General features: G+C 39.8%; 2 protein-coding genes and 1 long non-coding RNA gene across 6 annotated transcripts; 1 reads left to right on the forward strand and 2 right to left on the reverse strand.

Moving 5' to 3' along the window:
* Positions 1-19649: 19649 nt before the first annotated feature.
* On the forward strand, positions 19650-23342 carry LOC136220557 (E3 ubiquitin-protein ligase CCNB1IP1 homolog). Of its 4 annotated transcripts, none has more exons than XM_066008370.1 (10): positions 19650-19762; positions 20054-20126; positions 21029-21147; positions 21260-21332; positions 21646-21691; positions 21837-21867; positions 22027-22282; positions 22373-22539; positions 22738-23008; positions 23083-23342. In XM_066008370.1, exons 3-10 carry the CDS (start codon positions 21078-21080, stop codon positions 23087-23089), a joined length of 921 nt encoding a protein of 306 aa, XP_065864442.1. In that variant the 5' UTR covers positions 19650-19762; positions 20054-20126; positions 21029-21077; the 3' UTR covers positions 23090-23342. The 4 variants fall into 4 exon arrangements, with proteins under 4 accessions (XP_065864442.1, XP_065864444.1, XP_065864443.1 ...); XM_066008372.1 differs by having other exon boundaries at positions 22768-23008; XM_066008371.1 differs by lacking the exon at positions 23083-23342 and having other exon boundaries at positions 22738-23012.
* A 3362-nt stretch (positions 23343-26704) lies between these two features.
* LOC136220558 (NADH kinase) lies at positions 26705-28355 on the reverse strand. Its single transcript, XM_066008375.1, has 5 exons — positions 28195-28355; positions 27753-27998; positions 27593-27673; positions 27377-27528; positions 26705-27296 (listed from the first exon to the last, which is right to left on the reverse strand). The coding sequence occupies exons 1-5, from the start codon at positions 28264-28266 to the stop codon at positions 26933-26935; spliced, it is 915 nt and encodes a 304-aa protein (XP_065864447.1). The 5' UTR covers positions 28267-28355; the 3' UTR covers positions 26705-26932.
* A 7814-nt stretch (positions 28356-36169) lies between these two features.
* LOC136220559 (uncharacterized) lies at positions 36170-38514 on the reverse strand. The gene is made up of 3 exons (XR_010684571.1): positions 38342-38514; positions 36746-36818; positions 36170-36504 (listed from the first exon to the last, which is right to left on the reverse strand). It is a non-coding gene; the product is annotated as an uncharacterized lncRNA (long non-coding RNA).
* Positions 38515-72089: the final 33575 nt, after the last annotated feature.

Raw genomic sequence — 72089 nt, forward strand, 5'->3', positions numbered from 1 at the left:
AAAGTTCATATAGCTTGCATATGCACATAAAATTCTAATAGCCTCTAGCCTTGCCACTGGGGCAAAGGTCTCACCGTAGTCAATACCTTCTTGCTGACTGTAGCCCTGAGCTACAAGTCTTGCTTTGTTTCTGACCATGTTCCCTTGTTCATCCAGCTTGTTGCGGAAGACCCATCTTGTTCCTATGGTCTTCTGGCTTCTTGGTTTTGGCACTAGATCCCATACTTCATTTCGTCTGAACTGATCAAGTTCTTTTTGCATTGCATTCATCTAGAATTCATCATACTCAGCTTCAGCGAAATTCTTTGGTTCCTGGATTGAGACGAATGCTACATTGTCAAATCAAAATCATGTGGAAAGGTGTTTCAACAAACTCCCCCATTTTGATGTTGGCAAAAATATTCAGTTGAAGAACTCAGTGTTGAGCTCCCCCATGATAGTTGACCTAATTTTATGAAATAACTCCCCCGTAAGGGTTGAGCTGCTGACTTAGTTTCACTCTAAACATTTTAAGGTTTAATCGAGTAAGTCTAAGGTCAGTTTTCAGAAATAGGTCAGCTCATGGAACATATTCTATTTAACTCAGTTTTATGCGGAAGGTTTAAATATCAGAGAGCGCTGAGTAAACTTTCTTCAGTGAGTTTTTCTTAAGTGGACATATAAGAAGTGGTCAACATATTTGATCAACACATCAGACATATCATTAATCAATATAGACAGTCTAGCACAGTTGATTTAAACAAGTTATAACAATCACTTAAGTAGGCATCGCATAAGAGTAGACAGTATGAAAGAGATGCATATACTTTGTTTGAATTTTTAAAGTCAGCACAAAAAAGTTCACAAAAAGAATACAGATATGAAGGTTCAAAAGGCTAGCTATTCTAGTCAGTACAAGTGAAGCTATTTCTTCTTATAATTAATTTGAACAGCATCATGTTCTGTAGCTTTGCCTTTACTCTTGACTGTCTGCTGACTAACTGAAGCTTCTTCAGTTCGCTGAGTTCTTGGGGCTTGTTCTTTCTCCCCCGTTTTTCCAGCATCGGTTTTGGCAATGAAGGGTTCTTCAATGGCAGCTTGAGTTAGGCGTCTAGAAAATGCCTTTAGCCTTCTTGTGCTTTCATTCATTCCGTCAAAGATTGGGACACCCTCATCCATAATAGCTCGAGGAATACCGATAGATGCAGCACTCAGCATACTCAAAACATAGGCTTGAGACTTGCCAACCCAGTGTATGGTTTCAGTGAGCATTGCAAAAGCTTGATGAAATATCTTTAGCAAAGATGAATCAAAATACTCACGCTGAGCGTTGATTTGGCGCACATGGTTGAAAGTTACTCGAGAGTACTTCAAAATCTCGTTGGTTTTGAGCTGGTCAGTGTCCATCTCTTGCTTGCTTAACTTAAGCAGACGTACAGCCTCGCTAATTTGCTCAATGGAGCATTGGGAGGAGGAAGAGAGTTGGTCATTTGTTTTCTCTTGTTCAGTATGAAGCTGGCTGAAGAGATGATGTACTTCGGTAGAAGTGGCATATGGTGAGGTCGCAGCTGACAATTGATGAATCTCCCCTTGCAGTGAGTTCATGTGGTTGACCATGGTCAGCTGGAGTTCGGCCAGCTTTGTTAAAGAGTCCTGCCTGGGCTGTTGAGATTGTAGGGATGTCATGACACTCAAAAGATCCTTCAGACCTTTGATCTCAGTAAGAAGCTGAGTGATAGATGAAAGTGGAGTTGTCTCAACATTAGTAGACCCAGAGGCATTGGTACTTGTTTGATGGAGGTCCTGGATAAGAGCTTGAGCTGAGTCAATGATTCTTCGACCAGACTCAGAGGCATTTAGATAGCTTAAGGATCCATCATTTGTTGGCCCAGTTGCCGGAGGAGGAGTAGAACCGAATGAAGGCGGTGTTTGGTTCTGCTCATCATTAGAAGGCCCAACATTGTCAGCGGTTGGCCTGGAATTAGGATTGTCTGTAGAAACTGACTGTATTTGATTCTGCACATTGAGTTGTGGAAGTGGAGGATCGGCAGAAAGTGTTACTTGCTCAGTGCCAGGCTGAAGCTGACTGGATTGTGGAAGCTGAGGAAGTTCAGTGTTCACCTGAGCAGGTAATTCCTTGGCTTGCTCAACGTGTTGAGGAGCGGGATCTTCGAGCACTTGCTCGGCATTACTTTGGTTGGCGGAAGCATTTAAGTCGGCATGTTCCTTCGACTGAGAAACAAGAGGCTTGATTTTCTTATTGATCTGGTTGTGACTCAGGAGGGGTGGAGAAGAACCTAAGATGTACATCTGTAAGGTCGGAGATCTCATCCCTTAGCGGTGAGTCACCCATTAGGTCAATGACGGGTGCTCGAAATGCCTTCTTCTTCCTTGGTCTCTTTAGCTTTAGAGGATTAGGGTCACAAGGAATGGACTCAATGGAGTCAGTGGGTGAAGCTTCCCTTTGAACAGCGGGAGCATTTGCTGTGTGCTCAGTTTCTTCTTCGTCAACCAACTCAGTGTTGATTGGTTCAAGGTGCTCATCATCAGCTGTTTCTTCAGTGTCATCCTGACCACTTTCTTCTTCTTCAGACTCATCATCCAGTTCTTCTTCCACAAACTGTTCCTCCAGTGCTTCCTCGACAAACTGACCACCCTGTTGGTCTTGTTCTTTCTGAGCATCTAACTGTTGCTCAGCGTCAACGTCTTGACTTTATACATAGTGTGAGTTAGGAGGAACGACGACATCAGTTGGTAGTGCATCGATAGGTCTTAACTCAAAATTGAGCTTCTTCTTCTTCCTCAATGGTTGCTCATCAACCTCTCTTTCTTCTGCCTCAGGCTCAACTTGCCTAGGTCTTTTCCCAGCTGACCTAGATCCACCCTGACCTGGTTGAATCTGAGGCTGAGGTCCTCTGCATACAACCTTAAGCCGTTTTGGTGTAAAGGCAGCTCCTTTAGAGGTGCTCTGGACAGCCTTCCTCTTTCTTTGAGTTCTTCCCTTTCTAGTCACCGCCCCCTCAGCCTTCTGGACAGCTTCCCCTTTTCCTTTCTTCAGCACAATAGGTTGATCATATGCCAAACCGAATAGGGCAGCAGCTGTAATCTCGGTTCCCCGAACTTGGATTTCCACAATCATGTCCACATTGCGATCCTTGAGGATTCGGGTGATGAAGGAGCCCATCCTAAGGGTTCATGTACTTCGTAGAAACCCACCGATTATGAAGACAGGCATGTTTATCGGCGTGTAGGTCAGCATGTGCTATATAAAACACTGCTCAAAATTGGTTGCTGAGTTGGTGCAGTTGATTTTAGGGAAAAGGAAGTTTGTCAGTATGTAATGGGCCATATTTTGATGTTGACCCATGGAAGTGCTCGAGATTTCACCTACATGACCCTCAGGTTTACAGAAGGTCTGAACGTAGTTGGTTTTCTCATGGTCACCTGATTTACGAAGTATAGCTCCTTCGTTTTTCAGCTTGAACAGTGAGGCAAGATATGCAGGGTTGATGAAGATGTCCTTTCCTCGAACATGAGAAGCTAGGTAGTTCCGGTCATCATTGGCGATCTTTCGGTTGGCGTAGAATTCTCTTACCAACTCAGGGTAAGTAGCATCGCGAACTAAGAACAGCTCGGTCCAACCATTGTTCTTGATCCACTCATAAAAAGGTTGCTCGGCATCCACGAATCCCTGTGAGAACCATCGTGAGTGATCAATCTTAAACCCCCTCACACTCTCGAAGACCTGAGTGTAGGTGCGTTCTGCTACTTTCTTGCCTTGTCCTTTTGCTGTTGTTTCCCCTTGGAAGAGGTGGCTTGGACAGTTTGAGCTTTTTTGCTCGGTGTAGTAACTCCAGCGTGGTCACGCTAAGTAGGAGAAGTGGGATTGTCATCGGAGCGGTTATGGGAGAGACCGGCACCGGAGATATTTGGAGAAACTCTTGTCATATTCTTAGAGAAGTTTTGGGAAGTTTGGGAATTTTTAGAGAGAGATTATGAATGCCAAAGATTTCTAAGAGTAAAGAAGTAAAAGTGGGAATTCATCCACTATTTATAGAGATGTTGAGTTAATCCAAGGCGTTGGGTTGTCCGTTTTACCTCGAGATTCTCAATCAACAAAGATTCTGGCATTTATGACACGTACGGCGCGTGTGTTTTCTAATTATAGCATATACATCATCCTAGGTGGCTATTTACTTCGCGTGCTTTGCATTAAAGTTTGCAACGACTCTTCACTCAATGTTAAGAATTTCAAGCGTTTAGAATTCTGAGTGGTCAGTGTTATGCAAGGGAATAATTCTTATGCTTAGTTGCTCAGCTTAAGATGAACACTCAGCATGTAAATCTACTCAGCATGTGATAGTAATTGATTTAGCATAAATCATTCAGCATGGTAATTCACTCAGCATGCATACTATACTTGAAATTTATTAAAGAGGGTTAAACATACCAATGACTTCTCTAAGTATGTTGAATTGCTCACGAGCCAGTGGCTTTGTGAAGATATCAGCAAGCTGCTCATCCGTTGGGACATAGGTCAGCTTGATCTCTCCCTTGAGTACGTGATCTCTGATGAAGTGATGTCTTATGCTGACATGCTTCATCCTGCTGTGCTGGATTGGGTTCTTTGATAAGTCAATGGCACTTTTGTTGTCACATTTGAATTCAATTGTTTTGGTCCGAATGCCATAATCTTCAAACTGTTGCTTAATCCATAGGACTTGAGCAACCCAGCTTCCAGCAACAACATACTCAGCTTCAGTGGTTGACAGGGCTACTGACGCCTACTTCTTGTTGAACCAGGACACAAGACAGCTCCCAAGGAAGTGGCATCCTCTTGAGGTGCTTTTTCGTTCAAGCTTGTCTCGTCCGTAGTCAGCGTCAGTGTATCCAATGAGTGTGAAGTCATGAGTATTGGGATACCACAAACCTGCATTCACTGAGCCTTGCAAATATCTAAGGATTCTTTTTACAGTTATGTAATGAGATTCCTTAGGGTTAGATTGATATCTAGCACAATAACATACCGAGAACTGAATGTCCGGCCTACTGGCAGTTAAGTAAAGTAGAGAACCAATCATACCTTGGTACAATCTGCTGTCTACTGACTTACCATTCTCATCAGCGCAGAGGACAGTGTCAGTGCCCATTGGGGTAGATATTGACTTACAATTCTCAAGTTCATACTTCTTCAATATCTCCTTAGCATACTTAGTTTGACTGATGAAGATGCCATTTTTCCCTTGTTTGATTTGAAGTCCAAGGAAGAAATTGAGTTCTCCCATCATTGACATTTCAAACTCAGTCTGCATCTGCTTACTAAATTCCTTGCACATTGACTCGTTAGTGGCACCAAAAATAATGTCATCAACATATATTTGAGCTAGCAGGGTATATTTACCCTTCATCTTAATGAATAAGGTTGTATCAGCTTTACCTCTGACATAATTTCTAGTCAGCAGGAAACTGGTCAGCCTCTCATACCAAGCACGTGGTGCTTGCTTGAGGCCATACAGAGCCTTTTTGAGCTTATAAATGTGGTTTGGAAATTTAGGATCCTCAAACCCTCGAGGTTGATTAACATAAACTTCCTCGTTTATAACTCCATTAAGGAATGCACTCTTAACATCCATTTGAAACAGTTTAAAGTTCATATAGCTTGCATATGCACATAAAATTCTAATAGCCTCTAGCCTTGCCACTGGGGCAAAGGTCTCACCGTAGTCAATACTTTCTTGCTGACTGTAGCCCTGAGCTACAAGTCTTGCTTTGTTTCTGACCACGTTTTCTTGTTCATCCAGCTTGTTACGGAAGACCCATCTTATTCCTATGGTCTTCTGGCTTCTTGGTTTTGGCACTAGATCCCATACTTCATTTCGTCTGAACTGATCAAGTTCTTCTTGCATTGCATTCATCCAGAATTCATCATACTCAGCTTCAGCGAAATTCTTTGGTTCCTGGATTGAGACGAATGCTACGTTGCTGAGGTATCTCCTGAGACGAATTCTTTGGTAGATTAATGTCTTGCGCTGGTTGTGTTTCAACAATCTCTGCAGGTGTAGATTGGTCAGTGAAAGTAATTTGAATTTCACTTTTACCTTTGGCCAGCCCTTGAGGAAATGAATCAGCGGCAGTTTCTTGGTCAGCGGGTGCTGAGTGTGGATCATCCTCGGTCAGCGACTGGTATATTCCTGCAGGGTTAGTTTCATCGAACTCAACATGTACTGACTCTTCTAAGACTTGAGTTCGTTTATTGAAAACTCTGTATGCTTTGCTGTTTGTTGAGTAGCCTAAAAAGATAGCCTCATCAGCTTTTGAGTCAAACTTAGCTAGGCTGTCTTTAGTATTCAAGATAAAGCATTTACAACCAAAGGCACGAAAGTATCCAATGTTGGGCTTTCGTCCTTTCCAAAGTTCGTTGGGGGTTTTCTTTAGTATAGGTCTAACTAGAGCCCTATTAAGAATATAGCACGCTGTGTTGACAGCTTCTCCATAAAAGTACTTTGGAAGCCCATGCTCACTCAGCATTGTCCTGGCTATTTCAACCAAGGTTCTGTTTTTCCTTTCAACAACCCCATTTTGTTGAGGCGTTCTAGGAGCAGAGAAATTATGGTCAATGTCGTTGGTTTCACAGAATTCAACAAACTGTTGGTTCTTGAATTCTCCACCATTATCACTTCGGATGTGAGCTAACTTAAGGTCTTTATCATTTTCAAGTTTTCTTACTAAATTTGAAAACGTCTCAAAGGTTTCATCCTTGCTACTCAGCAAGATGATCCAAGTGTATCGAGAAAAGTCATCTACAATGACCAAGGAAAATCTTCTTCCACCCAAGCTCAGCGGCTGGACTGGACCGAAGAGATCCAAGTGTAGTAACTCTAATGGACGCTTAGTTGAGACAATGTTTTTACTATGAAAAGATTGTTTGGTTTGTTTTCCAGCTTGGCAAGCGTGGCATAATTGATCTTTTTCAAATTTAAGTTCTGGCAGTCCCTCAACCAATTGCTTTCTTGCTAATTTGACCAGGAGGTCCATGCTTACATGACCAAGTCTCCTGTGCCATAACCAGGAATTTTCTTCCTTTGACACTAAGCATACAGTTTTTGAAAACTTCTTTTCTAAGTTCAGCATAAAGACATTATCAATACGAGGGGCAGTTAAAATTAACTCATTTGTTTTACCCTCGAATATTTTACATCCAGTGTCATCAAATATAACTTTTCTCCCATTGTCACATAGCTGAGCTACGCTGAGTAAGTTATATTTGAGTCCGCTGACTAGGGAGACTGACTCAATAGTAGGATTACCACCAATGGTTCCTGACCCTACTATCTTACCCTTCTTGTTGTCTCCAAAACTTACACTTCCTCCTCGTTTACGAACAAACGTGATGAACTGAGTTTCATCACTAGTCATATGCCTCGAGCATGCGTTGTCAATGTACCACATCTTTGACTTCTTAGCACATCTTAGGCTTACCTGCAACATAACTAGTTGCTTTTAGGTACCTAATTCTTTTTGGGTCCTTGCTTGTTAGGTTCAACAGGTAAAGCATCATATTTCATTTTATGACGACATACTTGGACAGTGTGTCCATTCTTTCCACAGAAGTCACAGTTGACCTTCCGTTTAGGATGTCTCACTGACTGGTCAGCACCCTAGTGCTGAGCGTGCCAGCACACCTTTGTGGTGTGTCCTTTCTTCCCACAGAAGTCACACTGGACATTCCGCTGAGGATTCCATCTCTGCTGACTAGTACTTCGGTACTCAGTGTTCAGAGGAATTTTCTTTTATTCGGAACCTTAAGTTGGTTCTGAATTGATGTGACATCCTTTCTCAGTTTCTTAGAATCTGATTGGACCTCAGAGACAAACTTTTGCATATTTTCTACATTACTATGCAAAATTGAAGTGTCCTGGAGAATATATCGAAGGTCACTCAGTTTGACCTCCTCAACCTCGTCACATCGCCTGCTGAGTGCTCTAACCTTTTTATTACACTTTTTGACAAGTGTGTAGAGGTCACTCATGGCATTAACCATTTCATTTCTGAGCAAGGGTAGTGACATTACCTCAGTTGAGTGTTCCTTATCGTCAGATGCAATGGAGGGGTCAGCATGCTCAGAAACACATGGCTCAGCAAGTTCGTCAGCCATGAAACAAATCTTTGCTGACTCAGTGGCATCAGCTTCTGATGATGAAGACTCATCACTGTCGCTCCAAGTTGCCACCATTGCCTTCTTGCTGTTCTTTCTTTCTTTCCTCAGCGTGGGACAGCTTGACTTGATATGGCCAGTTTGATGACATTCAAAGCATGTAATGGGCTTTGAGCTGTCCTTCTTGTACTTGCTGTCGCTGGACTCAGCTTTGTACTTATCAAACTTCTTGTAAGGCTTCTTAGAATATTTGTCATTCTTTCTGAACAGCCTCTTCATCTTTCTAGTGAACATAACCATTTCTTCATCGTCTGTTGAGCTCCCATCAGTGGAGTCAGCTTTCATGACAAGAGACTTTTGCTTCTTGTATTCAGACTTCTCCTTCACCTCGAAGTTCTTCATTGATATCTCGTGGGTCAGCAGCGAGCCAATGAGTTCATCATACTTGTAGGTGGTTAAGTCTTGAGCTTCCTCAATAGCAGTTTTCTTTGCTTGCCAGCTTTTAGGAAGACTCCTAAGAATCTTCTTGACTTGCTCTTCCTCAGTGAAGATCTTTCCAAGTCTCTTGAGCTTGTTGATGATGTTTGTGAACCTTGCGTTCATGTCAGAGATTCCTTCATCATCATTCATTTCGAATAGCTCGTACAACCTCATGTGCTGGTTGACCTTGGATTCCTTCACCTTGTTGGTTCCTTCATAGGTGACCTCCAACTTCTTCCAAATCTCCTGCTGACTCACAACCTGAAATCTTGTTGTATTCTGCAGCATCTAAAGCACAGTGAAGCATGTTTATAGCCGAAGCATGATTTTGTAGCTTCTTGAGATCATCCTCTGTCCATCTAGTTTCATCTTTGACAACCGTTTGGCCATCAATAGTTTCAACAGGAACAAATGGGCCTTGGACTATAGATAGCCATGCACTCATATTTGTTGCCTGGATGAAATTTTTCATTCTATTCTTCCAAAAGGTATAGTTAGACCCAAAGAATAGAGGAGGCCTAGTTATGGACAGACCCTCAGGCAAAATCTGAGTTGTCAGATTTCCTGGGAGAAACAGAGTGCTGTTCTCAGCCATAGTGGGGATCAGCTCAAGGTAGTTAAACCTTGCACAGTGAGCTTTTAAGCTCTGATACCACTTGTTGGTCCCGTATAACGTGACAAGTTAGTTCCAAGGGGGGGGGGATAGGAACTATTTAAAAATTTGTCCGTTGAGGCTGGCTTGTTTTCTTATGAAAAGGTTTACACAGTGTCACTAAGTAGATTCAAGACACAAGCTTAGTCAACTTGTGACTAAGTTTGCCTCTTTACTTGAGTCAGGAAATAGCACTTAGAGTCTATTCCTAAACTCAGCTTCTTAGTAAACTTAACTCAGCGTGAGTTCTTTACTTAGTCAGTTTTATAGCAAGCAATATATATTAAAGGAGTTTAAGGGTTAGAAAGATATTACTCATCAGACTTATACTGGTTCGGCCTCTCCGCCTACGTCCAGTCCCCGGAACTCGTTCCGAGCTTTTTGAATTCTCTACTGAGCTCTTTAAAGGTAGAGCACGAAACCTTTTACAGATAGAAGCTGAGTATAACAAGAGTACCTTCCTCTATACCTCTACTCACTCCTATATCTACACTGAGTACTATAACCGAGTACTCAGCCTCTCCTTTCTATTTTTTCTAGAAATGATAAAGTGTTTGTCCTAAACAACGATTACTAAGACACTTTAGATGATTGAAAATCACTCTAGACTTTTACACAAAGATTAAGAATTGGTGTAAGGTATTTGCTTTGCTTTTCTCACAGAAACTTCAAGTATGAATTTGGTCAGCGTTTCGACTAATTGAAGATCTGCATCGATTGAAGCAAATGGATGGCCTTTATATAATGACACTTGAGGCACCTGGTTATTTCGAATTTCGAAATAACCGTTGGAGGGAAACGGCTTCCTGTCGTTGTCACTCTGGGCGTGCTCAGCGTCGTTGGACAATAGGATTCTTGCATCTTCTGTCTTCGTCAGTCTTCGGCAGAATGTTTCGACATTTAAGGAAAAGTCCACGAGACAGCTTCCTGCGCCTTTTGAACTTTTCCCAAAGTAGAAATACATTGTCTAGAAGTTGAACATTGTCTGCCGCTGTCCAGACTGCATTGTCGTCCAACTCAGCAGCTTCCACTTGAAGCTTTTGCCTCGAAGGCTTCTCGATCCTTCTTTTGCTAAGTCGTCGTTTTACTTGATACGGCTTCGTTTTGAACTCTTGAGCCGAATGGTCTTGATGTGTTGATTTGGGCTTGACTTCCACTTTATGGGCCTTTGGGCTTTTTTAATCTCAATGTCTTATAAACAATTAAACTCAACATTGAACAAACACATTAGTGTAAGAAATCAAAGCATTTAAATTTAATGTGTTAGAATATTTTTATCATCACTTAAATAATTTTGTCAAATCAAAATCATGTGGAAAGGTGTTTCAACAGACTTATCCTGGTTCGGCCTCTACGCCTACGTCCAGTCCCTCCGGGCTTTTTCAATCCAATATTGAGCTCTTTAAAGGTAGAGCACAAACCGTTTACAAGGCAGTTGAATATGCAAGAGTACCTTCCTCTATTCGTCTACTCAACTCCTACTGAGCGTTATAACCAAACACTCAGATTCTCTACCGCGAAGTACTTAAAACCGAGTACTCAGTACAACTCTCTCAATTTTACAATTGATACAAACTTGTTCTTTCTAGATGAAGAACACTTTAGATGATTACAAAATCAATCTAGCTTTTACACAAAAATGGAAATTTGGTGTAAGATCTTTTTCTTGTTTGAATGTGCTTTGTATGTATGCTCTTTTTCTCTTTTTGTATTTCAGCAATTGGCAAAGGATCCAAGAATGAACTTGTCCTTTTATAGTTAAGGTCTGAAGCTCTAATGATTTGAATCTGGAATTATCTGTTGGATTCAAACGGATCTATTGCGTCATTGTTCTGGCCAGCTTCAGATTTGCAGGCCAATCCTGTTGTTTGAGATTAGCAGGCGACGAGCTTGTCTTCTTCCCGCAGGTGCGTCTTCTAGTGCCAGTTCGTCTTTTAGCTAACGGACAGTTGACCCATGCATCTCGAAATTAACTATATACGTAATTCCAAGGTTTCTATTATTAGTGCAGACAGTTATCGGATCTTGTCTTCTAGCAAACAGATCATTCACGATGTCCTGACGAACACTCAGCTTGACTGTATTGACGTTGCTTTTGTTCTTTATTTCTAAGTCATATTCTTACTCAGCTTCCGTGGTCAGCTTCGTCTGTAAGCATTAGTTTAGAGGAAGACTTCTCTTCTTTGATACTGAGTTGCATTCCACTCAGCTTCTTTGGTCAGCTTCATCTTTAAGTATTTGTTCTGAAGATGACTTTTCTTCTATCATGCTGAGTTCACTTCACTCAGCTTGTGTTGTGTTCTCATACTGACTTCGTCATGTCTTACTTTTTGATTCTGTTTTCATTTATACTTATACTCAACATTGAACAAACATATTAGTGCAATTAAATTTAATCATGGATTAACTTAAATAATTTTGTCAAATCAAAATCATGTGGAAAGGTGTTTCAACATATTTAACCAAATCTCGCTTTCCATGGCCTATCGCTTCCATCCACTCCTCCTCATAGTTCATGCTGGTTGCTCCATTTGTCAAGTTGCCTGACTTAAATGATATGCTACACCCTAACATGGTTGAGCCACCAACATCTCTCCCATCACCATAGCCATCAACCTCCACACATAATGTGATTTCATCATTCTCCTCAAAGAGATTATCAAGCCCAAAATCACTCTCCACTTCTTCAAGATTAAGGCTCTCGCTTCCTTTAAATATATAAGTGAAGTGTTGCCTAATATGCATTTTATCAAACACATAGGGAACACCATTTTCAACTTGATCTTCCTCAATACTCTCATATACTTGTATTCCTTCCTCCTCATTGATACATGAATTCAAATTCTTATTCACAATTTCATTACCCACAAACTCACAATGAAAATTTAAACCATCATCAACACCACAAACATCCAACTTCTCACTAGCAATTTGATTACCCATAAAACATGAGAAATTGAAATTTTCGGATTTACCTCTTGAAGGAGCAATGGAGGAAAAGATTAGTGATGATTCGTTAGGAAGCAACATTGGGTCTTCTTCTTTTCTTCTATGGTGACCTCCAAAGCGTTGTTGTAGGGTGTTTCAAATTTCTAGTTTGAAACTTTCTATTTGTTCTACCAAACGTCTTTGTCCCTTAAGTTGGGCTCAAGTTCGCTCCCTTAGTAGCTCTTTAATCTCGTCTTTGAAATCTTCAAACCTCTTACCTACAACTTCCATTGATTCTTATGGAAGCCTTGGTTAAACCATTACCAAAGAAGTCTCAGATTAGGAAAACGATTGGCTCTGATACCAACTAATATGGATCGGGTACCAGTGATAATTTTCAATCGTAAATTATCAAAGATATTTTCAAACTAAACTTGAAGGAGTCGTGAAATCTTATCACCATTTTAGATAGGGTTTAGAATATAGTTTTATCTGTATTTTTTAGTCTTAATGTATATATTTCATTGATTATTAGTGAATTTTAACTTATTTTGGTCTTGGTTAGGGTTTGGAGCGATTTCAGACAGTTTCGGGCCTTAAACGGAGAAAAATGGCAGTTTTAAAGGCTACTAGCCCAACCCACTAATGATTATGAGTCATAAAAGAAGTTTAAAGTCGCAAAACATGAGTTGCATAGGCTACTCAGCGAGTAGGGCATAGCTACTCAACGAGTAACGACAAAAATCGGCATTTGACTCCAATCGGAACTCTAAATGGAATGATTTGTTCCTATTCGACTTCTACAACTCTAATCCGGCTAGAGGAAGGCTAGAAGACCTACTAAAGATCAGGGGACAACCTAATCACTATAAATAGGAGCTTTCACAATGTAATAGGAGGAGATCATTAAAAAAGACTAGTTCTTAGATTAGCTTAGTTGTAACGTAGTTTTACTTTTCGTTTTTAAACTTCAGATTTTATATCATTTTTCCTTTAGTTTAATCTACTGTTTTCATTCTGTTATCATATTTAAGCAAGCTCTTGACACTAAATTGTTTATCACATTTTATTCTCAAGTTCAGGTTATCTAAATTCAAGTTTTCATCTACCTTCGTCTTTTATTATTGAGTTAATAAACCCAACTTGATGAACGGGAGTTCATATTCAATCCATACCATTTTGCCTCCATGTCTTAGCTCAGACATTAGCTAAAACACTATAGGCTAGGATGGCGGTGAACCGTGTTTAACAAATAGCGATCATTAAATAAGCGTTTAGGTTGTGTTGTAGGATTAACAGAGAATTAACTAAAATTAATGCTTACCTCTATCTAAGAAACCTAACCAAGTAATTGGGTAGAGAAGTTGAGTTGTGAAACCTAATCAAGTAAACGAGTCGATTTAGCATATTAGTTAATCATATACCTTAACCGGATAGTGCTGCTTCGTGGTCTAGGTTACGGCTTAGTCTTGGTTTTCATAACGTCTAATTCCTTCAGCACTATTATGGATTTTGCCTAACCAAGCATCGTCCTAATAGTGTTTGAGTTAGAGTTAGTAAGTTCTTGACCGGAGTTACTTATTTCTAATGGAAAATCATTGTCTCGAGTTAACCTTTAAATTCACACAACATACACTTATCGATTTATAGGAGTTAGCACGGGGATCCTAAATCATAGTCTCATATTCATTCGTTTAAATATATTAATTGTTCAATTGCTTTGCTAGTTTAATTGCTTTATTAGTTGTTTAGGTTACAAACATATCACATTTAATTCAATCCTTAGACAATATAGAATTCGAGTACGAATAAGACATTAAATACTAGTCTCTGTGGGATCGATACTGTTCTTCAGAACATTTACTACTTGATATGATAGGGTTCATTTGTTCTTTAGAGTTAAGTATATTTTATCCCTATCATGACACCCCCAAGATTCATGAGCTAAACCCGTAGGAATTGGAAAATCCATATTGTTAAAGGGATAAACCCTAACAAAGCTTTAAAAAATAAATAATATTTGATTGATCAAAAGTTATCTCGTCACAAAGAAAGAGATGAATTTATATCATCTTCAAAACCTAAAAGAACAAATTACATAAAAGCCAAATTACACAAGTAATTAAAGGGATAAGGTTAAGGGGTAAAATAAGATAAGTTAAAGGGTGGCAAGCTTGTAAATAAGCCAATGGTAGGAGTTGTAAATAAGAAGTGACAAATTTGTAATTAGGAGAAAGATGAAGAAGAGAAAGGTTAACTTGTATGGTCTTTTTAAAAAGTCCACACGTCGTGTGGACTTTGTGATGGAACTAATTAGTGGTATTTTTAAAGTCCACATGCCGTATGGGAAAGCCACCTTACATGTGAATTATAAAATAAGAAGTAGAAGCTTTTCTTTAGATCCACATGACGTGTGGGTTTTCCACACGGTGTGTGGGCTCTGTTTTTCACATGCTTTTCCCCTTAGTGTGTCGTCCCTGTAGCTCAGCTTCTCCCATTGTCCATTTCCACCCACTTCTATCGACTAGATGCATATTCTTTTCACATTTTCGATAACATATGGATAAAATTGATTTTGATTGGAAATGTTAAAATTAAACTCATATCATTTCATAATAAAATAGGGCTAAATCTGCACTTTCCTAGAAAAGTCAGGGGTTAAAATTGGCCCTTATCCCTTTAATAATTAATATTAATAGTACAGACCGAGTTGAACTGGTCGTGATATTTTTATAAATTTCAAACATGCCTTAGATATAAGCGGGTTTTAGCGGATCTAGGCCAGACTGGACTTAAAATCGTTTTTCCTTATCCAAACCCGGGACATGGGCCCGGACAGCCCGGGTAGATATCCAAACGCATGAACATGTCTAATTTTAAATCCATCCATACTCATAAATGGGCCAACAGTTAGAAAAAATATCATACAACATGACATCTGTCTTAAGAATGTTAGACAAACAATTACGTATGTCATAAGAATGTTAGATGTGATTAACCAAAAAACAAAACGAACACAGAAAAATATATAAACAGTAAAACTGGAAATTAAAAGGAAAGAGAGAGACAAATCTGAGGCCTGTATTAGCAGTTTCCTTAAGATAGATGTCATCGCTATTGACGATCGTCTCCCAGGATACAACAGATTACGCAGGCGAACTCAAACTATGTGTAGCCTAGTTATCACCGGAGTAGGAAAACAAGAACAACGTGAACATACAAAGAGTATTTTGAAAAACTTCAACAACAGCTAATGAATTTGTCAATCCATTCTATATAAATACAACTCGAAAGGATATGTCTTTTCACGAACGAACACGACTATACACTGACAGACACGACTGTTTATGTACGAACATGACTGTTCACGACGGACACGACTATTCACGAAAGGATGTGTTTATTGGTATTTAAATTAATATATAATTTTATTCAATTTTTTTCCAACACCAACTCCATATGTTTTTTTTGGATTATTCGCAAAAAAAACAATAAATTTATTTGTAAAATACAAAATACGCTATAAAATATATAAAATAAAATTAAAATCACATTTCTAAAATACCATATTTCTAACATTCCTAAAATATCAAATTCAACAAGAACGGAAGACGTCGATTTTAATTCTCATTCCATTTACACAAAATCAACAAAATGACAAAACGTTGATCATGCATTCATAGATATTATGCTTTTGCGCCTCACTTGCTCTTTTTGTCACTATTTATTTGATTATTTGCATACAATAATTTTCCAATATGGATCCAAGTTGTTTCCATGGTTTTATTCAACTCTCCATCTTTTTCTTCGCTTTCCACAACAACATTGTTATTGTGTTTTGATTGGGATGGAGCTAAATTCATGACTAGCTTTAGCTTTTATAAAAGAGAAAGGATAAAGAGAAAGCATCACACATGATCTTTTTGTGCATTGATTTGGTGCGTGCGATGCACACGCCAAATGTGGCACGTTTGACGCTTCAAAAGCAGTCAAAAAGACTAATTTGTGGATGTTTTTTTTATTTTTTTAAGAGAAAAATATAAAAATAAACTTCGTGATTTTGTCGATTTACAAATACAATTCTCATGGTTAAAAACAATGTTATCAACATTTTTTAACGGTGTTAATTTTGCTAATGTAATGAATCACACAATATATGTTTATCAACTTTTAAACCACAAAAATTGTATTTACAAATCTTCTAAACCATAAAATTTATTTTTTTATATTTTTTGATTCTCTTTTCTTTACAATGCTATTTTAATTTCATAATTTTTTATACTATTTTCTGTATAAAATAAACTACTAGTTAACTTGTGTGTATCATTTTTTTGGGTTGTGTTTCAAACGGTACAAATATGTACTGATTTAAAAAGAACAATCTTCAAACAGAAATAAAACGGCTATATAACTCGTGCTCATTTTTTTCTAAGTATAAATTCTAACACTTTCAATCATTTTTTTATTACAAAATCCTTTAATTCCTCTCTAATTTTTTTTATTGTACATTTTTTTTCAATGGAGAATAATAATAAAAAAATTGGCCAATAATATTGTCAAGTTCCAAATTCTCCAAATATTGAATACCAAACTTCTCAGTTTCTAATTTTAAATTTGCTAAATTCTCAATATCTAATACCAATATGCTAAATTTTCAAATATCTCTGATTAGGTCCACCCCCACAAATTTATCATTATGATCCACATCTATCATATGCTCTGAACTCCCACACGTTCTTAAATCCCGAATACAACAATCCGTACATGAATATGCCTGGTAATTGTCAATTGATGCAAACTACTACTCTCGTAGTCTATATCCTCATAAATTGTTTATGGTTCACGATTATACAAGAAGCGATAATTTGGAATCAACCCTAATTGGTTTCTGAGTTAGTCGAAGTTCCCAAAGTGAAAGCACAAAATGTGGTAGGATCAACACCGAGGTTCATGTGGAATAAAACACTCGAGCAATTTTGGTTGATAATATCAACGAGTTGATCGTGGTACGGATCAACATATGGGGGATTTCTGGAAGAAAATCACAAGTCACTACAACTATTCGAGCCGTTATATGTCTCTGACGAGTATATAGCACCAGAGCTCTCGAGTGTACGTTGGTTGGACAAGCTATTTGTGAGTATGAAAAGGATCGAAAAAAAGATTGGGAATGAAGGCCAAAAGGAGATATCAGTGACTCCATTGATAAATAAAGAATGAGTTACATTATGTGTGAATGGAAAGTATTAGAAATATATTTGGTAATGGGTCGCATATTAGGGTCCGCCCGTTAATGGACTAGACTGAATCCTTATAAGGAGTGATTAGGGTTTCACCCCAATTACCACCTATATATAAGGATAAGCTTAAGAGCTTAGCATGAGTGGTTAAGGAATTAACCTAGCTCCCCCTTCCCTCTCACTATGTCATCGTCTCCTCTCTTTGTTCGACATATATAGTTTGTGGATCAATTGTTTCTTCTCATGCTCATCAATGTAATTGAACATCATCGGTAATACCAGATCGTGGTGATCATATCTCCGACTGCTAAATCCTTCACAACTATCGGAATCGGTCAGCTACCTTCTCGTATGTGGTGGATAGACTTCAGAAAAAAGTTCGAGGTTGGCAAAGAAGACGACTTTCGCAAAATGGAAAGGAAGTGTTAATTAAAGATGTTGCTCAATCCATCCCGTCATATCTAACATGTATTCCTGCTCCTAAAATCTATTTGTAATAAACTTGAAGTTATTCTGAATGCATATTGGCGGGGGAGAGGAATTAAATGGAAGGCATGGAAAGTATTATGTCTCAGGCGGGAATGGGGCGATATGAATTTTAGACAGTTCCACGAGTTCAATAGCACTTTCTTGGGGGAATAGGCGTGGAAGTTCCTTATTAATCCCCAATCTTTGGTCAGCCGTCTCTTTAAGGCTTAATATTTTCCCCTAACTGATTTTAGGGAGGCGGTGTTAGGCTCAAACCCGAGTGCTATTTGGGCCAGTACTTTTCAGGCTCAGCGACTGATGAAAGATGAAGTGAGTACGAGGATCGGTAATGGGCAGCATACTTGAATTTGGGCAGATAAATGATTGGGGTCGGTGGTGAGACTTCCATCAATAATTCATGAAGATGATAGACTGGGATGGATGGTAGACAGACTTATCCGTGATGGGCAATGGAATGCAGAGTTACTTGCTGAACTTTTTTCTCCGGAAGATAGGCATGTCATATTACAGGTTCCTATCTCATCTCGAGGAAGAGAAGATCAGTGTGTTGGTGGAGAGACAAGAAAAGAATTTATAGTGTGAAAACGACTTGCTACGCCTTAATGAAGGAATATCTAGTTCCTTCGGAGGTGGTGCGCAATGCTCATTGGAGTAGGCTTTGGCAAATGACTTGTCCTCTGAAAGTTAAAAAAAATGTGGAACATTATCCCAACAAAGGTATCTCTCTATAACCGTCGCGTTGATATTGATATGCGTTGCGCTTTTTGTCGTTTGCATGAAGAATCATTATCTCATTTACTACTCCATTGCCCCGTGATGATGCGAGTCTGGACCTCATCGTCTATTGCAGGTTTTAGACACGAACACCGAGCTGAGTTCGACGAATGGTGAAGAGTGACTATTGTTAATAGTACAACGGAACATGTGGGTCAGTGGGCGACTTTACTGTGGTATATGTGGTTCAGGCGAAACCAATGGATTTGGAATCGTCGATCGATGGCCCTAGAACTGATGGCAGCCCGTGCGGAGAAATTCTTGAATTCCTGGAAAGCTGCAAAACTATTAGACTAGTACACCTGAAGCCCTATCGTGACGAGTCGTCTGGTTCGCTGGGTTCCGCTAGTTTCTGGACTAAAGTTAAACTTTGATGCTACAGTACGGAGGGATGTCTTCATAGGGAGAATTCGATCGGTTCGTTTGTGGTAGCCCGCTGTCATCAATTTCAGGGATAGCTTTTCCCGGCCTTAGCTGAAGCTATCTTGTGTTGGGAGGCACTTAGTTGGTTAAAGGAGAGAGGAGTCGAAGAAGTCTGTGTAGAGGAAGATGCTCAACTTGTTATCCAAACGTTATGTCAGGCGGAAGAAGAGGATTTTTCGAGTCTTGGACTGGTGCTAACAAGCTGTCGTGCAATGGCGCAATCAATACCTATTTGTTCATTTCGTTCTGTGTGTAGATTAGCTAATCAAGTGTCAAATGAAATCGCAAGATTAGAATTATTCTCTTTCAATTGTAACTAATATTATCCCTCCTTCGGTTGTAAGTCTTTTGGCAATGGATTTGCATTGATTTATAGTATTCATTCATTCAAAAAAAAAAAATCCTTCACAACTAAAACTATAATAAAATCTATGTGTTTTAGTTTTTTTTTTTTTTTAATGCGCCAACCAAATATTTCTATTTAATAAAGTAGATAAGTGGAGATTTTATTATTTAATAGAAGTTGGAGGTGGGAGCTTTGTTTGAAAAAATCGCATTACCGCCATTTCCCTCTCTCTGAAGTCCAAACACGCGAAGAAGACATTTTAGCCGTTTCCTCGGATCATCATCCTTCAACTTCAGGTTCATTGTTTTGCATCTCTCTCTTCCTCTATTGTTCCATTCTTGCATAAACATCCAATTTTTGGTGATGAATCTTGCGCAAAGTTTTCGATGAGTTGTTGCTTAGATTTCGTTTTTCTTTTTCCTTCTTTTGTGTAGTTTGATTTTAAAGTATGGAGTAACATATTTCATTTTCTCTTACACTGCAACGCGATGTATTAAGTTTGGTTAATTCTTTATCTGTTCTACATTTCCTGTTTCCTTTGTTTATTCTCTGTAATTTCGATTAACTCTGGCTTTTTAAATTTTCAGGAATCATTCGGTAATTTGACTAGCCAGCGCTGGATCAAAATTGAAGAGTGCTATTTGTTCAATTTAATTTCAGGTGAGATCCTAATTTGGCTGAGCATGTCCTGCTCCTTATTCTCTCAATTATTTTCTAATTTTATTACCTTCCCTATTTTCTGTGCTTGCTCTGTTTAGTTCGAGAAAAACATTCCAAAGGCAAGCAATTTTGCTATATATATATATATATCTTCAATTGTACGTGTACGCTTAACAGAAGTTCTGAGTTTTGTTTTCAATGTTTTTATAAATTTTCTCATTTGCTCGGCTATTGGTAGTTGATATTGCTCTTGAAAATTAACAACAAGCGTTTTCTTTCCGTAACACTTTTTTCATGACGATGCGAATTTGGGATTGTCATTCACCGCGCTTATTGAGGAAAACGCTCTTATATTCCAAATATCACATTCATATATATATGATAGTGAAGTAATGTGAAAACCTTGAGGTTTAATAGTTTCCCTCCCTATATATCGACTTAACTCAAATAGATTTTGCAGAGAAGCATTCAGTTGTGATCACTACCTCTTCATAAGATGTAGAGGATCAGGATTAGAATTTTTGAAGCAGCTTATGAGATCCTCGTCCTATATAAATGTAAAAGAAACTTCATGGTTTGTACTTTATAGTTGGCAGATTCATTTGGGCATTCTAATTTTTTCGTACTTTCATTATTTCCTCCTTCCCAAGCATATATGAATTTGATATTTGCTAATTATGAACCTGTAGTCCTAGTGAAGCCGGCCAAATTTGGCCATTCCTTTGCACAAAATTTAATTCAGTATTTTTTAAATAATTTTGCTAATAAAGAATGCCTACTCTTCCGATTTCACAGCTGTTGTATTGATTGATGGAGGGCTTTAAGTAACAATTGCAATACTTCTATAAAATTTCCAGTCATGTTAAACAAAATCTTTGATGCATATACCTTGATTGATGCAGCTGTAATATCCTGATATTTCATGGTGTAAATCTCAAATCGGCAATTGAAATGAGATGCAACGCATGCTGGCGAGAACTTGAAGGACGAGCCATCTCAACTACATGTGGTCACATCCTGTGTATCCTGTTGCAGATAATGATTCTACTCTTTCATTTTTTCAGCTCTATTGTTTCCTTGTACTTCCTTTTGTCTTGTGTAGCTGCGGATCAATTTCCTTAACAATGTAATAGGCACAGAAGATGCCAGCAAGATCCTCAATAATGATGCAGCATGTCCAATTTGTGATCAAGTTCTCTCGAAGAGGCGAGTATTTCTAACGGTGATAGCTAGAGTTTGTGTAGTTTTTGGTTGTCACTAAGAGAACACTGTTGGCTAATATTATATTGGATTGCAAAGCTCCGAAGGTTGTAGATAAAATGTCCTATCTAAGTTATGATTCCCATTTGTATTTAGTTTGTGTCATTTAATGTCTTACTTCAAGGGCATAATGTCATTATCACGTGTGTACACACATAACCATACTTGTCATTTACACTATACATGGAGCTCTTTTGCTATTTCTTCTATTGTTTCTTTTTGTATTCAGTTTTAACTAACTTTGGTTTCCACATACCAGCCTCATGAAACCTGTGGATGTTAATCCAAATGATGAATGGATAAATGTAAGCAAGTATGCCACTAAAAGTGCTACAACTAGCTTATTTATTTGGTTATTTGGTCCAGCGAGTATTCTTTACCGCTGCTGTTCATAATAATGCTGCGTTTGTTTTTACTGAATTTCCGATTTCTTCTTGTTTTTTGTTGCAGATGTGCATGGCAGGAATATCTCCGCAAATATGTATCTCTTGTGATTGACGAATTTCTGTGGCTGACTGCTGCTTGCATTTATTTTGCTTATTATAAATTTATTTTGTTTACGACATGAGGTTTTCTATCAAATTCCTAAATTTTTGCAAAGAGAGCCTTTTATAAACTAGTATTTCCTTAATAAACAAAGTGATGAAAAGTGCATACAGGAGTGTTATGTTTTATATTGGGCAAAAGGAGCTGGAGATGCAGTACAAGATGAACAGAGTCGTTGCTCAATGTCGACAGAAGTGCGAGGCAATGCAAGAAAAGTTCACGGAAAAAATGGAACAGGTGCATACTGCATATCAAAAAATGGGAAAGAGGTGCCAGATGTTGGAACAGGAGGTTGCGACTTTGACCAAGGACAAGCAAGAGCTCCAAGAAAAATTTTCTGAAAAGTCCAGGTTAGTCTACATCATTGTTTCTGGTTTGATCATCTGTTGTCTTGTCATTAACAATGTGGCGACGTAAGGGCATCAGTAATTCAATTTCAGGCAGAAGAGAAAGCTTGATGAAATGTATGATCAATTGAGGAGTGAGTACGAGTCGATAAAAAGATCAGCCATCCAACCACCCAACAATTTTTATTCCAGAAATGAGTCCGATTTTTTCCTAAATCCAGAAACTACCATGATGGATAATAGAGACCCTATCCGAAAAGGTAATCTTTTTTCTTTTTACAATAGCAAACTGTTAGTTTAGGTTCCAGTTTAATGTCTGCACTGCAGTGAATAAATAAATAATGTTGAATGTTAAAAAGCTTTAGTAAAGCTTCCGCTATACATCCAATAATTATAGTTATATAGATAATGTCTTTTCAATATTATACCTCCAAATCAAATTGACTTATTTTGCGCAGATTGGTCGGGTTCCTCTCCTTCAACTCCAGGACCTAGGGAGGATGTATGGCCAGCCAGACAAAACAGTTCTAACTCAGGTGGTACCTTTGACATCCGGGGTGGGTCACCAGCAAAACCAACAGTTATTCCGGCAGATAGTGGAAACAGGAGAGCTGGTGTTCACCCTGCTTTTGGAGGTGGAGCTGGGAACACCTCTACGACATTGAGGAACTTGATTCTCTCTCCAATTAAGCGACCTCAACTCTCTCGTAGCCGCCCTCAAATGTTCACGTAAGTTGTTTTGCTTGACCCCCTTTTTCTATATACCTATCACCCAATTCATTTATATGTTCCTTTGTTTTCAGACTGTAGGCCTCAAGTACATATTTTGCAGTTCGCCAGATCCAGAAATTATGGGCAAAAGTCTAGCTGTAAGCTTACCTTATTCTTTTTCCTTCCTGGATTTTATTTGTATGAAAAGGACAAACTTATGTGGAGATAGTAATACTGATATCGTTTGTGCACTTACAGTGTGTTGGATGATTAAGTTAGGATAGGATCTCTCGATTGTTGATGGGGAAAAAAAAATATTGTAGCAAATAGTTTTATACAATGTTTTTCTTAACTGATTTTTACTTTAGATATAATTTCCTTTAACTTTATATACTATTATGATTTTGCTAAATAAGCAGCGTTACTAAAATCTGTTTCGGTTGGCTATTTTAAATTTTGTACTAATTTCATTCGCATTTCAAGTTTTAATTATACGACACATTTAGATTCTAGTTAAGTTAGAGCATGTCTATTGGTGGTTGCAAACTTTTGGTGCCACTCAGACACAAATTACATTTAAAAGTTACATTCCATTAGAGCATTTGTTACTTTATAATTTTAAGAGATAAAAACAAAAAATTAAATTAACTAAGAAAGGCGACCAAAAAAACACAAATTTCAAATCCAAATACAACAACTTTACTAGGCTTTGTGTTTTTTATTGTGATACTTTTTTTGTGGGTTAAGGTGCAAAAATACCCCTAACGTTTTGGGTCAGGAGCAATTTTACACCTAACGTTTAAAATGGTGCAATTTTACCCCTAACGTTGAAAGCCAAGAGCAATTTTACCCCTAACGTTGATACATTGGGTTAATTTGAAAAATAATTTATCAAACTGTCTTCTCGATCATGAATCTTGTATCTACACTTTACAAGTGCGTCATTTTATCAGTAACAAATCACAAACATATAAGGATGTGAAAAAATATAACAAATAATAAAAAAAAAGAAGTTATATGTCTTTTGTACGAATTAGACAAAAAAATCAAAAAAATCACCGAATTTATAAATATTAATCTCCAATTCTATTATTAAATTGTAAAAAAACATGAAATCCTTTGTTTTAGAACGAATTGATATGCAATTGGTGCAAAATAAGGAACAAAAATATGTGTTTTATAATAGGGGTAAAATTGACCCAAATTATCAACGTTATGGGTAAAATTGCTCTTGGCTACAAATGTTAGGGGTAAAATTGCACCATTTTAGACGTTAGGGGTAAAATTGCTCCTGATAAAAAACGTTAGGGGTATTTTTGCACATTAACCCCTTTTTTTTTGTAGTTTTAAATGCTCCGGATACACCTATAAATTTACTCCATGTGCCTCACCTTGGTGTTTTTGTGCTTTTAAATGTCTCATATAAAGTTTGGAGAATTTTATAGTGTGTCAGGCATGCCAGCTCAACAATATGAGGTGGTACGTCTAGCCAATAAAATAAAAACACATGTCAATAAAAAAAATTATGATTAACTAAATAGTCATTTTATTATTTGTTCCCAACACACTCTATAAACAGACCAGAGATCTATCTCTTCCTTTTCATTCCGCTCTTCTCATCCTGCAACCACCATTGCCTCAACTGATTTTTATCCGTCGGCAACCACTACCACCACCGTTTTTCAGAGTCTTTGCTGCCAAAGTTTTTTCTGCTCTTGCCTCACTGACCGAATATCACAGTTTCGTTTTTAATCCCTCAAAACAAACAATCCCAGAAACTATTTATAATAGAATATTGAAATTGCAGTTATTTTTTTTCTTAAATTCTCATATTCATATGCACAACCAAATTATGTACAATTTATAAAAAGCTGAAATGGTTTAACTGAAAGAAATATTTTTAGAATGAATTTTGATTTAGAAAGTAATTATGGTTCATAAATCTTTCAAAGGGCAAACACTCTATTAATAAAACTCAGAGAAATTTTCATATTATTTCAATGCATTCATAATGAACCAAACAGTCTATCAGAATTTCAAATAAAACAAATCAGTAGGGGCAGTTGTTGGAGGAGAACGACGGACAGAAGGAGAAGGAAGAAAATTTGGAAAGACTAGCCGTAGAAAAAAAGGGTAAACTAGCAAAAAGATGGAAAAGGAAGCAACAACATTGATTTTAGGTTTTTAAATTATTTTTAAAACATGGCATATTTTTATTGGCTAGGCATACCGCCTCACATTGTTGAGCTGGTATGTCTGGCACACTGTAAAATTTCTCTAAAGTTTGTTACCAATTTTATTAACAAGCCGAAATAAATTATAAGGTCGTTAGTGGCTGGTTACCACCAAATGGTAGCAAATAACAAGAAATTTTAGAAATTTTTGGTCCTAAATGGAATTTCTGAACTGACACCATATCATGAACTGTGAGTCTACTAAAAATGGATATCACCCTATTTGTCCTGAATGTTTGAGAAAATGGATATCACCCTATTTGTCCTGAATGTTTGAGAAAATGGACAAAGATATTTAGTGTTTTTAGAAGAAAAAAAAAACAATATACATTACGAAAGTTTAGATATTTATGCATTAGTGGAAATTAACTCTCCTGTGCAATTTTTTTTTTTTTTTAAAGTTGTGCACTTACTATAACCCATCCACCCCAATGTGATTCAAACCCATGATTTTAACGGTAATAGGTAAGCTCTCAACCAACAGAATAAGAGTTTCATTACAACTCTCTTAAGCAATTTATTATATAATATATACTCTTTTTTTTAAGCAAATATAATATATACTCATAATAAAAATACGTAGATAAAAAATAATAATTTTATCTTTAAGATTATTTTTCTTTTAACTTGATATTAAAATAATTGGGAAAGTAAAAGTAGGGATTTTAATAAAAGCAAAACTTTTATAGTTGATAAAAATAAGGTTAAAATAAAGTTTGTTAGTCACAAATATAATGAAAATGTGTCTTCTATGCTTACTTTGTTTTTTATAATTCTACCATTGGATGAGGTTACTTTGTCAAAGTTCATCACCATCCAATGGTGGAAAAAACAAAGTAAGGGTTACTTTGTCAAAAACAAAATAAGTATAGCCTAACCCATAATGAAAAAGCATGAAACATGGATATCTAATTCCAAGATGCATCAGATTCTGCGATACTATGCATCTAAACTGCAAATAAACACAAAAGACAAATACCGTGCCAATGCCATGCAGGGATAGTGTGTTTGCAATAATATTAATTATGCAGCAAAATGTTGTCATAACCTAATTATACAGCCGTTGTATGTATATATTCACCAAAACAACTTGCAAACAAACAGCATCATCATCAATATTAAGCAAGCAGTTGATAATATAAAATGCTATGGTAAAAGTACAATCATCATAAGCCAAGCCTACTGTAAAATCCAAGTTAGACAACAATCTATAAAATGCAGAAATCAAGCTTCAGATTTTCATTTTAAATGTAAAAAATGTGGATTTTCTGATGATCCAAAAATGATTTAAATCAGTGATGCAATCTCAAATCTAATAATCAATAATGCACACTCAAACTATAGATTAACATTCTGTTGTGGTTACTGTAGAATTTTAGAATCTTGAGTAACACCTCTTGAAGTAACGCCAAAATACACATTAAGAAATTAAAGACACAATATTTCAGTAGAAAATGAAATGCATACAGATGAAATAGAATAGTAACTGATTTAACTGCTAGATTAAAAACTTTAAGTTGGCCAATTGTCTCTTCATATCGAATATGCTTATAAGAACTCCTAAATTGATCTAAGTCCAATTCTACTCTGAATTAGATTCTCAACTCCACTTGTATATACAAGAACATAATCACCTAATGCAAAAGAACAAGTCTTTATCAATAGGATATTTACCCTTAAATTAGAGAGTTACATACAATCTGATCTGTTACAGCATATGTTGAGGCAGGAAAATTTTAAGAACTGGGGCAGTTGAAGATATTTGAAGGGTATCCCCATATTGTAAAGAATGAGTTACATGTGAACCATCAATATAAATTGCACCTTTTTCAGAAAACCATCGAATCTCCATGGACTGATCTGATTCAATTATCCCATGCATAAGAGTGGAGATGGAAGCTCCTGGTGAAATTGGCTCTCTTACCATGTATTGAAGGTCCTGAGATAAAATGGGCATGACAAATCCACCTGCTGATAGCATTGCGGCAGTTGATCCAACAGCAGTTGAGACTCGAACACCACTTGATCGACAATTTGCTAATGGGCTACATGATTCACCATCTCTCTGAATTCTTCCAAAAGAATCGGAAATTAATACAATATATAAATTTGAAACTGAAAATGAAACTGAGTATGAATCTCTCTCTCTTACTTGAATGAGAAACGCGAAACTGCTGCAGGACATGGATGAGCTATCAATATGTCATTAAGAGCAGATGTTGAAAGCAATTTTGAATTTACACTTACTGACAGCCTTGATATATTAGATGGACATCTTTGAGCTCCAAGGATGTCATCTAGTACCTGAACATGATTATTTATTGTTAGAAAGAACAAGTGCCTGTTCAAACACCAAGAGTAATTATACCTTTTCAAAGTTTTTGGCAGTAGCTGCACATAGATAGCCAGTACTTCTAGTAGCATCAAAGTCACCACTAAATTCCTCCACCTGCACCATAACATAAGATATAAATGCAATTTATTCTGGGATAGGATGGAACAGAAATTAATATGAATGTGAAGTTAACCTCTTGGAGTTGTGTGGGATCTGAATTGACCCCTAGAATTGGAATAGAGTCATCCATGAAATGACTTGCTTGCAGAAGAGTACCATCACCACCAACTGTAACGACTAAATCAAAATCACGAATGGTTTTGAATAAATGGGTGCGTAAAAGGGGTACCCAATCAACTAATTTCTGCTGCAAAGTGTGTTGACAAAAGTTTATGGTATCTTTGTGAACCTTACGCCTGTTGTTTAGATAATGTATCAGCTGCCAAATTACGACCAAATTAGAGATGATGAACAACAATAAAAACACACTGTAACAATATCAATAGGTCTTGACTCTTGAACAAACCCCCAAAGGTTCAGGCTAACTGAAAAAACATACAATACTAATCCCACCGCCATTTTATCGAACAGCTTAAAGACTAAGAAAAAAATAAAGGATTACTGAAATTATGAACCTGAATGTGAGGGGGACTGTGTGGATACGTGTCCAATGGTTTTAAGAGCAACAAAACCCTACGTATCGCCATTTTTTTTTCTATCAGGGAGGCGGAGGCGGAGGAAGAGCTGCTTTCTATGCTGATTTGGAGGAGCACCAGCCTTTTTTTTTTTTTCCGGAACAAACTACTCTACCCAATATTACTTTTTTTTTTTTTTCTTTTCTTAATATAATTACGGATAAATATCAAATTTAGCTATAACTTTTTTCTTTACTATTATAAAATAGATCAAAAGGATCTTGGAGAAATAATAGGATCTTGTGATACCTTAATATAAGCGATGAAAGAAAAACCGAGAGAGAGAGAAGGCGATAGGGCATACGAGAGGAAGAGGGAGAGATCTCGATCCGGTGGCGGGCCGGCGCTGGTGAGGGAGGGGCGGTCGGAGGAAGGGGGTCGTGGTGCAGATGGGGTGGTGGCTGCGTCGGTTTGGTTCGGCGGACAGAAGGAGGGGTGCGAAAGGGGTGGGATGGAGAGGAGGCCTGGATCGGCTGGATCTGCCGCTATTTCGGCGCTGGGAGGGTCGGGCGACGCGGTCCTGATTGATGGAGAGGCGAGGGAGGCTGATGCGGTTGCGCCGACAATGGAAGGGGAGGCTGCTGGCGGGGATGGCAAATCTGATGAAAGGGGCGGGTTTGGGCTGTCTGGCCGTTCAGGCGAGGCGGCTTTCAATAATTCCTTGTATCCAGGGAATCTAAAATTGTCGTGGAATGATACCGTTATGGGGGTTGTAGAGGAGGAGAATTCCATCATAGGAGGGATGGTGGATGAGGAATGGGAGGAAATTCTGTGAGATTCGGATATAGAGGATGAGGAGCAAGATGATCCGTTGTGTCATGTTATCCGTTTATCGTCTGCTGATAAACGTTCCCTTCGGTCCAAATGGAAATTATCTTTAATTGTGACTGTCCTAGGGAAAAAAATTGGCTCTAATTATTTTGCACAGAGAATTCATGCTCAGTGGGCGAGAAAAGGGAAAGTCAGTATAACTGACTTGGAAAATGATTATTATGTAATTAAATTTACACAGACCGAAGATTATGAAGTGGTTATTAATGGGGGACCATATATTATATCCAATCATGTTCTTGTCATTAGGCCTTGGGTCCTTAACTTTAATCCAAGGGATTGTTCAGTTAACAGGATTCTGATTTGGGTGAGATTCACAGGTCTCCCAATTGAGTATTATAATGAAATCTTCCTAAAAAAGATTGCAGGGCTTGTTGGGAAAGTCCACCATGTGGATAAAACTACTATTAGAGCTGAAAGAGGCAAGTTTGCTAGGGTTTGTATTGATATTGACCTAGCAAAACCCCTTTTGTCCAAATTCTGTCTACAAAATACCATCTACTTTATTGAGTATGAAGGAATCCATAACATTTGTTATGAATGTGGGATGTTTAGGCACAATTATGAGGGTTGCCCTAGGAAGAAGAAGGAAAGCGAGGATGTTGCTGAGGCTGTCTTGGTTAGGGAAGAGGGGATCTAAGGGGATGGGAGGAATTTTGGTCCTTGGATGGTTGCTAAGCATTCTGGGAGAAGGAGGACGCGTGCTCCAGTGGCCCACAATCTTCCTCCTGATATTATTAGTAATCAGAGTCTGCCCCAAAAGGATTGTGGAAGAAAGGAGTTGCCTAGTCCAAAGGATCGTGCTGCCCCTGGCAATCCTTTGGAGGTTTGTTCTGGTTCAAGGTTTGGGGTTATTCTAGTGGAAGATGATCAAAACCCTGGTCCTATTAATGAGCAAGCAGAGTTGGGAATGCCAGACTTAGAGCCTGATGATCCTGTTGATAACAATGTGGAGACGGTCAACCCTTTGTTTGAATCCAAAGAAGCTCCTCAGGATTATTCTCAGGCTCACATTTCTCAAGTTTCTGAGAGGAATAATGAGGTTAGTCTTTCTAAACTCATCATTGAGACTAGAAATGGGAAAACCATGGGGGTTAATAAAATGAATATGAAAAAACTGAAGGGTAGTCAAAATAATTTCCAAAATTCTTTTAGTACCTTGGAGAAAAGGGGGGCGGTAGGTACCTCCACTAGGCTCTTAGGAGCCCCGAATAAATATCTGGCTTAGTTGGGCGGGCCTGGGTTTGCTGTCCTCTCTTGATGGATCTGTTTGTTTGGAATGTTAGAGGAGTGGCAAGCAAGGCGACCCGCATCCATGTAAAGGATTTAATTAAGCAGTTTAACCCTTCTTGTTTTGCTTTATTAGAAACCAAAGTCAGTGGAGCTAAAGCTGATGAGGTGGTTAGTTTATTTAAAAGTTGGAAGTGTGTCAGGTCGGAGGCCACGGTGCGGGCTGGTGGGATTTGGCTTTTCTGGAAGCTGGATCTTGTTCTTTTTGATATCGTGATGATGGATAAGCAATTTATTCACAGTAAAGTTACTTATCCTGGTAATAAACCCTTCTTTATCACTGTTGTGTATGCTGATCCTATCCTTGCTAATCGTAAACGTCTGTGGGAGGCTTTGTTTTCTTTAAGTACGGGTATGGTGGATGCATGGTTCATTGCTGGAGATTTTAATGATATTGCTCTTATGAGTGATCAAAGAGGGGGAGGAAATCATTATATTAATCGGTGTCTCAATCATAAACAAAATATGGATCTTTGTGGTTTGTCAGATCTTGGTGCAGTTGGTCATAAGTTTACTTGAAAACGTAATAGTACCTTTGTTCGTTTGGACAAAGTTTATGCTAACATTGTGGCCCAGAGTAGGTTTCCTGAAGCTGCTATGTTGAATCTTCCCTTCCGTCATTCTGATCATTGTCCGATATTAGTCAGGTTGGTGAGAGCTCCTCGTTCTAAAGGGAGAAGACCTTTTAGGTATCTGGTATCTCATCCCGAGTTCAAGAATTTTGTTCATGATAATTGGAAACCCCAATCCAATGTGCTTATGGCTGTGGAGGGATTTATAAGGAACGTGGTGGGATGGAATAGAAACACTTTTGGCCACATTATTAGAAGGAAACAGAAAATTCTAAGCAGGATGGAAGGCATTCAACGTATCTTGGAGACCAGATTTGACCATAGTTTGAGTTGTCTTCTTAGATCCCTCCAGAATGAGTTGGAAGCGGTGCTGAGGCAAGAAGAGTTGCTTTGGTTTCAGAAATCGAGGAAAGCTTGGATTAAGGATGGAGATCGGAATACGAGGTATTTCCATCTTTCTACTGTTATCAGAAGACAGAGGAATCGAATTGATGCTATCAAGGATCCTAATGGGAATTGGGTTTATGAGGATGATGAAATCCGTCTATTGGCAATCAATTTCTATAAAGATTTATTTAAAGAGGATCCGGTGGAGTTGGATAGAGCTCTAACTAGGACCACGTTTCTGACGGTTGGTGAGGATAAGATTATTGATGCTTTTCACCCTATTGATCAAAAAGAGATTAGTCAGGCGGTGTTTAGCATTAGAGCTACTAAAGCTCCGGGGGTTGATGGGCTTCCAGCCGGGTTTTACCATAAGCACTGGGAAACTGTAAAAGATGGAATTTATGGTTTCGTCAAGGGGGTTTTTAATGGGTCGGAGGATATTAGGCTAGTAAATAAAACTCTTCTGGTCCTGATTCCTAAAGTGGATAAGTCGTCTTCTTTCTTGCAAATGAGGCCTATTAATCTGTGTAATGTGCTTTATAAGGTGATTACCAAAATTGTGGCCAATAGACTTCGATGTATCCTTCCTGATATTATTAGCCAAAATCAAGGCAGCTTTGTCCCGGGGAGACAGATGATGGACAATATTGTTATCGCTCAGGAGATGGTTCATTCGATGAAGATCAAAAAGGGTAAGCGTGTCATTGTGGCCCTGAAACTGGATCTGGAGAAAGCTTATGATCGGCTAAACTAGAGTTTTCTTCTGGATAGTTTGGAAAAAGCTAGGATTCCGGATACCTGGAGGAGTTTGATTGAGGTTTGTATTTCTTCTCATGTTTTCCAAGTTTTAATTAATGGGGATTTGTCTGAGGAGTTTACTCCATCCCGGGGTATCCGTCAAGGGGACCCTATGAGCCCGTTTTTATTTGTTATAGCTATGGAGAGGTTATCTCATCTCATGCAAGATGTTGTGAACACTGGAAGGCTTCACCCGGTTACCATTAATAGATTTCGTCCCCCGATCACCCATTTATTCTTTGCTGATGATGTTATGATCTTTGTGGAAGGAAATGAGGAGAAAATTGGTGTGATAATGGATATCCTGACCAACTTTTGTTCTGCTTCAGGCTAAAAGCTTAATATCTAAAAATCTAGAATGTTATGCTCTAAGAATATGGACCCAAGGGTTGGTAAAAAGTTGAGTGAGATTTCTGGTATTCCTCTAACCAAGTCTCTTGGTAACTATCTAGGGGTTCCTCTCCATAGTGACAGAGTGTCAAAAGCTTCTTTTAAAGAAATCTTCGATAGGACTAATAAGAATTGTGCTAATTGGAAAGCTAAGACCCTTTCTCTTGCGGGCCGCCTTACTTTGATCCAGTCTGTGAATGGTGCTGCCCCGAATCATTTAATGCAAGCTTGTAGGTTGCCTGGGCCGGTTCTTAATGGCCTTGATAAGATCAATCGTCGTTTCCTATGGGGGGATTCGGAAGAGGGGAAAAAATTCATCTGGTTTCCTGAAAAGAGGTGTGCCAATCTAAGAATAGGGGTGGGTTAGGGATCAGACAAGCCAAGGATAATAATAAAGTCCTTTTAATGAAGCTTCTTTGGAGGATGTGGCAGAATCCGGACGCTCTTAGGGTTCGGTTATTGTGCGGGAAGTACAAAAAGGATAAGATTTTTGGGGGCCCGAAAGAGAGAGTACCTAATTGTTCTTTCTTATGGAAGGGGGTTAACGCTGTGTTTTCGGAGTTCTGCTCTGGGATTGGTTGGTCGGTGGGCAATGGTAGATCAATTAGTTTCTGGAATGATACCTGGCTGGATAAGATACCTTTATCAGAAGTGTGTACTTCTCATTTGCCTCTGGAGATCCGTAACTGGAGTATCGCTGATGTGGTGGATTCGGAGGGAGATTGGGTTTGGTCGAGATTCGAATCTTACCTTAATCTGGAAACACTCTTGAAAATTCGTGAGTTAAAGTTAGTAGTAAAGAGGAGGATGGGGATAGTCACTGTTGGTCCTTTACAAACAATGGTACTTATTCCTACAAATCTGCATTTGAAGCTTTCAGTCTTAACTTGGATACCCCTCCTTCAATCTCTTGGAAGAATATTTGGGCCTTAAAAGTTCCTTATCGCATTAGGAGCTTCCTATGGCTTAGCACAAAGAATAAGTTGCTTACTAATGTGGAAAGGAAAAGACGCCATTTAGTTGAGGCAGATACTTGTTGTAGGTGCAAAGTTCAGGCAGAAACCATCTGTCATGTTCTTAGGGATTGTGCGAAGAGTAAGAATGTGTGGAAGAAAGTGATTCCGAGCCAATTGCTACCTAACTTCTTTGCCCACTCTGAAAACGATTGGTTGTTAAATGGTGTTAATGGCGTGTTATTGCCTCAGATGGAGCATGGTGCTATCCTCTTTGTCATTGTCTATCACCAGCTTTGGCAGTGGAGGAATACTGAGGTGTTTGGAGAAAAAGCTATAGTGATTCCTAATCTACCTGATTATTTCTCCAAGAAAATTAACACTATTATCAATAGCTTCAAAGGGGATTATTTAGCCAATACTAGCCAGAGATCTGTTGAGCATCTTTTGGGTTGGAGTAGACCGGGGGAAGGGATTGTGAAATTAAATACCGATGGCTCGTGTCTTATGGACGGTAGAATTGCGGCTGGAGGGGTTCTGAGAGATGCTGGGGGCAATTAGGTGTCTAGCTTTACTCAGAATCTGGGGATGGGCTCTTCCTTTTCTGCTGAGCTCTTGGGTATCTTCTCTGGACTTAGATTGGCCATTGACCTGGGGCTGAAAAGGCTGCTCGTGGATTCTGACAACCTTGAAGCAGTTAATATGATTGCCAACAACAAGGCTATGTGCTTGAGTAGCCAAAACCTTGTTAAAGAGATCAGAAGATTGTGTTCTTCATTCGATACCATCTCCTTTTGTCATGTGTACAGGGAGCAGAATAGGGTGGCAGACCGCCTTGCTGCGGAGGGCCATGAAAGGATGCCGGGAATTTCAACCTTCTCTTCTCCTCAGAACTTCCTTTGTTCGTTTCTGTGTGATGATCGGGTGGGGGTTAGCTTCCCTAAGCTAATCCCGGGTTAGGTGTTGGTTTTGTTGTTTTTTCTTTCCCTTTCCTACCAAAAAAAAAAAATAGATCAAATTTAACTCTAAAATGTTGGTTTAATATATAAAACTTGTTTGGAAGGTCTACTGTAACAGTTAAATAACAGTCAAACTAGTTTGAAAATGCTAAAATTAAATTTAGACCATTTAGTACACTAAAGCTAAATCTGAACTTCCAAAAAACGTTAGAACTAAAATTGTACTTATCCCTATAACTATTTATGGCTTAAAGTTTAATTACTTTCTCTAACCTATATTTTAAGGTAAAATCATTCCATTTATATTTTGGAAGTAGATATTATATTTATAACCTTATTAATCACCAATTAAATCCCTAATCTTATACTAAAACTCATCAATTAGATCTTTTCCATAATTGAAATAAAATTTGCTCTAGTTATTTCATGTTTAAAATTTGGTTTTCATCAATATTTTCGGTTTCGATTACTGGGTTCGATTTTATTTTTATAAAAAAATATGTTAAATCAAGCCAAAATCATTATATTATACCAAAACATTTTTTATGTGTATATAAAATATATATTTCAATTAAATTTAGTCAATTTTTTTACTAAAGAATTGATAACGGAAATAATTATAAAATACAAATCAAAACTAGATCAAAAATATAAATTAATCGAATCGATCATCGAAACTGAAAATATTATCAAAATCAAATTGAAAGTATAAAAAACAGAACCACAATTTTATTGCAATTAAGGGAGAGATCCAATTGACAGTTTCAACATACATCGAGGACCTAATTAACTATTTTATTAGAGATCTAATTGGCTTTTAAGGTATAGATTGAAGATCTAATTGATGTTTTTAGAATGTTAGGAATTTAATTGACATTTGAAAGTAAAAGTTAGAGACTGATTGGACTTAAAACCTATAATATGTTTAAAGATGATTTTTTTTTTATCATCAAAAGAATAATGTGATAAAAGAAATATAATTAAGGGTTTAATATATTTAAATAAAAGATGAAAAATTTAATGAACCAACAAAATAAAAGAGCATTGTGATATTTTTTTTTTGCCTAAAATAAATATTAAAAATAAATTAATTATTTTTAATAGCATAAGTGATGATTTTACTCCTTCCCAGGACACTCGTCAGGGTGACCCTATGAGCCATTTCTTGTTCGTTATTGCTATGAAGAGGTTGACTCACCTTATACAAGAGGGTGTGGTCACGGGGAGATTTCATCCTGTGACCATTAACAAGTTTTGCCCCCTGGTGACACATTTGTTTGTTTACGGATGATGTGATTATTTTTGTCGAAGGAACACTACAAGAAAATCGGTAATTAGCAACCGGGAATCTGGTTGCTAATCCAGTTGCTAACATGATTTTGCAACCAGATTTGTGTTTTTAGCAACCAAAATGGATCGGTTGGTAATTTCTAGGTTGCTAAATATTTGAAACCAGATCTAGCTTTATGGTAGCAATGATCGCAACTAACAAATTGATTGTTAAGTTAGTCGCAAACTTACAAACCATTTTTTTTTGCAACCACCACAAAATAATCTGGTCGCAAAGTTCACTGACAGTTTTAGAAGGTTTCACCAAAAATTCGGTCGGTAGATTTTTGGACAGTTTCTTTGATATATTTTTTTCCCTGTAAATTATTATTACTATTTACTACTATTTAAGAAATTCCATAATAAACAAATAATATAAATTACAAAACACACAATATAGATTTTTTGAAATGATATAGATTAATATAACAAAATAATATTTAAAAGTAATAAGTACAGTTACACAAACTAGCCAAGTCATAATATTCATGACATAATACTAATGGGTATCACTAATATCAATTTGTGTTTATGTGACATAATACAATAGGTATCACTAATATCAATTTGTGTCTATATCTATCAATTGCTCGCTAATCTCAATTGTTGAAACACAATTACTCCATCTGTAGTTGTCGTTCGTCTACCATTTGTTGTCGTTCCTCTTCCCACACTACATGCTCTATAAAATGAGCCCTATCGATAGCAATAACATCAACGAGGATGTTATATCAACAAATGCTGCAAAAAAGATTCATAAAACTATAAACATACCATTATACCAAACTGAAAACCAAAATCATAAATTCATAGTATCTCCCAATGTTACTTCAAATAGAGTCAAAATCCAATATCCATGAAGACTCAACCAAACTAAGTAATTTGGATAAATCAGGGAGCATAAGCCTTCCATAAAAGATAATAATGAATTAGGTACTAAAAGATAATAATAATAATATAAATGCCAACCGGAAAATGATACCTTAATGAAGTCACAAGATTCCAAAAAATTGCCTATACTCTGTAATATTCCGCTCGCTGTTCCTATAACCTTGCTTTTTCCAAACAATTTGCCAATTAAAAATTTGTTAGACATACTTATACCATAATATTCCGCTTCAAATGCTTAATCTTAAGCCATAACTTAAACTAGTCGTAATTCGGCTATAAAACTGTATGTACCAAGCATTTAAAACTCCTACAACATTCTAGTGAATATAATAAATAACATTACCTAAATCAATAAGAATAATTATTTTTCATCAATTAGATATGTAAATGAAGAGACAATTACATGCACCAGGATAAGGACAAGGACAAGAATAAGATAGGAAATGAACAAGTGAAATTAACCAAAAATAATAATTGAAACAACTAGAGTTTCTCTTAAAACATGAGAGACAAGTGTTGAAATTGGTTAAGGCTGGAGCTAGAAGATCAATGTGATGGCAACTATACAATTTCCCTCCCCAATATGGAAAAATAGAAAGGCCAAAATAACTAGCAGACTTATGAATTCCTTCCTTGCGAGTTTCAATAAAAGAAAACTACCGCCATGTACGAATTTGAAAGTTGTAAAAAACAAAAAATAGAATTGAGTTGTGATATTGGAAGTTAAGAGCTAAATACCAGAGCTAAAAACAGCTTATCAAAAACTCATATGCCTTGCTAGTTTTTGTTACACAGTACAATTCTTACTAATCTGAGCTACAGAGCATGAAATTTCAATAAACGAAAATCAACACCCAAGAAATATTCAGCAAGAATAAGGTAATTATAATTCCTATTAATTTAATTGCTCTTTGGTCTTCCCTTCATCATATTAAAAAAGCCCAATTAACCAATTGAGATGGCAAGTCAATGGCTAGCAAAAGGAATATCAATTTTAGCAAATGTAATAGAGTAATAAAAAGAACAGTAATTACTAATTAAGTACCTTAGGGGCTTAAATATGAATTCTCTTTCAACAAGTTCTCATGCCAATCAATCTACTTGGAATAGAACTAGAACAAGAAGGTGTTGGTTTTCTAGTCAATTCATCCTTCTTCTTAATATCTCCAATGAATTCATCTTTATTCAATTTGGAAAAACATAAAAACTAATAATAATTAGAACATTGTTTATCAAGTTGATAATGTACAAATAGATATCAATACATATGAACAAGCAATGGAATATAACATTGTATTTTTTTTTTGAAAATACATATCAATACATAATATTGTTTTATCAATATTAGTAATATCAAATTACAATCAATATCTGAATCAGCTTATTTCCTGACCCTGCTTCCAAAATATACTGATTTCTACATTTCCATTTGTTTAATTCCTACTTTCTTTTTATTCCCCATTAAAAACTCTGATCTATTTTTGCAATAACTATTAGATATGATATTTGCAAGCAATGGCTTTCCCATCCTTTTAACAAACAAAAGAGAAAGAAAATGAAAAGCTAGGTAGTCATATTATCCACATTTGAACTGCTAAACCAACTAGGATCACTAAGCAATGAAATGCCCAGAAATAAATTGGCTGATTTTAACAAGCGGCAAACAAAACTATAACAGAGAGCGTACCTAAATCTGACAGTCGGTGGGTAGATTTCAATTCAGAGAGAACTTCCAACTTTCAAGACGATTGATTTGAGAAGCAGCAACAAGATGGTGGATCAAACAGATGAGAAAATGGTGATCGGTGGGTTTGAGAGTGGAAGTGACGGTGGGCTTCAGGGAAATGGTGGCCGCTGGGTTTATCTAAAAGGAACGAGAGAATAAATGTGGGATAAAAAATCTTATATACTCCCAACCCATGCCTCAACTCAAACCCTAAGTTACTTAAGGGTAAAAATGTAAATGCATTTTATTTTATTTTTTTTTCTTTTTTACCTAATGGTAAAACATGTCGGCAATATTGGCCCAAAATAATGGCCCCAATAATTACAACCAGAAAATAAAATTTGAAACCATGTCTTAGTCTCAAATAAATTTCACAAATCCTATTTTCATCCTTACAACCAAATAATGTACTTTGCAACCACAGTGGTTGCAATATTGCAACCGATCATAATCCGGTTTTAAATTTTAGTTGTTAATTACCGTTTTTCTTGTAGTGGAAGTGAGGAGCAAATTGGTGTGATTATGGATATCTCAATTGCTTTTGCTCTGCTTCTGGACAAAAACTTAACATCCAAAAATCCCGGATGCTGTGTTCTAATAATATGGAACAGGGTTTCTATAAACAGCTGAGTGAGTTGTCAGACATTCCTCTTACCAAATCTTTGGGCAACTATCTGGGGATTCCTCTCCATAGTGATAGAGTGTCTAAAGCGTCTTTCAAGGATCTTTTTGACAAAATTAATAGCAAGTGTGCTAGTTGGAAAGCAAAATCACTTTCTCTTGCAGGTCGTCTTACTTTAGTGAACTGCGCGGCGCCTAATCATATTATGCAAGCTTGTCGTCTTCCTGAACCAGTTCTTAACAGTTTAGATAAAATCAATCGGCGTTTCCTGTGGGGGGACTCGGTGGAAGGTAGGAAAATTCATCTTGTTCCTTAGAAGGAGGTTTGCCAACCTAAAGGTTTGGGTGGCCTTGGGATTAGACAGGCTAAGGATAATAACAAAGTGTTGTTAATGAAACTCCTTTGGAGGATGTGGCAATCTCCGTCTGCTCTGTGGGCCCGGCTCCTTTACGGGAAGTATAGAAATGATAGGATTTTTGGGGGAATAAAGAAAAAGTTCAGGTTTGTTCCTTTTTATGGAAATGGGTTAATGTGGTTTTTTTTTCTGAGTTTTGCACTGGTATTGGATGGTCGGTGGGCAATGGGAGATCGATTAGTTTTTGGAATGATGCTTGGTTAGGGAAGCATCCTTTGTTGGAGATTTGTTCTATTCCTCCACCTCCGGAGTTTCGAAATTGGAGAATTGCGGATGTTGTGGCTGAGGATGGAGAGTGGGATTGGTCTAAATTTGATCTTTTTTCAGCCTTGAAACTCTCCTGAGAATCCGAGGAGTTAAAGTTAGCTGCATGGAGGAGGATGGTGATACTCGTTATTGGTCATTTACTAATAACGATGCTTACTCTTGTAAATCTGCTTTTGAGGCCTTTAATCAGGATATGGATATTCCTCCTTCAAAGCTTTGGAAGGTTATTTGGTCCTTGAAGGTTTCCTTATCGTATTAGGAGTTTTTCTTTGGCTCTGTGCTAAGAATAGGCTCCTGACGAATGTTGAAAGGAAAAGACGATATTTGGTAGATTCTGATGCATGTAGTAGATGTAAAGCTCATGCGGAAACCAGTTGTCATGTTCTTAGAGATTGTGCTGGAAGTAAGGCCATGTGGATAAAAGTGTTGCCTGAACAGTGTCTTTCTGCCTTCTTTTCCTATTCTGAACAAGACTGGTTTAGGGAGGGTGTTGGAGGGAAGATTTTGGCTGAGCTCGAGCATGGAGCAATTCTGTTTGCTATGGTCTGCCACCAAATTTGGCATTGGAGGAATGTAGAGGTGGTGGGAGAAGGAGCGGTTGTCATTCCTAATTTGCTGGAGTTCTTCTTCAGGAAAGTTAAATCAATTGTTGAGAATTTTATAGTTAATAGCTTAGCAGGTTCTATCCAAAGGACAGTTGTGTTGGTCCCTTGTGATTAGTTCCAAGGGGGGGTTAGGAACTAATATAACTTTTTCGAATTTAATTATGCTGACTTAATATAATTTCTTGAGTTTATTAACTCAAATTTGGTCAGCACGGCCGATTGTAGCGTAAGACATCTTTAGTCAGATGTTGACTAGAACTGTTTTACATATGAGTTGAGAATTGACACTTTTGTGGTCAGCTTCCAACTCAGCACTCTTATTTACTCAGTGTTAGTTTAAACAATTTATATGCCGAGTAAATATAACAAGCAACACATACAGATATATATATGTTGAGAAAGAGTTAGAGATTACTCAGCTTGACTTATCCTGGTTCGGCCTCTCCGCCTACGTCCATTCCCCAGAGTCCCTCCGGACTTTTTAAATCCAATACTGAGCTCTTTAAAGGTAGAGCACAAACCGTTTACAAGGCAGTTGAATATGCAAGAGTACCTTCCTCTATTCGTCTACTCAACTCCTACTAAGTGCTATAACCGAACACTTAGATTTCTCTACCACTGAGTATTTAAAACCAAATACTCAGCACAACACTCTCAATTTACAATTGATACAAGTTTGTTCTTTTCAGATGAAGAACACCTTAGATGATTACAAAATCAATCTAGCTTTTACACAAGTATAGAAAATTGGTGTAAGATCTCTTTTTGTTTTGATGTGCTTTGTTTGTATATTTTTCTCTTGTTGTGAAGCGGCATTTGATCCAAGAATGATCATGTCCTTTTATAGTTGAGGTCTGAAGCAGAAATGATTTGAATCTTGAATTTGTCCGTTGAATCCAAACGACTCCTTTTTGAGACAAGGCTCTGGTCAGCTTCAGTTTTGCAGGCCAATCCTGTCGTCTAAAATTCACAGTCGCCAGGGTTGTCTTTTTATTGCAGGTTCGTCTTCTAGTGCAATTCGTCTTTTAGCTAATGGACATTTGACCCATGCATCTCGAAATCATCTCTGTGCGTAATTTCGAGGTTCCTATTATTGGTGCAGACAGTTGTCGGATCTTGTCTTCTAGCAAACGGGTCTTTCGTGCTGTCCTGACGAACACTCAGCTTGACTGCTTTGATGTTGCTTTTAGTTCTTTATTCCTGAGTTGCGTTCTTTACTCAGCTTTCATGGTCAGCTTCGTCTGCAAGCTTTTAGAAGACTTTTCTTAGCGTTTTACTCAGTTTCATCTTCGTCTGTTTCTCCTGAGGATGACTTTTCTTCTATTGTGCTGAGTTACACTTGATAGCGTGCGACGCCTAGTGGTAGAGTTTTCTAATGACGATTAAATGTGTATTGCGGTGAATGTGCTATGTCTATGGATGTGGTCTTTATAAATTGCTCTTGACTCTACTTAGACGTTACGACTACTTAGGGGCAAGTGTACCCCGTCGTATCAAGTAATAATCCGGTTAAGACCGGGTATCGAATCCACGGGATTTATAATTACAAGTATTAGACGACTCGGTTTCGTATGTTATTTAAGCGGTGATTACTTTGGGGTAAAGTAAGACACAACTACACACTAACTATTGGCGACACAGATTTATGTAGCTAAAACTCTATGAAGTGGGATGAATATGATAAGTTATAACCACAACAAATAATGACTCTAAATGTATACGGATAGTAAATCGCTCTTGCAAAGACGACTAAGTGAAGTAGGACCGACCCGTGAAGCACTTAGACTACGTGATTCCTAGTCAAGGCGTGTCTAAAGCGGGGGAATTAGAAACTAGGGCCCGTAAGTTCCGTGGCTTGTCAATTCCTACGGTTTCCGGTTTGTCACTTCCGGTAGGGCAACACCTATATAACTCCCTAAGGATAGCCCGAATGGCATCGGAAATCGCGTTCTCCTACACAATAGTCAATTATCAATATCAAAACAAGTAGCAAGCACTAATACGTAAAGGGAAATAGAGATTATAAATCATGAAATTATAAATATGAAATGTATATAAATGGAATACAACCAAGTCTAGTACATAGGAAGAGTACAAGATAATTAGCACGTAAAAGGGGAGAATCCGCCCTTGAAACTAGCTAACCGGACTCAAAGCCGTCTCCTAGGTTGTGGAGGTGGAACTCTCGAGCTTGGTGACGAATGGTGGAGCGGAACTTCGATGGAATGCCGGAACAACCGAACAAGCTCTCGAGGTGGAGAGTTTAGCTACAAAAATTGAATCTATACTACAACAAGTAACAAAACAAGTATAATTTGCTCTCTAGTGTATAATTATTTCTTAGTTCATAAGGTATCAAATGAAGTTCAAGAGCTTCCTATTTATAGACATCAAGCAAGGGCAAGCTTGTAATTTCACAAAGTACAAGTATGGAGCAACATCATTGAGTGCAGAAATCCCATGATACGCCCCGCGTAAAATGGTCTACGCCCCACGTAAGTGCCCATTCCATCAGAAATCTCCTGCATGTGGACCAATTCCGTGTCTAATTGTCTCAAACACGCCCTGCGTAGCTGAAGTACGCCCCGCGTGTTTGAGTCTCTGAAGTTTTATTGCTTGAATTGGTGCTTTTACGCCGTGCGTAGCTGAAGTACGCCCCGCGTAAAAGAGTCTCTGATCTTTTTACGTTGAAGAATTGCCTTTTATGCCCCGCGTATGCAGAGTTGACTCTGGGAGACAATGCAGTCTGACTTTCAGGATTAGGCCAATTATTTCCGACATGTGTCATATGCCTCGCGTAGAGTGGCATACGCCCCGCGTATGCTGAGTCAGTTCCACATGGCTTCTACGGATAAGGCAATCATTACCGACACCATGTTTCATGCCCCGCGTATGGAGTGGATTTTTGCTCCTTTCTCGTACCTGAAATACAAAACTTGAGAGCCGAGTTAGCTTGACGTTTTTATTTCCTAAATTAATCAAAAACGAGGAAAATAAACTGAAAGTACGAGATTTATTTTTATTTCTTTATTTTATCAAAAACACTTTATTTTTGTAATTAAACTTATTTATTTTATCCAAAATCAACCCGTAAATCACGCTAAGAGATAGGGGTAAAATACCCCTATCAAACCTCCTCGGACTTTAAAGTTTTACTTGTCCTCAAGTAAAAAGAAATCGAAAGACAAGGGATTGAGAAAATTAAGAAACAAACCGAAGGTTGGTTTTGCCAAGTGCGTGATTTCAAAGTTATGGTTTTGTGCAAAGGTCTCGGTAAGTACCTACGCAAACAATTGAGTACAAAAACTTGTTTGAAACTTCCATGATCAAGATTTAATAGGCAATATTAACGGAGGTTGATTACCTTTTGAGAACCCGATAGTACCTCACCAAGGGATTTCGCTCTTACGTTCAATTTTAGGTGGGTCGGTGTTTTAGCACTCTTCTTTGCACTTACTCGAGATCACGTTGAATTTGCATTTTTATCCGGATTTTTCCTCCTAAAATATGGTTAGGCAATATTAAAAATGAACCCGTAGGGGGGTTGTAATGTGGATGACTACTTTAGTGGTTAGTTTAAAGAAACTCGAGTTCAAAAATACCGTTTTATGATTGCACCGTATTGTTGACAAGGTGTCGCGGCCTAATCTCCCGGGCGGACCGGGGGGTGGACAACCTCATGGCGACGTAAGCGGTGATTGGCGCCGAAAGCAACCAATCGTGGAATCAAGCTGCTCGGTAGGACCGGAGCTCGGAGATATGGAAGAGTCGCCACCCACGAATGGGAAAATGAACACCGATCCCTTGCGGGAGACCGGTGTGGGTTCGGGAAACTTAGGTACGAGCCGAGAAGGCTAGCTCCTTTCCGGAGAAAGGCTACTAGGCACCCCGACATCGCCCGGTTATGAACCACCGGCCTCCTACTCAGCATGTTAGGCGATAACGGACTAATCGTATACTTCTTTAAGTTTAAAATTCATTTGAAACCCTTTTCTTTCTCTTTTTGGAAACCGTTTTGAGCATATGATATTGAAAAGCCATATCAGTAAAGAATCACCCATTTATGTTTATACATACACAGAGAGGGGGGAGAAAGAAGTGATTTATTTACAACCGTATTTAAAGGTTATGTTGTGTGTCTATTCTACACTAACTTACTTCCCCAAAACGGATTTATTTACATGGTTCGCACCTTAATCGTCGTTGGAACGATTTAGGTGCGTTTTAAAACCCCGTTTGATGAAGTTTACCCGAATCGCCGTTGGAACGACTCGAGTATTTGAAAACGTTTGAGATGAAAACCTTTTAATGAGAAAACATGGTTAAACATACAAGTCAATTTTACTTTGTACAAATTCTTTAAGAAAACGATTCAAAACTCCTTATTTACAACGAAAACGATTTTAATTACAATGTTCGCTTAATCCGTCGTTGGAACGGACTAAGGTTTTAAAGCGTGGTGTTTTGAAGACGATTTAAAATATCAACAAAAATGACTCTATTTATCTACATTAGAAATCTAAGAAAGCTCATTAGCTTAAATAATTTAATTGAAAACTCTCTTTTTGTGATTTATCTTCCCCACTTATTTAATGGACTCTCTAACTATTATAATTATATTAACAACCACATTTAAGCCCAAAATTAATTTTTCAAAGTGAAGCCCATTAGAAACATGGACTCATAAATGGCCAAAAGAGATAAAGAAAATAATATAGATATATATTTACACATTTTAGCCCAAAAGACATAAAATAAGAGTAAAAGAAAGTATACTATCTAATACATATATAAGAAAGAGTAATGAAAATAATATATTTATACTTTAAATATATGAAAATAGTAGATGAAATTCATAAATAAGAAAATAGCATTTATCACTCAAAATAACTCTATTTATCAATAATTAACATAACCCAAATATACTCCGAGACTATATATATATACATAACTAATATAATCTTGATGTCAAAAAGACTATATGTTTATCCCCTAATATCTACTAATTGTCTCACAAAATACCCAAGTAAATAACGTTTAAAATAGATTTTAATGTGACTTAAACAAATAATAATAAAAAAGAGAAAATGATACATACATATATAAAAATAAAATGGAACACCACTCTTCTAAAATAATCATATATGTTAAAATTCTAAAACAATTTGAAAATCATATATTACATAATTATATATATATATATATATATATACTAAGGATTAAAAGTCTAAAAGTTAAGAAAAGGGGACCGAAATGACATTTTTTACATTTTGGAAGATTTACCGACGGAAAATCCGTCGGTAAACAGCCTTTAGTGACAGAATTGGCAAATTACAGCAGCACTCCAACATTTTCCAGATTTGTTCAAAAGCATTAAATTAAATCTAATTCAATCGTTTTGGACTTCCGAACTACCAAAGATGGATCATAGTCGAAAACGGAAGTTCCTAAAACGATGTTTTTATTTTAAAACGTTATTTGGAAACCTCTTTTAAATAAAAAAAAACTTATAATTACAACATTTTCGATACCCGAACTACCTTTTTATCGGATCACGGTTCGTATTGGGATATCCAAAACGAGGTTTTTATTTTAAAACAAAACCGAATTTTATTTAACACGAAACGAAAATTAAATAAATACGCTAACTAAATAAAACGTGACAAAATAAATAAATGACTAGAGGAATAAAAACTATAGCATAAAAAAATAAATAGAAGGAGAGAAATAAATTAAATAAAATAAAGAGTCTAGTCCTCGGATAATACCTTTGATTCGGTATCTGACAGTCGAAGCCGATTGATTCCACGAACCGCGAGCTCCCGATTTTAATAAAAATTTAGTAAAAATTGAACTTAGGAAATTTGGAATTTTTGAGAAAAAAAAATATTTTTCTAAAAAAAAATCCACTCTCTCTCTCTCTAAAAATGTTTAGAGTGAGAAAGTTTTCCCCAAAAAAGGCCTCCTCCTCATTTACCTTGGGATCCGTGCCCTTATATAGGGAAACGGATCCCGGAACAATGGGCGACGTCCAAAAAAATTTGGGCGTCGCCCATTGTGGTTGGGCGGCCGCCCAACAATAGTTGGGCGGCCGCCCAACAATGTTGGGCGATCGCCCAACTTTCGTTGGGCGATCGCCCAACGACGTTGGGCGAGCGTCCAACGCGAGGTTGGGCGCCCGCGCCCAACCCTCGTCGGGCGTCCGCCCGACGCGTTGGGCGTTCGCCCGACGTGGTTGGGTGCCCGCCCGGTGACCCTCGGGGCGTGCCCCGCGCCGTCGGATGCATGCACTCCGTGGCCGCCGAGCGCGCGTTCCGTGCAGCCAGACGCTCGCACGTCGCGGCCGCCGAACGCGCGCCTCGCGCTGCCAGGCACGTGTGCTCAACGGCCCACGAGGGCGCGCACCGCCAGCGGTCCCAGGCATTACTCGAACGTCGAGAGCGTGCCACTCGCGGTGCGTCCGACGGACGCCGTGCGCATGTCTCGAGCCGTCAAGCGGGCGTTCGACCATCGTCGTCCGCATGCGGGATGCCGTTGCGTGCCCGCGCCGTGCCGTTAATTTTCCTCAGCTTATTATTCTTTATATATTTTTCAAAACTTCCGGAATCAATCGCTTCGACCGTCTCATTTCAGATTTTCGTCACAGGTCCTCCGACTTGGTGTCTACAGTTGCCCCTACTTTTCTATTTTGACAGTGATGTGTGTGGTTCGAAAACGTTTTTTGCTAACGTAACACATGCAATGTAAAACATATAAAAGTAAAAGACACGTAACGAGTAGGAGGAAACATACCTAACCTTTGCGCTGCGCGCTCCGGCATTGCTCTCTGACTGCTCCAGACTCTGCTTCGGGCTGCACCCTAGTTCACGACTGCGGGGATCATGGCTAAATAGCTACCCTAGTTTACGACTGCGGGGATAATGGCTAAATAGCTACCCTGATTTACGACTGCGGGGATAATGGCTAAATAGCTACCCTATTTTAAGATTGCGGGGATGATGGCTAAACAGCTACCCTGGTTTACGACTGCGGGGATAATGGCTAAACAGCTACCCTGGTTTACGACTGCCGGGATGATGGCTAAACAGCTACCCTGGTTTACGACTGCAGGGATGATGGCTAAACAGCTACCCTGGTTTACGACTGCGGGGATAATGGCTAAACAGCTACCCTGGTTTACGACTGCCAGGATGATGGCTAAACAGCTACCCTATTTCAAGATTGCAGGGTAATGGCTAAACAGCTACCCTTATTTCAAGATCGCGGGGATAATGGCTAAACAGCTACCCTATTTCGAGATCACGGGGATAATGGCTAAACAGCTACCCTATTTCAAGATCACGGGGATAATGGCTAAATAGCTACCCTGATTTGTGACTGTGGTGAAGATGGCTAAAAAGCAACTCCGATCAGCGACCATGAGTCAGATGGCTCAAAAGCAACTCCGATCTATGACCTGGTGTCAAAAGGCTCAAAAGCAACTCCGGTTTACGACCGTGAGTCAGATGGCTCAAAAGCGACTCCGGTCTGCGACCGCGAGTCAGATGGCTCAAAAGCAACTCCGGTCTGCGACCGCGAGTCAGATGGCTCAAAAGCGATGGCTCAAAAGCAACTCCGGTCTGCGACCGTGAGTCAAATGGCTCAAAAGCAACTCCGGTCTGCGACCGTGAGTCAGATGGCTCAAAAGCAACTCCGGTCTGCGACCTTGAGTCAGATGGCTCAAAAGCAACTCCGGTCTGCGATCGTGAGTCAGATGGCTCAAAAGCAACTCCGGTCTGCGACCGTGAGTCAGATGGCTCAAAAGCAACTCCGGTCTGCGACCGTGAGTCAAATGGCTCAAAAGCAACTCCGGTCTGCGATCGTGAGTCAGATGGCTCAAAAGCAACTCCGGTCTGCGACCGTGAGTCAGATGGCTCAAAAGCAACTCCGGTCTGCGACCGTGGGTCAAATGGCTCAAAAGCAACTTCGGTCTGCGACCGTGAGTCAGATGGCTCAAAAGCAACTCCGGTCTGCGACCGTGAGTCAAATGGCTCAAAAGCAACTCCGATCTGCGACCGCGAGTCAGATGGCTCAAAAGCAACTCCGATCTGCGACCGCGAGTCAGGTGGCTCAAAAGCAACTCCGGTCTGTGACCGTGAGTCAAAATGGCTCAAAAGCAACCCTAGTCTCTAAATCGACCGCAGGTGTGTAGTGATGCATATAGATGGATGAATGTAGCCTAGTCTATGGATGCATGTAAACACCTATGTGTATGTGTAGGTGACTGTGCGTGTGTTTGAATGTGCATAAGTGTGGCTTATGTGTTTTGCTTTATGCGGATGTATGGACATGTGTGTATGCGAACTATGTACATGTGGATGAAATGCTCGGATGGATTCCCTTTTCATAGGCTTGGAGGATTTTTGTAGCTTCAGATCGAGAAATGATGTTTCGGGCCGTCCCCAAGGAGTGCGAGGATGAGGGCGAGGTTAAGTTTGAAACCAAGGGTTGTAAGGATAAGGATTTGGTCTTGATGAGCTCGTGTCAAAGGGGCTCTCGCTTTTAACCAGAGTTTGACGTATTCATTTTTTCCCTAATTTTTGCATGAGCTGCCCTTTTCGGGTTTTCAACTCAACGGGATCTCTCCGATGTTCTCTATCTCTCCTTTTGCATGAACTGCCCCTAGGGGTTTTCAATTCATCTTTTCTATATCTCACTGATTTTCTCTATCTCTCCTTTTGCTTGGATCGCCTCTTTGGAGGTTTTCAATCCAACCTTTTTGTTCAATTTTTCTTCTCTTTTTCTTTCTTTCTTGATTGTGAATGATACCGGATAGCACAGGGGGTTTATATTCACGGGCCATTTCTATGCTAATCATTTGATGATGAGTTCATGCCCGATGCCTTCGTTAATGGAGAAGCTTCCGGAGTGAGATGGATGTTGATCTGATTGTAGGGCCGTGCCCCCGATTAAAGTTACCGTCTTGGTGTAGGTTAGAAGTTGATGCGGGCGTATGCCCCTGCCAACTCGAGGTGAGATTTCGTGTGCGCCAAACTAGGGATACTGCCGTTGGGAGTAGCTATGGAGGAGAGACGCTTCGGTCGAAGTTTGACCCTTGAGAGGACCACATAGGAGCAGAGGAACCAGACTTCATGGAGCATGAGAGAGAGGAATAGTCTTTTTTTTTTAGTTTTTCTTTTTTATAGATTTTGGATCGGTTTATGGGTGTTGGGGTGATTTCAGTTGAGATGGGGTGTCTATTGATGCAGGTGTTTTTATGGCAAATGCAACCGTCTAGCTTAAGTAAAGCACTTGGCAAACATACATTGAGTTGTTTACTGCTCAGTTTATTAACCACTGTCACCGAAGTATGCCCTTTCGGGTTTTCACACTTCAGTTATTTTAACTCTCTCCTTTTACCCCGGAATTTTCAAATAAGCGCCCCGTGGGGTTTTCACTTATTGGGGTGTCCCTTATTGTTGCATAGGCCGTCCTTTGCGGATTTTCAACCTATCAGGATTTTCTTTCTTTCTTTTTTTCTTATGAGAAGGATTCGTTGGGTTCCTTTGAGATTGACCATAGTTCTAAACTTTGTCGCCGCCTTCGACTTCATTCGCCTACGCATTTGATCTTTCTTCGTTAAAGTGAGCTTTTCTCATACATTTGATCACCCATTTGCTAGGCAATGTCAACCGCTCTTGTCCCCTTGACGCCTCTTGACTGATCACGTCAGCTTTTGATTTATTTTCTTTTACTTCCGATTGACTTGTCTTTGCCCCTGGGCCCTTTTAGCATCATTTTTTCTTTCCTTGTTTAACTTTGAGTCATCATAGGTCTAAACCCTTTCGTTGATCCTAGAACAAAATATTTTATCGATGATAGGCTAGTTGCCCCTGCCTCGTTCTGAATGGCGCACTCTTGTACTTGTGTCTCCCTTTGGGGGGAGAAATCTTTGTCGGTGCCTCAGTGCAAGTATGGCTCCGAGGGCTTGTTGCTTTTCTTTTTCTTTGTTGATTGTTGCTCAATCTTCTTCTTGGCAAAAGCCGGTGAGAACCCTTCGTTTGATGGGTCAGGGAATCGCTTCTCATGATTTATTTTGCTTTTTTTTTTTTTTTACCCTCTTAATTTTCTCTCTTCAGTGGTTAAGTACTGAGCAATAAGTATATTCTAGATCTTACGTCCGTGCCATGATAGGAGCGGGAATATCTCAATTGAGTAGATATCAAATGTAAGTATGTATGTTTAGGATAAATTTGCGGAAACGAAATTTCATTGAATTCAAAAGGAGGTTAATAACATCTTGTGGAATAGAAGATAAAATAAAAGACAAGGATAAAGACTACAAGTGCACTCCTCTCTCTCATGCTACTTCAAGAAGCTTCAGATTCTCCCACTTCTTAAGTGTCCTCAATCTCGAGAACTTCTTCTTTAGGTTATCCGAATCCGTTGTAGACTTCGCCATTCAAGGAACAAGTCGAAGGCTTCATTTGTTGAGAAGGACCTGGATCACTTATCTTTCCCGCTTCGATGAGATCTTGGATTTCATGCTTCAACTTCATGCAAGTGCTTGTTTCGTGACCATATTTCTGGTGGAAGTGACAGTAGCCCCTGCGTTTGACTAATTCAGTGGTTGGACCTCCCGTGGCTGGTAGGGGATGAAGTATATCATGCATTTGTAGGCCCTCCAATACTTCTAATAAGGGTTGAGTGAAAGTGGAGAATTCCCTTCCCTCCCTTCTATACTGAGTGGGCGACGGAGGGCGAACAACCCTGGTAATCCCATGTCCCCGATGGTGTGGATCTTGTTGTGTTCGTGAAATATGGTGTGAGACTACCCTTGATGGGGTGAATGTTTGTGGATTAACTTGTGACGTGAGCTGGAATATAGGTTTCTCCATAGCAGCTTTCGGGATCTCCGCAACTAGTGACTCGCTCAGGACCTCCCTGACCAACCTTTTCAGCTCTATCTTGAATTCATCTGAGGCAAGGATATCGAGAAGAACTCGCTCGATTTCTGCTCTGAGATTGAAATCTCCTATCATCTCTTGGGAATTTCCAACCCCCTCATGCTTAGTATTCTCCGGATCATTAAGAGCACGTTTGAACTCATCAGAAAAGATGTATTTGGCTAGAGCCCCTTGCACACGGCTCTCAAGATTATGGTTTGAATTGTTGGACTGGGCCATGAGTTGGGTTTCTAACAAGGAAAGAGAAAGGATCAATGAGTGGAGCTTTTCAGGCATTATGAATTTTGATGATGCAATGCACGTGCGATGCGAATGCTAAAGCTGTCTACTTGTGCCTCCTATAGATGGATGTATGATTTATGCATGATTCGTGGTCTGCGCTTTATTTCTTACAACATAAACACGATTTGACTGGAGCTAAACCCCTTCTTTTTTCTTTTTCTTTTTTTACCAGAGTCGTCGGTAGCACTTCGGTCGTCTGTGCTAACTTACTTGTTTGGAAGTGCGAATGTCTGAAACCATTTCAACTGTTATGCACACATTAGTATGAACCCTACGAGTTTAACTCATACTGCTTCACAAGCTGTATAATGTTAAATGACGCTCGACACGATTGAGACTTGTGAGATTGAGACGACCCTCCTGATGAGTAAAATTCCCTAGGGCGCTAGGTAGACGAGAGTGTACCCCGATGATATCCGTGACGTGTAGATACATTCGAGGGGTAGCGACATGAGTGGGGGGAATGACATACTTGGTACATCGACTTGACTCACGATCCAAAATCAACAACATAAGTGACTATGCATGAGGTGTATGTGAGGGATTGCCATCCTTGGTAGTAATGACGTACTTCGAAGATGCGTGGTGTTACATGGACTGATGTGACGCTCACGGTACGTCCGAGACTCAAACAGACCGTGACGGAGACATGCGGGGCACCTGTCCATAGTTTACTTGGTATCGATACTGATAGCAGGGAACCGTCTTTCTGGGAAACACAAGTTTCCTGAAACAGGCCGACATAGAGAGTGTGTCCTAAACAGGAAGCAAGCGGGACGAGACCACCACCTATGGGGTGTGGGTCAATGGTTAGTTTAAACCCAAGACACAAATACGTAGACGTACCAACGGAACCTTGGCGTGTTATGCAGAAAGTGGTGACGCACGGGACATGCCCTAAACAGGTTAAGGCATAAGGGAGACTCGAGTGACATACGTGATGTGCGCCAATTGTCAGCTTCTCCTGGAAAGCAACTATTACGATGATGGGTATTATTTGACGGGATAATGCACATGGAATACCTGATACTCGAGGTTCGAATAGGATGCATATGTCGACATACGAGGTATGTGCCAATTATTAACTCATACTTGGCTCACTAGTATCTTGACATAGTGGTTTGAAATGTGGTGCGTTCAGGAAATACGATGACGTACATGGTATGCCTTAGAGGTAGCCAAAAGGCATGATGGGAGTCCCAACTTGATGTGCCCCCACGATTGACTTATACGAGAGATATGCCGGCCTAAATTTTGGGCTTTCGACCGTCGCGGGGGAAACCCAACATGCTAGGTACGAGACACGAATAGGGTACACATACGACATACGTATTATCTGACCAACTTTGGGCATGGATGAAGCACAAAAATGACTCAAGAGGTACCTCCTAACAACATTGGAGGTGTCAGCTACACATGATACCGACACGCAGGGTGTGGTTCAAGGATTAACTTAAGCTAGAGACCCAAATACCTCGATGAATTTACGGACATCGGTGCATCTGGTAGAATGAGAGGGCCTTAACCCGATCGAGGTACCAACGAGACGGAAACAATGACTTACCTGGCATATGTCAAAGGTTAATTTGTTTCATAGCGCAAACCTGACGATGATATGTTTTATGAGAACTCCTAACGATCTTACGTGGATACTTATGACGTATTTGGTCCATCACCGATATTTGAGATACCAGCAATGACACACAAGGTAGACGTCGATAGTTCGACTGGAACCTATCACTAATGAACAATTTGAGGAGCACCGAAGGTGCAAACCAAGACCTTAGAGTTAAGTGCCAAACGTTGGACTTAGACGCGGTACGAACAACTCGATACTACTGATACGAGTGAGACCCCAATAGCGACCATAGGGTATATGTCTCAGACTCGTGAATAAGGCAATTCGGAGTTTGGGGGCGCATGGACAACGATAGCAATGATGTAGGGGGAGCGTGTCGAGGGTTTGACAATATAAACAAACCGCTGTTTGAGGCGTACTCAAGACATGAGTGACGATTTACGGGGCATACGTCAAGAGTTTGATAGGAGCCTCACGACATGAACAACTCAGTGTGTCAAGGTATGAGCGGGATGCTCGAGATGTCCCATAGGGTACGTGCCTAAGGGTATGACTTGGACTCGACGACATGAATCACTCTATATGACAGGTATGTGCCAAAAGTTCGACTCAAACTTGACGATACAAATGACTCGACATTGGAGATGTAAGCGAGATGCGCGTGATGGCATACATGATACTTGCCCCAGATTCGACTTGAACTCAATGACATGAGTGACTCGACATTTGACATGCGAATAAGACGTACCGAACCGCATATGGGGGTGTGTGTCACAAGCTTAACCCTGACTAGATGGTATAAACGACTCAGTCCTTGACATGTGAGTAAGGTGCGAGGGATGACATACGGAACGCGCGTCAAAAGTTGGTCCAGAATTGGATAGCCTAATGACATATTCGTGGGCTACAAATATTGTCGATGACAAGGCGACATGTGGGGCACATTTTGACAAGGCCCAACGTATGACTAAAGCGCAAGCGGTGACATACGGGATATGCACCGAAAGCTGATACGTGTTCGAAGTACTAGTGTCACACGTTTTGGAATACTGACGTGTTACAATATACGGTGACACACCTGGTACACCTCCTATAGATTTGGCTATTTTGAAGATGCGACGGGGTGTCTCAAGAAGATCAAGGATGTGCGGGTTACCCTAGTACACTGATATGTCGACATACAAGGTACGACCGCGGGTACCAATGGGGTGTGACAATGACCTACTAGCCAAGAGGTTAGTACAATGGCGCATAGATTCATTAGATGTGATGAAGGGCCCTATAAGGCGTCAGTTAAAGAGCGGATGTGACGCCATGACTTCGTGTGAAGCGTGCATCAGAGGGTCAATATGAACCTGGGGTCCGGACATTGGGATGACGTAAATACGAAGGAACGCTATGACGACCCACATGGTGCACCTAAAGGTATAAATGGGAAGCGTGGACAACACACCAGTCAAGGCTTTGTTTCGAAGTTCAGGGTATTGCCCACAATTCTGAAATATGGAGGTGCTACGTATGGACTACCTCCCCAGATGCGAATGATGACAGGTAAACGAGATTCGTGTGAAACAGTTCACTCGACCCTAAGGTTTCGATCTTACAACCACGTAACTTTGGAGTATAGGTGCACGGCGCGCCGACACACGTGGCATGTCTTAGCGTACGAAGGTCATGATGGCAACCTATGAGGTGAGGGGCATGGATAATACAACAACGTAATTTGGAATCACCTGGGCAATTGTGTATAGCGTGGCGACATCCGTGGGTATGTCTTGAGATACGAAAGGGAGGTGACGACGACCCGTGAGATTATGGTTCTATTTGAGATTAAGGTGCCAGTCATAATCTTGAGATGTGTTGGTTAAGGCGTAGCGACATACATGGTATGTCTTGAGGCATAAGTAGGACGTGTATGAGGCATGTGATGAATGGTTAATTCGAGTCTCGAGGGAACCGACGTCGTGATATTATTATTTTTTTTGTTTTTTTGAACAATCGACATACATGGCGACACACCTAGTATGTCTTGAGTTGACCGTGCGGATAGTATACAGGACCGGCCCCACGATGCGAATGTCAGGATAAGCGAGGTATGACCACCAAACAAGTCCTAACCATGATAGAGGGATGCGGGATACATTACGACATATGGGATATGTCTTCGGATGACGTAAACACTACGGTGGAGGCGCATGTGACATGTCACGATGCACTAGGTACACTCTCTAATGGTATAAACAAGACGATAAAGATGTGCACGGCGTATCCCACACAAAGTATAACACGACGAAGACGTAGGGAATACCTCAAGGTCTAAAGGTGCTCCACTTGACGGGTATGTGAGGCATGGTAAAGATGCACGAGATTCATCACGACATACGGGGTATGTCTTCTGTTACACGGGATATGGCTCTGGACTAGTGTATCTGATATGGAAGATGCATATGCGACCTATCGCGATGTACAACCTTGACAATACCCGAACGTACGTGATGCATGGTGGTGCATCGAGTATACGTCTTGACTGGTCCATAGCTGACGTGATGGAGACGCATGGGACACTTCACGATATGGAAGATGGGACGAGGTAAGGACGTATGGGATACGTCACGGCCCAAATGGTATACCTTTCATCTAACGTACATAGCATGGTGAACAAGCACCTGACATGCCCTGACATATGGGGCATGCAACTCATGCCCCTCGCTTGGCGCAAGGAATGAGGCAAAGATGTACATGATGCGTTATGACACACATGGTACCCCCTCTGGCCGGTGTGTAATGACGTGGTAAAGACACAAGGGATGGATCATAATATACGAGGCATGACAGGGAAAGGACATGTGGTATACGTCATAGCATAATGGGTACACCCCTTGATCAGTGTCTGAATGTTTACTGGAAAGTGCATGGGGGGTGCGTTACGTCCTCAGGGGTACGACAAAGTAAAGATGCAAGGAATACGTCACCACATGACAGGTGGGACTCCTGACGGGTGGACGCGTGATGACACGACACAACAAGGACATAGGGGATACGTCACGAGAGAATAGTACGCCTCTTGACAGGGTAAGGACATATTGGAGGTGCCGTGACATACGGGGTATGCCAAAACAAGGGCGTATGGGATACGCCATGACATAAGGGTTGTACCTTCCGACTAGTGCCTACGACACCGAAGAAACATACGAGGTACACTACCATACACATAGTATGCTAAGGCGAAGACGCATAGGATACGTCACGACATAATGGACATGCCTCCTAGCTAGCATACAAACGACACGGTGAAGACGCGCGAGACGTGCTAAGGTCGCATAGGATGCGTCCCAACACATAGGTATGACAAGGCAAAGACGTATGGGATATGTCACGACATAACTAGTATGCCTCCTGAATGACACGCGACGCTGGGGTCGACTCTTTCTCACTTTCCTAATAAACACGTCCTAAATCTATGAAACCTAGAATGGCTGCACGCAATGCGGTTAGCATGCAACGCTCTATATGGTATGATTGCAATGATTCGTTAAGCATAGAACGCATTATAACTTAAATCTGACTCGACTGATGTACAAACAGATAGAAATCCATACGAAATAACTAGTTAGCGAAAATCGTACATAACGCGTAATTAGATTGCAATAAGAAAACGTTAGATAATAATCACAATCATCACATCATCTCTCTTCCATCCTTATTCCTCCACACACTCGCTGGTCCAAGTCTCTTTCCTAGGATTTTGGTATGGGCTCACATCATGGTCCAGAGGACACGTGATACCGTCGATTATTGCAGAAAAATAAATCACTCATCAGACAATACAGTTCGTTTTGATGTACCACGTTCAGTGACTAAGAAATCGACCAAGTTGGATTGTTCTTTCGGAATAACTCATCTTTTGTCCTTTCGCGAGACGCATTAGTTCGGGTTTTGACTCCCTTTGAGCGCATCTCAGTTTTTTAGACGTGGTTCGAGTTATTCTTCTAGTCCAATCGTTCGTTATCGTCCATGACTCGTTCCCTTTTATTCACGTGGATTCGTGTCTCGATTTTTGGATTTACAACGGGATCTTTTGAATCTATCGAGAGACGTAACCATGCGTTTATTTAGTGATGGAATCACTTTTGGATTTTATTTTAGGGAACGGACTCATCGCGTAACGCGTTTGTTCTTAGCGTCGATGATCCGTTTGCTTATTTTAGCTACGTGAAAAGACGACGAGTCTTATTTTGAGCGCACGGTAACCTTTCGGCTAGCAACAGTTCATTGTTCTTCCCAATCCTACGGGATATATCATCTTAGTGTGGTTATAGAAAACCAACCTTTCGTTAAATCGCGTGTTTGTTCGAAGCGAGGATATCACCGTTTTCCTTCCTTTAGGCGCGAATTTAAGCAAACACGTATATCGGGCCATATTTCTTGCAGTTTTGGTAACGGTCGAAATGATCGAGTCGTTAGTCAAAACCCGCAGTCTCGTCCATATGGCGCAAGTATATGGTTTGGCTTAATTCGGCTTCGAGATTTCAAACGGGGTATATAATCGTTCGAGACACGTATTCAACGGCATTGGTTTATTTTCTTTAACTACCCTCGGGATTGATATATATCGTAGGTTCGGAAAGATTTTGGTCGTATAGTTTATTTTTCTTTTCTTTTATTTTCTTAGTCACCTTTGCGGACACATCCATTTCTCTTAAGAACAACTCGAGGCGTAACGTAAAAGCTCGTCTTTTATTCAGGAGGGACGGGCTACTTGTGCGAAACTTTTCACGTTACGACAGGGTCATTCAAGACAGAAATGTTCTTTGTTTTCGTTTCATCATGATTTCGTTTTATCCCAATTTATTTAAAGAATGTGAATAACGGCTACTGTTAATATAGTCTTTTGTATCGACATGTAATTATCCTTAATACCAAACCGATTCATACTAATACGTGCTTACGTCATAACGCATTTTCTGAACATGTGCCTTCGTCGGGACACCGAAAGGGACAAGGCGGGTCGCACATGTTCATTCACACGAGATGACTAAGTCATCTTTAGTTCGAATCGTTTTGATGTTTTAGGGTAATGAGTATGTCGATTCACGAGTATATATTAACGCATCGTTTCATTTTCTTTACATAATTTAGGATTAGACACGTATCATGGCGGTTTGAAAACACGAACTGATTCATTTATCACATCAAAAATAGTAATGGGTAATCCTATGGAAACTTCTAAGGCTACTATATGCTGACACGGCTGACCGCGGGACCTCACAGGACCGCACAGATTCGCCCCTAACGAATGGATGGGGACCCTCTGGCGCCTTACTGTAAGGGGGAACTTACACTAGCCTCTTTCGAGCGACGAATGGACTCTCGCTAGAGGTTTCGCGGAAATTACCCAAAGGGTTTGCAATAATGCCCATGTATGCATACGAAAAGAAGTAAAACGATCCGTCCCCGTTAAGGGCTTAATACACGCCTTCCGGAATCAAATTTCTCGCTTCCCCAGCAGAGTCGCCACTTGTTAGACGAGGTGCCGCGGCCTAATCTCCCAGGCGGACCGGGGGGTGGATAACCTCATGGCGACGTAAGCGGTGATTGGCGCCGAAAGCAACCAATCGTGAAATCAAGCTGCTCGGCAGGACCGGAGCTCGAAGATATGGAAGAGTCGCCACCCACGAATGGGAAAATGAACACCGATCCCTTGCGGGAGACCGGTGTGGGTTCGGGAAACTTAGGTACGAGCCGAGAAGGCTAGCTCCTTTCCGGAGAAAGGCTACTAGGCACCCCGACATCGCCCGGTTATGAACCACCGGCCTCCTACTCAGCATGTTAGGCGATAACGGACTAATCGTATACTTCTTTAAGTTTAAAATTCATTTGAAACCCTTTTCTTTCTCTTTTTGGAAACCGTTTTGAGCATATGATATTGAAAAGCCATATCAGTAAAGAATCACCCATTTATGTTTATACATACACAGAGAGGGGGGAGAAAGAAGTGATTTATTTACAACCGTATTTAAAGGTTATGTTGTGTGTCTATTCTACACTAACTTACTTCCCCAAAACGGATTTATTTACATGGTTCGCACCTTAATCGTCGTTGGAACGATTTAGGTGCGTTTTAAAACCCCGTTTGATGAAGTTTACCCGAATCGCCGTTGGAACGACTCGAGTATTTGAAAACGTTTGAGATGAAAACCTTTTAATGAGAAAACATGGTTAAACATACAAGTCAATTTTACTTTGTACAAATTCTTTAAGAAAACGATTCAAAACTCCTTATTTACAACGAAAACGATTTTAATTACAATGTTCGCTTAATCCGTCGTTGGAACGGACTAAGGTTTTAAAGCGTGGTGTTTTGAAGACGATTTAAAATATCAACAAAAATGACTCTATTTATCTACATTAGAAATCTAAGAAAGCTCATTAGCTTAAATAATTTAATTGAAAACTCTCTTTTTGTGATTTATCTTCCCCACTTATTTAATGGACTCTCTAACTATTATAATTATATTAACAACCACATTTAAGCCCAAAATTAATTTTTCAAAGTGAAGCCCATTAGAAACATGGACTCATAAATGGCCAAAAGAGATAAAGAAAATAATATAGATATATATTTACACATTTTAGCCCAAAAGACATAAAATAAGAGTAAAAGAAAGTATACTATCTAATACATATATAAGAAAGAGTAATGAAAATAATATATTTATACTTTAAATATATGAAAATAGTAGATGAAATTCATAAATAAGAAAATAGCATTTATCACTCAAAATAACTCTATTTATCAATAATTAACATAACCCAAATATACTCCGAGACTATATATATATACATAACTAATATAATCTTGATGTCAAAAAGACTATATGTTTATCCCCTAATATCTACTAATTGTCTCACAAAATACCCAAGTAAATAACGTTTAAAATAGATTTTAATGTGACTTAAACAAATAATAATAAAAAAGAGAAAATGATACATACATATATAAAAATAAAATGGAACACCACTCTTCTAAAATAATCATATATGTTAAAATTCTAAAACAATTTGAAAATCATATATTACATAATTATATATATATATATATACTAAGGATTAAAAGTCTAAAAGTTAAGAAAAGGGGACCGAAATGACATTTTTTACATTTTGGAAGATTTACCGACGGAAAATCCGTCGGTAAACAGCCTTTAGTGACAGAATTGGCAAATTACAGCAGCACTCCAACATTTTCCAGATTTGTTCAAAAGCATTAAATTAAATCTAATTCAATCGTTTTGGACTTCCGAACTACCAAAGATGGATCATAGTCGAAAACGGAAGTTCCTAAAACGATGTTTTTATTTTAAAACGTTATTTGGAAACCTCTTTTAAATAAAAAAAACTTATAATTACAACATTTTCGATACCCGAACTACCTTTTTATCGGATCACGGTTCGTATTGGGATATCCAAAACGAGGTTTTTATTTTAAAACAAAACCGAATTTTATTTAACACGAAACGAAAATTAAATAAATACGCTAACTAAATAAAACGTGACAAAATAAATAAATGACTAAAGGAATAAAAACTATAGCATAAAAAAATAAATAGAAGGAGAGAAATAAATTAAATAAAATAAAGAGTCTAGTCCTCGGATAATACCTTTGATTCGGTATCTGACAGTCGAAGCCGATTGATTCCACGAACCGCGAGCTCCCGATTTTAATAAAAATTTAGTAAAAATTGAACTTAGGAAATTTGGCATGTTTGAGAAAAAAAAAATATTTTTCTCAAAAAAAATCCACTCTCTCTCTCTAAAAATGTTTAGAGTGAGAAAGTTTTCCCCAAAAAAGGCCTCCTCCTCATTTACCTTGGGATCCGTGCCCTTATATAGGGAAACGGATCCCGGAACAATGGGCGACGCCCAAAAAAATTTGGGCGTCGCCCATTGTGGTTGGGCGGCCGCCCAACATGAGTTGGGCGGCCGTCCAACAATGTTGGGCGATCGCCCAACTTTCGTTGGGCGATCGCCCAACGGCGTTGGGCGAGCGTCCAACGCGAGGTTGGGCGCCCGCGCCCAACCCTCGTCGGGCGTCCGCCCGACGCGTTGGGCGTTCGCCCGACGTGGTTGGGTGCCCGCCCGACGACCCTCGGGGCGTGCCCCGCACCGTCGGACGCGTGCACTCCGTGGCCGCCGAGCGCGCGTTCCGCGCAGCCAGACGCTCGCACGTCGCGGCCGCCGAACGCGCGCCTCGCGCTGCCAGGCACGTGTGCTCAACGGCCCATGAGGGCGCGCACCGCCAGCGGTCCCAGGCATTGCTCGGACGTCGAGAGCGTGCCACTCGCGGTGCGTCCGACGGACGCCGCGCGCACGTCTCGAGCCGTCAAGCGGGCGTTCGACCATCGTCGTCCGCGTGCGGGATGCCGTTGCGTGCCCGCGCCGTGCCGTCAATTTTCCTCAGCTTATTATTCTTTATATATTTTTCAAAACTTTCAGAATCAATCGCTTCGACCGTCTCGTTTCAGGTTTTCGTCACAGGTCCTCCGACTCGGTGTCTACACGTATCATTGCTTATTTTGGCCTTGGCGAATTTTACAAGACGTACTTCAAAATTGCTCGGGTGGAGCTTTGAAAATGCCTTTTTATTTTTTATTGTATCATTTGTTTTGATAGAAGCACAAAAACAATATTTTGAGAGCTAATGGTGCTCATTTGCTAAGGCCGTGACTTATTTCGGGTAACTCGGGTGCAACTTGATTATGTCGGTAATTGAACAAGAGGAAAAAGGGTTAAATGTTAAGAGGGTATTAACAAAAAAGTTGGTTAATAGGCTCGAGGGGGTTTCCTAATGTTTAATGAAAACGAGAAAAATAAATTAAGAAAAATTAGCCTAAGTGGGTTCGGTTTATCATCTATTGCCTTTTTACCACAATAAGTGTACTTAACCCGGTATTAGATGCAAATTCTATGAGTCGAGTGAAGTCAAATCTCTCGAAAAATTGTGAAAGATTTAGAGTTCTCGTACGAACCCTTTTAGGCTCAAATATACCTCACAAAGATTCGGGTTTAAATTGTGTACTATCAAGTTTTCGCTAAATTCTCAACTATCCCGTTTTTATTGCCTTTTTAAATTTCATTATGGAGATAACATTTGGGTTAAGACTCAATGCCTTAGTTTAGTACTAACCTAAGCTTTGTACCAATTCCCTAACTTTAAGATCAAGACTAAAATTTCTTAATCGAATCATTCCTTTATGTTCTGATGTTTTTACTTTTGATGACAAATAACAGAACTTTAATTAATTTCCGAAGGAGGAGTAACGTGTCGGGAAAATTTAAAAGAGTAAATAAATTAGTTTAATTATTTTGTTGTTATTAAATTTTTATTTTTGTTTTTGGTAGTGCAAAACAAACGTTAAGTGCGGGGTTGCACGTCCCTCCGCGTTATTTATAATGACGCCTATTCCAAGGGCGTTGCAAAAAGAAACTAAAACAAAAACAAAAACAAAAATAAAGCTAAGGAAGGGAAAGAAGAAGATCCTAAGTGGTCAGGGGCCCTACGCGAGGCGTGCCTAGGGGGGCGCCCCGCGTAGGGTAGCATTTTAATACGTGTTGAGTCAGAGACTCAAGTACGCGGGGCGTAATATGGAGGGCGCCCCGCGTAAGGCGGTGTTTTTATTCTTTTTGGAGTCAGAGACTCAAATACGCGGGGCGTAACAGGGGACGCCCCGCGTGTTTGAGTTTCTGAACTTTTTTACGCATGAAAAATGAGGGGTACGCGGGGCGTTCCATGAGGTACGCCCTGCGTAGATTTATTATCAACAGCAAAAATAAACGCACAAAGAGCATGAAACATAAACGGAAATTACTAATATAGCAGAAAATAAAAAGAGAGTACATCAAAACATTAAAACATCAAAACATCAAAAGAAAATGGAAAACAAAAAGAAACGGAACTATGGTTGAGGTGGAGGTTGAAGTAGGAAGCGAAGGAGGCGGTGAGGGCATCGAAATGAGAGTCGATATGAGCCCGGTCTTCACGTTGTTGTGCCTCAATGGTGTCGAAGCGGGTGTCAAAATGGGCCCGATCACGACGTTGGTTATCCTCCAAGATATCCAACCGAGCGTAAAGGGCATTGAAGTCGTGAAGGGGTGGAGGACTAAAATTTAGACCTATATCCGAGTCCGAATCCCCTTCCGCATCGGAATGGGCTGCCCCCGAAGTCTCGCCTGGGCCGGAAGTTGGACGCTTTAAGGTTTTGAATGCATTTTTGTCCAAAGGCCGAGGCATAAGGCGCGGGAGGCGCTCAATGGCGTCGGAGCCGAGAGTGGAGAGGGCGAAGATGGTGATGAGGTGGCCGAACCCGAGCTTAGCCCGTTTTCAGATGGGTGTGGCATGGAGGTGGAGGGCCACGTGGTAGGCAAGGTCGTAGGTGAGCCCGTTGACACTACAGTAGAGGGCCAACAGCTCATGTTTGTTGACCTTGGTGGACTCCGATTTCCCCGTGAAGTAGAAGGAGATGAAGCGGTGAAGGAGCTGGAGAATAGGATCACGAATACAAGCCGGGTGGAGATTGGACACATGATAGTCAGTGGACCCGGTGATGGAAGTCCAAAATTCGGGGGAGGAGACACTGTCGGGCCAATGGGCGACGCTAGGCTCCGCTTGATGAGTGAAGTGGGTGCGAAGCCACGGAGTGTCAATGGTGAAGGGGCGGTTGTGGAGGCGAAAGTTGAAGAGCGCGGCCCCGGGCACATTGTTGGAGGTGAGGGAGGTGAAGAACTCGATGACCAAAGAGGGGTACACATGGTATTGTATACGGTAGATGTCGTACCATCCGAGGGCACGGAGACGAGCTTCAAAAGGCGTGCCGAGATCATGTTGATCGAGCACGCTTCTAGGAATGAATGGAAGCTCTTGAACGGTGGCAGCACAAAGTTCTTCATACCTTTGGGCCTCCTCATCGGTGAGGAGATGAAAAGGGGCCCGGTATTGGCGGGTGAGTGGTGGCGTTTCCTCCCGTTCGGGAGGTGGAGGTTGCTGATTTTGGGTGGAGCGGGAGGCGCGAGTGGTGCGAGCTCGACGAGCTTGCATTTGTTGGTCTATGGGGGTGTTAACGGCGGCTCGTTTGCTTCGGGTCATGGTTATATGAGGAAGAAGGGAGAGGGAATGAAGAGGGAGTAGGAGATGAATGTTTGTGAAGAGTTGGGGTAGTTGTGAGGAAGGAAAGGGAGAAAAAGGGAGGATATATATATATATATAGGGGAGAAGTGAGGAATCCAAGCAAAGCTCGGATTCCCAGAGGGGTACGCGGGGCGTAAAGGGGCCACGCCACGCGTATCCCTCCCCCTGATGTTATTTTACGCAAAATCGGTGAGATACGCGCGGCGTAAACAGGGTTACGCCACGCGTATCGGACCTCCTGCCTCTTTTTATGACAAAAAGGGCGGGGACGCGGGGCGTAAATGGGGTTACGCCCCGCGTAAACGGACGGGAGATGAAGGATCTTTGTGGTTTTTTTGGTAATTTTCTGATTTTTTGACGATTTTTAATTGTTTTATGATTTTTATGTTTTATTTATGAGTGTTTAATTTTTTATTAATTTGTAATTAAGGGGGTAGTTAATGAAAATTTATTATGGAGGGAAGGTGGAAATTTGAATTTGAAAGGATGGGAATTGATTGGGTGGAAGAGGAGGTGGAGTGTGGAAGTGGGAACGTTGTATAGGGAAGAGGAGTGATGGGAAGTTGGAGAGAGAGGGAGTTGCCATGGGGAGTTGTGATTCACAACTCCCCGAGGATACGCGCGGCGTACCCTAGGGTACGCCCCGCGTGTCCTCTACGTGGCATTTATTAAACAAGAGCTTGTTTTAGGGAAAGCGTACGCGGGGCGCAATGGGTTGTACGCCCCACGTATTTTAAGAGTTTTGGATTAATGTGGGATTTGTTTTTCTTTTGATTTTATGAAAATGAAAGAAAAAAGGGAGAAAATAAAATAAAGTAAAGATGAAGACAATAATGCAAAATAAAGAAAGGAGATAACGTTTATAATACATATAGACAAGTGGTTTGAGGAATTCAAACCGACGCTACGTTTTGAGTCGAAGTAGCTCGACTTTCTTGTATGGCGGCTTATTGCAAGACGTCCGCATTGGAGCTTGACGGGTCCGAACTCCTATTGTTGAGGAGCGTTATCACTTGTCCGGATTCCCTATTCTTACCCCGCGGATTTTGTTCAGTGTTCGCCGGGAGGGTTCCTAGTGGCCTTTCTTGTTGTTGACGGTTTAGGTGGGCCACCTGGCGGCTAAGATCCCTACAAAACACTTCGCTATCGGAAAGACGGGTTAATATATCCTTCAACAAGGACGTGACCGATTGGTCGTGTACATTGTTGGAAGGTGGAGCATTTCGATTACCAGGCGCGGCTTGTGATTGCCCGAGCCCGTTTTCCCGAAATTCTTGCTCAAAGCCGGATGTGGGCCTCAACACGTTATTATTGTTTCCATATGATAAGTTCGGGTGTTGGTACCGAGGCCTCCATCCGCTGTTATTATTATTATTATTGTGGTGAGAATAGGAGTTCGGATGGGAATTATACCTTTGGTTACCTCCTATATAACTTACGTTTTCGGCATCGCCGGCGAAGGGGCTACCGATTTGGCAATTAAACGCATCATGGTCTCCACCACAGTGAGTGCACATCAGGACCTGCACACTTTTATTGAGGCTTAATTGGGCGATCAACGAGTCAAGCTTCTTGTTCATTTCAGATATGGAGCTTTTCGGAGCCTCTTTCTCCACAGCGAATGTCTGGTGTCGCGACGGGCCGGCAAGCCGATCCTCTTGCCATTGCACACTTTTCCTTGCAAGCTCATGAATGAGCTCGTAGGCCTCACTAGCTGACTTCCGAAATAGATCCCCACCTGCAGCGGAATCAACAGTCGCACGGTTAGTGGGAGTTAACCCGTGGTAAAAAGTGCTTACCAAGTCGTGCTTTGGGATGTCATGGTGGGGGCAGTTTCAGAGCAACTTCCGGAACCTAGCCCAAGCTGCGTGAAGGGCCTCGCATTCTAACTGCCTGAAGGATGTGATATCGGTCCGTAACTTGACTGTTTTGGACGGCGGAAAATAGTAGGAAAGGAACTCCTTTTCGAGCTCTTCCCATGACGTGATGGATCTCGCCTCCAATGAGTGTAGCCATTCCAACGCATGTCCTGTCAATGAAAAAGGAAACAATTTCAGTCTCACAGCCTCAACGGGAACACCATTTTACCGAGAGGTATCGGCGCACATAAGAAATTTATCCAAATGTTCGTTGGGGTTCTCATGGAGTTCCCCTCCGAATTGACCACATTGTTGTATCAATTGGATCATTCCGGTCTTGATCTCGTATGTGTTGGCCGGGATCGTGGGAGCGACAATGCAGTTACGATTTTAGGGACGATGCGGCGCAAGGATCTCCATCATCGAACGCGTATCATTGCCCCCACGGACGTTGTTCACGTGTGGCCTTTGGTTTCCGTCGGGTTGGTTGACCTCAGCGTTGGGGTTTGCCATTTTCTCTTTTCGAATCCTACAAAGAGTACGTTCAATTTCAAGATCAATAGGAATAAGAGAATCACTTTTTGATCGGGTGTGCATAAAGTAAAAAGAAGTATAAAAGGTTATCAACAAGAAAGAATAATGTTAGTCAAAGTATATATAAACAATTTATACAAAAAGAATGCTTAAACTAACAATGAAACGTTTTTGTCTAATATTGTAGGAGATTATAAATCCCCGACAACGGCGCCAAAAACTTGATAGCGTGCGACGCCTAGTGGTAGAGTTTTCTAATGACGATTAAATGTGTATTGCGGTGAATGTGCTATGTCTATGGATGTGGTCTTTATAAATTGCTCTTGACTCTACTTAGACGTTACGACTACTTAGGGGCAAGTGTACCCCGTCGTATCAAGTAATAATCCGGTTAAGACCGGGTATCGAATCCACGGGATTTATAATTACAAGTATTAGACGACTCGGTTTCGTATGTTATTTAAGCGGTGATTACTTTGGGGTAAAGTAAGACACAACTACACACTAACTATTGGCGACACAGATTTATGTAGCTAAAACTCTATGAAGTGGGATGAATATGATAAGTTATAACCACAACAAATAATGACTCTAAATGTATACAGATAGTAAATCGCTCTTGCAAAGACGACTAAGTGAAGTAGGACCGACCCGTGAAGCACTTAGACTACGTGATTCCTAGTTAAGGCGTGTCTAAAGCGGGGGAATTAGAAACTAGGGCCCGTAAGTTCCGTGGCTTGTCAATTCCTACGGTTTCCGGGTTGTCACTTCCGGTAGGGCAACACCTATATAACTCCCTAAGGATAGCCCGAATGGCGTCGGAAATCGCGTTCTCCTACACAATAGTCAATTATCAATATCAAAACAAGTAGCAAGCACTAATACGTAAAGGGAAATAGAGATTATAAATCATGAAATTATAAATATGAAATGTATATAAATGGAATACAACCAAGCCTAGTACATAGGAAGAGTACAAGCTAATTAGCACGTAAAAGGGGAGAATCCGCCCTTGAAACTAGCTAACCGGACTCAAAGCCGTCTCCTAGGTCGTGGAGGTGGAACTCTCGAGCTTGGTGACGAATGGTGGAGCGGAACTTCGATGGAATGCCGGAACAACCGAACAAGCTCTCGAGGTGGAGAGTTTAGCTACAAAAATTGAATCTATACTACAACAAGTAACAAAACAAGTATAATTTGCTCTCTAGTGTATAATTATTTCTTAGTTCATAAGGTATCAAATGAAGTTCAAGAGCTTCCTATTTATAGACATCAAGCAAGGGCAAGCTTGTAATTTCACAAAGTACAAGTATGGAGCAACATCATTGAGTGCAGAAATCCCATGATACGCCCCGCGTAAAATGGTCTACGCCCCGCGTAAGTGCCCATTCCGTCAGAAATCTCCTGCATGTAGACCAATTCCGTGTCTAATTGTCTCAAACACGCCCTGCGTAGCTGAAGTACGCCCCGCGTGTTTGAGTCTCTGAAGTTTTATTGCTTGAATTGGTGCTTTTACGTCGTGCGTAGCTGAAGTACGCCCCGCGTAAAAGAGTCTCTGATCTTTTTACGTTGAAGAACTGCCTTTTACGCCCCGCGTATATGGTGATACCCCCCGCGTATGCAGAGTTGACTCTGGGAGACAATGCAGTCTGACTTTCAGGATTAGGCCAATTATTGCCGACATGTGTCATACGCCTCGCGTAGAGTGGCATACGCCCCGCGTATGCTGAGTCAGTTCCACATGGCTTCTGCGGATAAGGCAATCATTACCGACACCATGTTTCACGCCCCGCGTAGGGGATTATACGCCCCGCGTATGGAGTGGATTTTTGCTCCTTTCTCGTACCTGAAATACAAAACTTGAGAGCCGAGTTAGCTTGACGTTTTTATTTCCTAAATTAATAAAAAACGAGGAAAATAAACTGAAATTACGAGATTTATTTTTATTTCTTTATTTTATAAAAAACACTTTATTTTTGTAATTAAACTTATTTATTTTATCCAAAATCAACCCGTAAATCACGCTAAGAGATAGGGGTAAAATACCCCTATCAACACTCTACTCAGCTTGTGCTATGATATCATGCTGTCTTTGTCATGTCTTACTTTTTGATATATATTTATACTTAACATTGAACAAACATATTAGTACAATCAAAGCACTTAAATTTAATTGCCTCTTAATCATGGATTATTTTGTCAAATCAAAATCTCATGGAAAGGTATTTCAACAAACTCTCCCATTTTGATGTTGGCAAAATATATATAATTATGGAACTCAGTTTTGAAATTCCTCATGATTGAATTATCTTTCATTCTTCTGAAGTTACTCCCCCGTAAGGGTTGCATATACTGACTTAACTTAATTCTAAACCTTCTAAGATTTAATTGAGTGAAGAATAAGACATGCCTATACTAACTAAGTTCAAATCAAGACCTTTCAAGATCTAATTCAGATGAGCCTAGGTCAGCTTTCAGAAGAATTTAATACTTGGAACATATATTTACTCAGTTTGATACATGGTCAGTTTAGGTATTTGAGAGATTATATATTTGGACTCGTGTATCAGAGTAAGTGTGCATTGAGTATTTTTCTCATGCATGTTCTCGTTTAATTTCGGTATGTTTGTTCTTTTAAGACAGTTCAGCATGTAACACATTTAAGTAAGCATCATATGTTGGAATGAAAAATGCTTATCATAGATAATTAGTCAGCAAACAAAATTAGAGTACAAGCCAAGTTCTAAATTGACTAAACTATTTCTTCCTGTTAACTTGGGCTTGAAGGGCAGCAGGATTCACTTTGCCTTTCCCTTTGACTATCTTTTGCTGACTACTCGATGCTTCCCCTGATCTGTGCTGAGTTCCATCAGCTTGTCCTTTCTTCCCCGTTTTGCCAGCATCAGGCGGAGGAGGGATGAAGGTGTCGTTGAGAGCAGCACGAGTTAATTTTACCGAGTACGCCTTGAGCTTTTTCGTACTCTCACGAAGATCATCAAAAACTGGAACACCATCATCCAGAACAGATCCAGGGATTCGAATGGATGCACTAAGCATATTGAGGATATACTTTTGGGATTTACTGATCCAGGTGATTGCGTCAGTCATCTGGGCATACGCTTGATGATACATCTTGAGCACAGCCGTGTCGTAGAACTGACGTTGAGCATTGGTGTGACGCACATGTTTGAATATGGCTTGGGAATATTGCAGGATATCGTTTGTTTTTACCAAGTCAGTATCCATGTTTTCCTTACTCAAGTTGAGTAGACTGACAGCTTCGCTAATTTGTTCGATTGAACACTGAGAAGAGGAGGAAATTAGCTCACGAGTACTGGTCAGTTCGGAGGTCAGCTTGGTGAAGTGTTGATTCAACTCATCAGAGGTAGCATATCCCATGTTGACTGCAGACAGGGCATTTATTTGGCCTTGGAGAGAATCCATGTGATTCACCATCATTAACTGTAGTTCAGCCAGCTTTATTATGGAGTCTTGCTTGGGTTGCTGTGTTTGAACAGTGGTCATGACACTCATAAGATCTTTGAGACCCTTGATCTCATTTAGGAGTTGAGTGACAGAAGAAAGTGTTGGTCCCGTGTGATTAGTTCCAAGGGGGGGGTTAGGAACTAATGTAACTTTTTCGCTTAATTAATCTTGCTGACTTAATAATTTTGGTGAGTTTATTAACTCAGCTTTGGTCAGCTTGGCCGATCTTAATGTAAGACAGCTTTAGTCAGATACTGACTAAGACTGTTTCACTTGAGAGTTGGGAATTGACACTTTTGTGGTCAGCTTCCAACTCAGCACTCAAATTTACTCAGTGTCAGCTTCAAACATTTTATATGCTGAGTAAATATAACAAGCAACACATTCATATATATATATATTTGAGAGAGTTAGAAATTACTCAGTATCACTTATCCTAGTTCGGCCTCTCCGCCTATGTCCGGTCCCCAGAGTCCTCCGGGCTTTTAGAATCCAATACTGAGCTCTTTAAGGGTAGAGCACAAACCGATTACAGGCAGTTGAATATGCAAGAGTACCTTCCTCTATTCGTCTACTCAACTCCTACTAAGCGCTACAACCCAGCACTTAGATTTCTCTACCACTAAGTACTTAATACCAAGTACTCAGCATACACACTCTCAATATTACAATTGATCACAGACTTGTTCCTTTTAAGATAAAGAACACTTTAGATGATTACAGACAATCAATCTAGCATTTACACAAAGAATAGAAGATTGGTGTAAGCTTTCTTTCTTGTTTTTGAGTGCTTTGAATTTGTATCTTTCTCACTTGTAATTTTCTGTAAATCGGCAATCTTCCAAATGATATCTTTGTCCCTTTTATAGTTGAAATGTGAGGAACAAATCATTTGAAATTGATTTGTCCGTTGAGTCCAAAACGGCTCTTTTGGGGAGACAAACTTCTGGTCAGCTTCAGATGTGCAGGCCAATCCTGTCTTCTGAATTCTTCAGACGTCAGACTTGTCTTCTTCCTACAGACTTTGTCTTCTTGCGGCAGTTTGTCTTATAGCATCGAACAATTGACCCATGCATCTTGGAATTTGGCTTTTGCGTAATTCAATGTTTTCTATTATTGGTGCAGACAGTTGTCGAATTTGTCTTTTAGCTAACAGATCATTCATGCTGTCCTGAAGATCACTCAGCTTCACTTCGATAATCATTGTCTTTGATTTTCACCAATACTCATACTGAGTTCTTTTTCACTCAACTTCCATGGTCAGCTTCGTTCTGCAAGATCTAGTTCTTAAGCATACTTCTTTTATGCTGAGTTCCGTCTCACTCAGCTTCTTTGATCAGCTTCATTCTGAAGCTGTTATTCTGAAGATGACTTATCTTGTCTTATGCTGAGTTGCTCTTCACTCAGCTTGTGTTGTGTTCTCATGCTGACTTTGTCCTGTCTTAATCTTTATTTCTTTTTGCATATTTATACTCAATATTGAACAAACGGATTAGTACAATTAAATCAAAGCACTTAAATTTAATTGTCTCTTAATCATGGATTAAACTTAAATGATTTTGTCAAATCAAAATCTTGTGGAAAGGTGTTTCAACAAACTCCCCCATTTTGATGTTGGCAAAATATTTAATTTATGGAACTCAGTATTGAACTTCCCCATGATTGAATTACATTTTATTCTTCTGAAATTACTCCCCCGTAAGGGTTGCATATATTGTATTAACTTAACTTTAAACCTTCTGAGTAATTAGAGAAGACATGTTTATACTGACTTAGTTCAATCCTAGACTTTCTAAGATTTACTTCAGATGAACGTAGGTCAATTTTCAGAAGAGTTCAATGTTTACTCAGTTTGATACAATGAATAGTTTTGGTATCAAAGTTAGTGTGTACTGAGTATATTTAATTTGAAGTTATTTGTTTGTTCAATTT

Source organism: Euphorbia lathyris, chromosome 2 (assembly GCF_963576675.1).
Source record: "Euphorbia lathyris chromosome 2, ddEupLath1.1, whole genome shotgun sequence".
In the NCBI taxonomy this organism is placed as follows: Eukaryota; Viridiplantae; Streptophyta; class Magnoliopsida; order Malpighiales; family Euphorbiaceae; genus Euphorbia; species Euphorbia lathyris.

What these genes read in the sequence shown, in the direction of transcription:
- LOC136220558 (XM_066008375.1), bottom strand. Translation starts at nt 28,266, where the DNA reads ATGGCGATACGTAGGGTTTTGTTGCTCTTAAAACCATTGGACACGTAT. An exon ending in ACAGTCCCCCTCACATTCAG is followed by an intron (nt 27,999 to 28,194) that starts GTTCATAATTTC and finishes GTAATTTGGCAG; the next exon opens with CTGATACATTATCTAAACAA. An exon ending in ATCCCACACAACTCCAAGAG is followed by an intron (nt 27,674 to 27,752) that starts GTTAACTTCACA and finishes GTTATGGTGCAG; the next exon opens with GTGGAGGAATTTAGTGGTGA.
- LOC136220557 (XM_066008370.1), top strand. Translation starts at nt 21,078, where the DNA reads ATGAGATGCAACGCATGCTGGCGAGAACTTGAAGGACGAGCCATCTCA. An exon ending in TACATGTGGTCACATCCTGT is followed by an intron (nt 21,148 to 21,259) that starts GTATCCTGTTGC and finishes ACAATGTAATAG; the next exon opens with GCACAGAAGATGCCAGCAAG. An exon ending in CAAATGATGAATGGATAAAT is followed by an intron (nt 21,692 to 21,836) that starts GTAAGCAAGTAT and finishes TTTTTGTTGCAG; the next exon opens with ATGTGCATGGCAGGAATATC.